The sequence below is a fragment of the Parasteatoda tepidariorum genome, chromosome 8, assembly GCF_982258835.1.
Source record: "Parasteatoda tepidariorum strain Cologne lab strain chromosome 8, Ptep-v5.0, whole genome shotgun sequence".
NCBI classification, from domain to species: Eukaryota; Metazoa; Arthropoda; class Arachnida; order Araneae; family Theridiidae; genus Parasteatoda; species Parasteatoda tepidariorum.
The window spans coordinates 1-54,189 of record NC_141762.1 but is presented as its reverse complement, the minus strand read 5'-3'; the positions used below and the strand labels follow the sequence as shown (position 1 = coordinate 54,189).

General features: G+C 35.1%; 27 non-coding genes and 3 pseudogenes across 27 annotated transcripts; all 30 read left to right on the top strand.

Moving 5' to 3' along the window:
- Window positions 1-24,996: 24,996 nt before the first annotated feature.
- On the top strand, window positions 24,997-25,115 carry LOC147805221 (5S ribosomal RNA). The gene has a single exon (XR_015428808.1). It is a non-coding gene; the product is annotated as a 5S ribosomal RNA (ribosomal RNA).
- Window positions 25,116-25,996: 881 nt separating this feature from the next.
- LOC147805220 (5S ribosomal RNA) lies at window positions 25,997-26,115 on the top strand. The gene has a single exon (XR_015428807.1). It is a non-coding gene; the product is annotated as a 5S ribosomal RNA (ribosomal RNA).
- Window positions 26,116-27,000: 885 nt separating this feature from the next.
- On the top strand, window positions 27,001-27,119 carry LOC147805219 (5S ribosomal RNA). Its single transcript, XR_015428806.1, has one exon. It is a non-coding gene; the product is annotated as a 5S ribosomal RNA (ribosomal RNA).
- An 879-nt stretch (window positions 27,120-27,998) lies between these two features.
- On the top strand, window positions 27,999-28,117 carry LOC147805218 (5S ribosomal RNA). Its single transcript, XR_015428805.1, has one exon. It is a non-coding gene; the product is annotated as a 5S ribosomal RNA (ribosomal RNA).
- Window positions 28,118-28,996: 879 nt separating this feature from the next.
- Window positions 28,997-29,115, top strand: LOC147805217 (5S ribosomal RNA). Its single transcript, XR_015428804.1, has one exon. It is a non-coding gene; the product is annotated as a 5S ribosomal RNA (ribosomal RNA).
- Window positions 29,116-29,994: 879 nt separating this feature from the next.
- Window positions 29,995-30,113, top strand: LOC147805216 (5S ribosomal RNA). The gene has a single exon (XR_015428803.1). It is a non-coding gene; the product is annotated as a 5S ribosomal RNA (ribosomal RNA).
- An 879-nt stretch (window positions 30,114-30,992) lies between these two features.
- LOC147805215 (5S ribosomal RNA) lies at window positions 30,993-31,111 on the top strand. The gene has a single exon (XR_015428802.1). It is a non-coding gene; the product is annotated as a 5S ribosomal RNA (ribosomal RNA).
- An 878-nt stretch (window positions 31,112-31,989) lies between these two features.
- On the top strand, window positions 31,990-32,108 carry LOC147805214 (5S ribosomal RNA). The gene has a single exon (XR_015428801.1). It is a non-coding gene; the product is annotated as a 5S ribosomal RNA (ribosomal RNA).
- An 880-nt stretch (window positions 32,109-32,988) lies between these two features.
- Window positions 32,989-33,108, top strand: LOC147805213 (5S ribosomal RNA; annotated as a pseudogene).
- Window positions 33,109-33,987: 879 nt separating this feature from the next.
- Window positions 33,988-34,106, top strand: LOC147805212 (5S ribosomal RNA). Its single transcript, XR_015428799.1, has one exon. It is a non-coding gene; the product is annotated as a 5S ribosomal RNA (ribosomal RNA).
- Window positions 34,107-34,984: 878 nt separating this feature from the next.
- On the top strand, window positions 34,985-35,103 carry LOC147805211 (5S ribosomal RNA). The gene has a single exon (XR_015428798.1). It is a non-coding gene; the product is annotated as a 5S ribosomal RNA (ribosomal RNA).
- An 880-nt stretch (window positions 35,104-35,983) lies between these two features.
- Window positions 35,984-36,102, top strand: LOC147805210 (5S ribosomal RNA). The gene has a single exon (XR_015428797.1). It is a non-coding gene; the product is annotated as a 5S ribosomal RNA (ribosomal RNA).
- Window positions 36,103-36,981: 879 nt separating this feature from the next.
- Window positions 36,982-37,100, top strand: LOC147805209 (5S ribosomal RNA). Its single transcript, XR_015428796.1, has one exon. It is a non-coding gene; the product is annotated as a 5S ribosomal RNA (ribosomal RNA).
- Window positions 37,101-37,978: 878 nt separating this feature from the next.
- LOC147805208 (5S ribosomal RNA) lies at window positions 37,979-38,097 on the top strand. The gene has a single exon (XR_015428794.1). It is a non-coding gene; the product is annotated as a 5S ribosomal RNA (ribosomal RNA).
- Window positions 38,098-38,978: 881 nt separating this feature from the next.
- On the top strand, window positions 38,979-39,097 carry LOC147805207 (5S ribosomal RNA). The gene has a single exon (XR_015428793.1). It is a non-coding gene; the product is annotated as a 5S ribosomal RNA (ribosomal RNA).
- Window positions 39,098-39,976: 879 nt separating this feature from the next.
- Window positions 39,977-40,096, top strand: LOC147805206 (5S ribosomal RNA; annotated as a pseudogene).
- An 879-nt stretch (window positions 40,097-40,975) lies between these two features.
- LOC147805205 (5S ribosomal RNA) lies at window positions 40,976-41,094 on the top strand. The gene has a single exon (XR_015428792.1). It is a non-coding gene; the product is annotated as a 5S ribosomal RNA (ribosomal RNA).
- Window positions 41,095-41,972: 878 nt separating this feature from the next.
- On the top strand, window positions 41,973-42,091 carry LOC147805204 (5S ribosomal RNA). The gene has a single exon (XR_015428791.1). It is a non-coding gene; the product is annotated as a 5S ribosomal RNA (ribosomal RNA).
- Window positions 42,092-42,971: 880 nt separating this feature from the next.
- On the top strand, window positions 42,972-43,090 carry LOC147805203 (5S ribosomal RNA). Its single transcript, XR_015428790.1, has one exon. It is a non-coding gene; the product is annotated as a 5S ribosomal RNA (ribosomal RNA).
- Window positions 43,091-43,968: 878 nt separating this feature from the next.
- Window positions 43,969-44,087, top strand: LOC147805202 (5S ribosomal RNA). Its single transcript, XR_015428789.1, has one exon. It is a non-coding gene; the product is annotated as a 5S ribosomal RNA (ribosomal RNA).
- Window positions 44,088-44,966: 879 nt separating this feature from the next.
- LOC147805201 (5S ribosomal RNA) lies at window positions 44,967-45,085 on the top strand. The gene has a single exon (XR_015428788.1). It is a non-coding gene; the product is annotated as a 5S ribosomal RNA (ribosomal RNA).
- Window positions 45,086-45,965: 880 nt separating this feature from the next.
- Window positions 45,966-46,084, top strand: LOC147805200 (5S ribosomal RNA). The gene has a single exon (XR_015428787.1). It is a non-coding gene; the product is annotated as a 5S ribosomal RNA (ribosomal RNA).
- An 879-nt stretch (window positions 46,085-46,963) lies between these two features.
- On the top strand, window positions 46,964-47,082 carry LOC147805199 (5S ribosomal RNA). The gene has a single exon (XR_015428786.1). It is a non-coding gene; the product is annotated as a 5S ribosomal RNA (ribosomal RNA).
- Window positions 47,083-47,962: 880 nt separating this feature from the next.
- Window positions 47,963-48,081, top strand: LOC147805198 (5S ribosomal RNA). Its single transcript, XR_015428785.1, has one exon. It is a non-coding gene; the product is annotated as a 5S ribosomal RNA (ribosomal RNA).
- An 880-nt stretch (window positions 48,082-48,961) lies between these two features.
- LOC147805197 (5S ribosomal RNA) lies at window positions 48,962-49,080 on the top strand. Its single transcript, XR_015428783.1, has one exon. It is a non-coding gene; the product is annotated as a 5S ribosomal RNA (ribosomal RNA).
- Window positions 49,081-49,961: 881 nt separating this feature from the next.
- Window positions 49,962-50,080, top strand: LOC147805196 (5S ribosomal RNA). The gene has a single exon (XR_015428782.1). It is a non-coding gene; the product is annotated as a 5S ribosomal RNA (ribosomal RNA).
- An 879-nt stretch (window positions 50,081-50,959) lies between these two features.
- On the top strand, window positions 50,960-51,078 carry LOC147805195 (5S ribosomal RNA). The gene has a single exon (XR_015428781.1). It is a non-coding gene; the product is annotated as a 5S ribosomal RNA (ribosomal RNA).
- An 878-nt stretch (window positions 51,079-51,956) lies between these two features.
- On the top strand, window positions 51,957-52,074 carry LOC147805194 (5S ribosomal RNA; annotated as a pseudogene).
- An 878-nt stretch (window positions 52,075-52,952) lies between these two features.
- LOC147805193 (5S ribosomal RNA) lies at window positions 52,953-53,071 on the top strand. The gene has a single exon (XR_015428780.1). It is a non-coding gene; the product is annotated as a 5S ribosomal RNA (ribosomal RNA).
- An 878-nt stretch (window positions 53,072-53,949) lies between these two features.
- On the top strand, window positions 53,950-54,068 carry LOC147805192 (5S ribosomal RNA). The gene has a single exon (XR_015428779.1). It is a non-coding gene; the product is annotated as a 5S ribosomal RNA (ribosomal RNA).
- The last annotated feature ends 121 nt before the right edge of the window (window positions 54,069-54,189 follow it).

Below are 54,189 nucleotides of genomic sequence, written 5' to 3'. Positions count from 1 at the left end.
GTTTGTTTCATCGATTTATTTAATATTTCTAAGTTTTCCTTGCAAGCTAATTTAGTGAAATATTACAATAAACTTTCCAGCTTAGACCAAGGCAATTTAACTGCTATTTACCTAAATAATTGGACCTGCAATCAAAGGCTAAAGAAAAACAGTCCTTTTAGTCATGTTAAATCACAACTGTTAATCGCTGAAAATATTGAACCTCTTTATCTACATAGACTACATCTTTATCTATACATATCTACATCTTTATCCTACATATCTACATCTTTATCTGCATAGCAATCTTAGTACTTGCTTGGATCTTTCCAATGTTAGTTTCCATGAAAGCCTCCCTACCATGCTTGACAAGAAAGACTGTGTGCCTGACTTCCTCAGACAATTGTCCCTGGAAATCATCAATAAAATCCCTCCAAACGACATCAAAATATTCTCTGATGGCAGTAAAATGGATAGACAGACTGGCAGTGGGGTATTTATTGAAACACCTCGAGAGAACTACACTTTTCATCAACGAAACCCCCATTTTTGCAATCGACAGGGGATTAGAGAAAATCTTGAGTGAAGGGCACCTTGGAAATACTTGGATACTATCTGACAGCCGTAGTTCAATTCAACACCTCAAAAATTCGGACCTCATTGGAGATAAAACCAGTTTTTCGATCTTACAAAAAGTAAAGCTCATTTCCCAACAGCATGAGGTCCACTTTCAATGGATCCCGTCCCACGTCGATATCCACGGCAACGAGTTGGCTGACACTCTTGCAAAGAAGGGACTAGACCATCCAGTCCCCTCCACCTCAGAGCTTACATACCTTGAACTTTTTGCAAGGCAAAAGGCCCAGAACAAACAAAAGTGGCTGCTTCCACCTATTCACTACTGGTATAAAGCAAAAAGGCCAGAACTCTCTCTATCTCTCCCTGGTGACAGGCAAACCAACACCTGCTTATCCCGACTGGCCAGTGGACACCTGAAAAGTCTCACATTTTCTGCAAATCAGAAGATCTTTCCTCTTTGCCCTAAATGCCAACAAAACCAGGCATCACCTGAGCACATCTTGAACTGTTTAGGGCTGGACTAGAACGACATTCATTCCTCTCCCATTCTGGTTTCGGATTTTCTTAATATCAACGGATTCATTGATCTGGTCTGACCCCGTCAGACCAGATGGGAATTAGCAACAACAGCAACAAGTTTTCCTTAGTTACTTGCAAATTCAGTATTCATTATTTCATTTAACCTTATTTACGCAATTTTTTGAAATTTTTTTAATTACAAATTTTTTTTTCTGGAAAAAAAAACTGTATTCATTTAAAAAAATAATTTCTTTGTATTAAAAGATAAATCATCTTACAGCTTCGTGAGTTCTCATAGGTTAGAAAAATTACATGATATGGTCAGCAATAAGCAAAGAAAATCCTGTTATTTTCATCCTTCCTGTTTAAAATTAATAATCTTTATAACAATATTTAACTGTAAATTGTTTATTTATCCATTATTTAAATGATATGTACCTGAAATATATATTTATCATCCCTTATTAAAATTTTTCTTTATTTTATTAGATGTCTTATTTTGAATTATTATTTAAACTTATGGGATTCAAATTAAACGAAGCTTTATTATATCAAATTATAAAGCAATCAATGTTATCTGTTGTTGTTGTTTTAGTTAATTTACGTCGCACTAGAGCTGAAACAATGGGCTATTGGCGACGGTCTGGGAAACATCCCTGAGGATGATCCGAAGACATGCCATCACAATTTTGATCCTCTGCAGAGGGGATGGCACCCCCGCTTCGGTAGCCCGACGACCTGCCCGCGAATCGATGTTTTTTTTTAATAACATTTAATAGTTAAAATATTTAGTTTTATTTTGGTTATGATCAAGATATTAATATACAAAGTATTGTAACTACTACTACGTTTAGATATGGGTAATTCCTTTTCAAACAAGCCAACAAAATCAAAAAGTTTAGGTCAATAATTCAAAATTCTATGATTTTGATATATTTGCTAAGCCTACTTCTGCCATGAAAAATACCAAGTTTCATATTTTTTTAACAGCTAATTTCCGAGTTATACATATTTAGAATTTTGAAAATTCAGAATTTTTTAAAATTTACTAATTTTCAAACGGATGCAACTTTAGAACTATTTGATCTTAAGATCTAAACTTTATGTCATTTTGTTCAGTTTTAATGAAAGTTTTTTTTATATATATTTCTAACACGGCTGAATTATTTGAAAAAATAATATTTAAAATAAATTTTAATTTTTAAAAATTACAAAATTGGAATTTTTAATTTTTTAGAGGAAAATTATATTGTATTGAACTCTTTTTCAATAATTTTTTGGCCCAATTTACAGGTGGTATTCTTTTATGATCATAATAAAGAAAAAATTTGTAGTTAAACCATATTAAAAAAAAAAAAAATTTCCACTACAATACTTCTATTATCAAATAACCAAAATTTTTTAAATAACTGTAATTCGTTTTGTGAAATAGCTCTTAATAAAATAATTTAATTATTTATTGCAAAAATTATTAAATGGATCTAAGAAAGAAAAATGAAAAAAAAAAAAAAAAAAACAATATCTCTGAGAAATGTGAAGAAATTATAAAAAATAAATTCGCTTATAACAATTTATTCAAAGTATTAGTATAACTATAACAAACGAATAAATATTATTAACAAACTTAAGCATTATGCTGTCGTTATAGTTTGTCTAAAGTCTCTTAGCCATTCGTCTGGACCCGTGGTGGTGACTATGGTAACGAGGTATAACTATTTCAAGTAGTAGGGGTGTGGGGGTATAGGTTTTGACTTGGGTCGGCGAAAGAATCTTTTTCTTTTGTCTATAAAGTCAGCAGCTCCTTGAAATGTGCTATTCTTGTTTCCATAGCAGCAGACGGCCTTAGACTTTGTGGAGAGGGGAGTCTTTACCGTAGACAAACTTTATGCGACCAAGCTGACAGAGGATGCTTATAACAGGGTTGCTTTTTCCTCAAAACCTTTAATCGCCAAGTTGGCGGCAGTAAATATACGGGTGAGAAACTGTTGAAAATTACTGGTTAAAACTGGTGAGAGTGGCGATCACCGCTAATTCTAAAAATAAAAATAAAATTTTAAAAAATTAAAAAAAAAAAACATTTTATTAAATAAGCCAGTTTTGCTCCTGATTTCATGATGGTATTTATGTGGCATCAAAAATAAAAATAAAAATACTTTCAACGTACTTTAAAATATTTACAAATGATTCTGAAAATAATATAGTTTTAAATAGAAGCTGCGTAAAATTTATTTTGCTCTAGTCATCTCCTCTTTTGAAATTAGGATGTAATTTACTTAAATTTTCAGTATACCCAAAATGTCCTTGAATGGTTATATTTTTAGAAAGAAAGAAACTTTGTTTTACCTAATCTTTTTACATGAACCACTTACTGCAATAGACACAGGCCGAGCAATTTGGTGAACGTCTGCAACTAATTCAAATTTTGTGATATATAGTCCGAATATATTTTGATTTGGCAGTTCTTAAGAGAGATAAATGCATTTTGAGACACAGCTTCCTCAAATTTTATTTCCTAAATCAATTCCTAATCAAAAAAATCAAATTCCTAAATTGACATTCCAGATAACTTGACATTTGTTATTTAAATTATTTCATAAAAGAAATAAATTATATCATAAAAGAAATTAATTATTTTATGAAAGAAATTAATTATTTTATGAAAGAAATACTGGGTTCCTATTAGTAACCTAGTATTCCTTTTATTACTGTATAATGCAATCCTAGTATTTGTAATCCTAGTAACTACTAATTCATTGTGCAATTTATATAAATGTTTGTAATAAATAAAATAAAATTATATTTTTATTTATTTAGAAGCGACGGGTTCGTTTCAAAGGAGGACGGGTACATTGTTGGACAAGCCGTCCTCAGGGACGGGTAAAAGTTTTGAGTTTTTTCGAGCCCTGGGACTTGCGTCTTCACCTCATTGAAAATATTGAACCGAACGTTAAGTAACTGGCGCTGAACCAAGCACAATCATCCCACTGACATAGTTACTTGATTGTTTCGTTGATACTACTTTTCAGACTAAGTTTATTAACTATCTTATTAAGAATAAATGACTCTTATTAAGCATAGGTTTCTCAGGTGTATTTTTTTCATTACCGTAATTATTTTGATTATAACAAATAGATAGCAATTACTTGCCTTAAAAATGTTGCCTCTTTTAATTCAGCACACATCCCTCCCTCCCCATGCTCTAAATAACTGGATTTTCAGAAAGGTTGAGATTTTTCGTGATCCTTAGGGAGGCGGCAACGTAAAAAAGGTTGAGAATCTATGGTATGTTGTAATAGTAGCGCCAGCTACATTTATAAGAGAAAAAAAACATTGCTTCTTTTGTTGGTTTCATTGCGTCTAGAGAGATAGACCAGTGCGCAGTATATAATAAACGCTTTAATTATTAATGCGCAATTCATTCTTTTTTGTTGTCATTTATCGATAAATCCGATCAAGATTATTTTCAGGAGCTCGTAATACGAACCACGTAAAACCGCAAACGTTAATCAAAGACAAAATATTAATAATGCGTCGTTTATTTGTAAAAAATTGTTGCGTTCATATTTACATTATTTATACACTACTGGCCATTGAAATTGCTACACCAGGAAGAAATGCAAATAACAGAATGATATTTAATGGGAACATACATTATAGTTAGAAGAACAAGTAATTAAATTTTCAGAATATTTGGATGTATAGATCCTGAGGAATCAGTACTCAGAGCAGCCTTCCCTGGAAGCAATAACAGCAGTTATTCTCCTGGCATCAAGCTGAACAGACAGAAGTAGTAAGTAGAAGTAGTAAATAAGAAGTAGTAAGTATATATAGTATATATTATAACAAGTAGTAAGAAGTAGTAAGTATATATAGTATATATTATAACAAGTAGTAAGAAGACCAAGTGAAGGAACAGTTCTTACCAGTGAATGAACACAAAATTGCCCATTAAAGGAACACTTAATTTTAGTTATTTTTTAATGTTCTGTATGAATTTATAAGCCATACAAATATTTAAAAACAAGCCTATTCTTGAAATTATAACATATAAATACTTAGAAAATGTTAACTTTTTTTTGTAATCATGAATTGAAAATTAAAGTGTCAACATATTAACACATACTGTTCATTCACTGGGAAATCTATGCCCAGTAAAGGAACATGCCTGTTCCCTCACTGGTTCGAAGTTGTTTTTCGTATTTTTAACATACTTTTGATGCAGAATATCACTAAAGGTACAAGAAAATTAATGTTTATCTTTTATTTTCGTTAACTTAGAAAAAAAAACAGTAAAGGAACACTTGTTCCTTTACTGGTTTTTCATCGTTTGATAATCCAGTAAATAAACACCCTCTTATCTCAGTACTTGCTTATGCTATGATGCTTAAAATAAATAAAACGTAACTTCAATAACTATATTTTGAATTCTCTTTTTCACAGTGAGAAAATAAAACTACTACGAACAATTAATTCCACTTTAAACAGATAAATACAAGCACTCACTTTATAATTTTATCAAAGAAACAAGGTGTTGCACAGATAATAAAAAATTTTAAAAAAATTTTCAGAGAGCACTATGTGACAAGGTAATCACATACATTATTAGTTGACTTCCTATTGTTTGGCAGTAAGCTATTGTTACCAATCAATCTAAAGAAAAACTTTCAAAATCTTATTTTTAATCAATATATATGAAATGTTCCTTCATTGGGTCGTGTTCCTTCACTGGTTGGTTTACCCTATATACTTGAATATTCACTTCAAATAAAAAGGGCTTAAGGGTTTTGTACTAAAATTTCTTCATTCTTTTTTTTTTTTAAAAGAATAAAAATATTACTTGAGAGCGGTTATGAATGAAATATTTTTCGATTCTTGCGCGGCGATAGTGAGATTTTTTGGTGCAGGAATTGTTACGGTAATCTACCCATTAAATTTTAGAAATTTTCAAATTAAATGATTTAAGTTTTAAATAAATATTCAATGCTTAATAGTTTTAAATTTGCTTTAACTAATTTAATGTTTTCAATGTAAAGTAATGTAGAGTTTTAAATTTAGTGTTTTCATTGTAAAGTTTTTCTCCTATAATTTTAGCTTCGTTTTCTGGATAAACAAGCTTATCTACCAGGAAGGGGCAATTCAGTTTTGAGACTGCTGGACAATGCAAATGGAAAATGACATTCTGGTAGAAAACTGGCGGTCATATGTTCGATCCTGACAGAAAACAAAACGACTGGAGGTTCTCTTTAAATCTGCCGGAAAGTCCTCTTATTTGTTGTTGTGTAGAAGTTTGAAGAAAGGTGCATCCTTGTGTGATTCATCCCTGCTGTGTGTTTGGTTGGCATGCACATTGGTAACTGTTTCTGACCATTTTATAAAATCTTTCAATAAAGCAAAGATTCCTCAGTTTATTGCTCTGAAATATAATTGCACATAAACAAAAAATTGCAGTTGAAGGAAAACTTTAAACTCTATGAAATGACTGTAAAGTTTTGGAATTATTTTTTATTTGAAAATAACAATAATTAAAATCATAACACATAGTCCTACTGTTGCTTTTTCAAAAAATTTTGAAAATTTTTTCATTTAATGACAAATACGTGTTCTTAACTTGTATTTTAACAAAGGATCATCGATATGCTTATATTAAATAATAATGACTGTAAGAATGCATTACTTTTATAGTTGAGTGAAGTTTATAATTACATTGTGTTATGTTTTAAAATAAAATAATTACGTTGTGAAATAATGTTTGTCATGATTTTATTTTATTTATTCTATTTTATTTATTCTTAAAAACTGCATTGTGTAATTTATTCTTCAACTTCGTAATAAATCTTCACAATTTTAAAAAAATGGGGTTGGCAAGTATGTGTTCACTAAAAAAACTTAAGATATGTTAGAAATTTTTTTTATAGTCATTATAGTTATGTTTAAGTATTATGAAAATTCAAGATATTCAAGAAATTTTGAAGATATCTGAAGCACTTTTATTTTAACATCATTGTTAAACATTAAATCTAGCTTATGAGCATTTATACTTCTAGCATTGTATTTATTACTTCAATTTTGAATTATTTAGTTCAAATTCCAGATAGGAAGTGTATATGTATTTTTATGATGTTTAAAATAATATAATAGTAAAAATTTCGTTGGCTTAATATTTAAAATTTAGCTGAACATTTAGTTACATTATTGTAATAGCAGAAAATTTAAATCAACGTAGAGAAGAATCTTGTTTAAATTTCCATATGTAAGGTTCTTTGCGAAAGCAAGTTTCTTAAATGCATTATATATGTTTTTTTAATGGCTAATTCATCAATACCAGAAACTTGGACTCCAGCATCTGCTCCATTTTTTAAATTTCATTTTCTGAAAAGCACTGTTTAAAAATATTTTCATATTACACCTCCTTTCTTTTTTCAAACCTATTTATGTCTTAACGCATACTCTATAATCAGAGAAAAATGAACAATAGTATTGTCTTAATCAAAAATCTGTTTTGTTCTAGCAACTTTCTCAAAAGAGTAATTGATTGTAGTCAAATTTTGATCATTAATACTACTTACATGATTAATACAACTTTTAAAAGATAATGTAAAAAATATTATTTTTTCGTCTCATTCTTGTATGCAATTATATGTTTCTGCAAATTTAATTTAGATAAAACATAATATTTACTGACAGTTTTGAAATTAAAATGTTATGTAAATTTTTTGCAAAGATTGTTAGTTTAATAGAACATAACACTTTTAAATAGTTATCGAATTGTTGAAAATTTCTGATGTGCCCATAAAAGTTACCATTATAAAAAAATATTAGCAATTTTTATAATATTAGTTGCTTTCCTGGTTTCATTCCCTGGAAAAATTTCTACGTTGCGTTTGGGTTTTGTATCAGATGTTTTGTTAAATAAAATTTCAAATATTAAAAGAATAAAGTTACGTAAGTATTTCTACATTTAATTTCAGGGAAAAAAGAAGTGGAAGAAAAAATTTGTAAATTTATTGAAGTAAGTAGTTTGAATATATTTAAATTATGTTCTTTATTGTGTCAATTATTACAAAAAATGACAACTTAAAAACTGAACAATTTTATTTTAGGATTATAAGGGGGAAATATTTTAAGTTAAAATTTACACTCAGCTCAAATGTAAATACATAACTTTGTATAGTGTGGGTATTTTTATATAATTTCAGAATATAAATAATGAATGATAATTGTGAAATTACAAATGGCTTAAGTTACGACTTTTACGAAACATGTTTTACAAGCTAATAAATACAATAAATTTTGATTAGATAGGCTCATTTCTAACAAAAATTAAGAACACATTTTTAAATTAATTACTTTAAAATTATTAATGATATGAAATTCATCGGAAAACCCATTGTATGAAGAAAAGAATATCAATAAAAGTTGCTACATAGTATTACTTCCTAATTAATTTTTAAATATTCAAAAAAAAAAAAAAAAAAAAACAGCTGAACGTAAAATATACTTTGGAGTAAGAAGGAGGAAAATGGGAGGTAGCAGAATTTGCTAATGTAATTTTATTTAGTATTCTTGTATTGCTAAGAAAATAATGCATGGGATGAAATAAAACTATTGTTCTATGTTTTACTTCTTCACAACAATTCAGAAAGTTAAGTAAAATTATATCACCGAATTATTCTACTATCATCCATATCTTCCTCTTGCTTATTCCAAAAAATAAAAGGCAACGCAAGATAACATCAGAAAATACAAAATCTAATATTATGAAGCATCAAAACTAATGCAAAATAATATTACGGCGAAAGCTAGATAATATTAGTTTGCATAGAATCTAATATTATATAATGCAAGAAAAACAGCGACCTCTTGTATCATTCTAATATTTGAAGTTGTGCAAAATAACGTTAAATTTTAACGATTTTCTGATGTTATCTAATATTAAGTGCTACTTGGGTAATCTTTTGTCTAGTTCCATGCCAAGGTAGGTTACGTTATCTTTTCAAGGGATTTTTGCGTCGTCAAGGATGATTTGGCCAGGGATAGGGAGAGTGCTCCTTGAAAACATAATCGCTTGTGTTTTATCTATATTTAATGATAGCTTCCAATCTATGAACCATTTCTTGATGTTTATTAGGTAGGAATTGAGGGTATTAATTATTGAAATTTTGCTATGGTATTGTGTCAATATGGCAGTATCGTCTGCAAGTAGTGCCAGGATTGCGTCTGAATTTTTAAGAATATCATTGATATAAAGTAAAAAGAGAACAGGACCGAGTTTGCTGCCTTGTGGCACGCCGCTACTTATTTTATTGATTATTGACATGGAATTGTTAATTATTACAAAATATTTTCTGTCAGTTAAATAGGATTCAATATGTTTGATTAATGGTTTGGGGAAGTTTTGTTTATGGAGTTTATGGAATAAAACTTCAATCCAGACTTTGTCGAGCGCATTTTCTAGGTCTAGAAAGATAGCACCTGTGTGTTCTTTAGCCAGAAAGTGTTTTCATCTGGCGGATTTAATTTTTTAATTTGTGATTTTGTCTGCAGTAAGGAATGGATTCTAGATGACGTTTAATCTATTAAAGGAAAAAAGAGGATCAGAAATTAAAAAATAAAATAAAATAAAATAAAATAAAATAAAATAAAATAAAATAAAATAAAATAAAATAAAATAAAATAAAATAAAATAAAATAAAATAAAATAAAATAAAATAAAATAAAACTTTCTTGAGACTCAAGAAGTTAGCTGATAGTCTTCTTGAGAACTATGCTTGAAGCAAAAAAAAAAGTATAAATGCGGAAAGAGCCAATATTACGTTTTGATGCTTAGGAACATCATTAATAAGAAGAGTACTGGTCTTATCTTGCTGCCTCATGCCACGCAGATTTTTATATTATTGGTATTTGACGGAAATTATCGACCTGGACAAAGTAAGTTCTATTATTTGAAGAGGATTAAATAAGTTTAATTAAAGGTGGGAAAGCCGTGATGGCTCAGGGGATAGAGAGTTTGTCTTTCAAAGAGATGAACCGGGTTTGAATCCAGGCAATGGCTGGTCGATACAAACCCACATATAGCTTGCACCGACCACAGTGCTGACATAAAATATCCTCAGTGGTAGACGAATCATGAGTTAGAGTCCCTTAGACGTCAGGCTAACCGTGGGAGGTTCTCGTGGCTTTCCTCTCCATGTAACGCAAATGCGGGTTAGTTCCATCAAAAAGTCCTCCATTAAGGCAAATTTCTTCCAATTCCAGATCCAGGATTTCTCCCAATACCTGATCCAGGACTTCTCCCAATACCTGATCCAGGAGTTCCCTTGTCTTCTGGATTGGGTTCAAATTTACAAGGGTACAGAGTTGAACATTAGAAGTCGTAACGATGGTTATGAAATATTAAATAAAATTAAAGATGCGGGAGTCGGGGGGGGGCTCAGGGCAGGGCCGCCTCGAAAGAAGGAGGAGTTACAGTTGAATAGGGGGCCTCGGTACTGAAAATGATCTTCAGCTCTAACGTCATGCATCACGATCCGTGTTTCAGCCGGTTTGTGTTGTATGCTGTGTTAATTACATATCAAAATTGTTTTTTTTTCTTGATTTTTTTCAGAAAATAATGAATGTACTACTAGTTATTATTCTAATTGTCCGTGTTTTGCTCTTATTCTTTGTTGTATTATTACATTAAAGAAATATTAGCTTTTGGAATTTTAAACATTTTCATTAAAATTCTAAGGAATTTCTTCTAAGGCTTATATAAAATTTGTTATTTTACGAGTGGTGATGAAAAAACAAATTATATATTGTTTTTGCTGGTTAAAGCATCTAACAACACTGTCAGGCTTAAAAACTTCCCTTTGAATGATTTCTTCTGTTTGGCTATTTAAGCGAAACAGGTTTCAAAATGTAATTTTTATTTATTTAGATTTTTTTTGTGCAATACGAATTGTACAAAATTGTCAAAAATGCAATGCTATTGGTAAATAGTTTTTAAGCTTTTGGTGGGAGAATTCAATGTATTTTTAATACAATTAGGGGAGAAAAAAATGTTTTTAAATATTGTAGTTACCCATGAAATTGGTTACATAATACTAGTACATAATAATTTTGCTCACTTTATTAATAGTACAATACTTAAAATATGTTTCTAGTACTTTTCTTTTGTTATTCTATATATTTGTTTTTAACCATGACTGGTTTAAGTTTTCTTTTGAATAGTTTCTTTTGTTTTGTTAGTTAAACAAAAATTATTGCAAGGTAGTATTTATAAGAACAAATGATTCACCGCCAGTTATTTTAATTTTTCCTATCTTGTCTGCATTTTTATTTATTTATTTTTTGTATGATTGCATTAAGAAAACAATTTTAGCTTTTAGTAACAATGTTAACATTTCCCCTCTACATTTCTATAATTCAGATTGATGTGACAATTTCTTGTATTTATATCTTGATACATAACGTAAATGTAAAAATAATTATATTAATGTTATTCATGAAAAAGTATTGTTTGTATGAAGAATGAATAAAAAAAAAATTTGTATTCTGTACCTGCAAAGTTTATATAACTCATTTAAATTCACCTACACATTTGACGAAATATATCTGCTTTTTTTCCTATATTAATTAAAAAAAATTTTTTTTTGAAGTTTTATTTTCGTTATATACATTTTTTTTTTATCCTCTTAAATTCATTCTTTAGTATCTTATTAAATATGAATCTTATGCCTTTTAAACACTATTTTAATAGTCTTGTTTTGTTAAATGTTCAACAAGAAATATTTTTCCAATATAAGAATTAATTCTAAATATATATTTCTTTTTTATGTGACTAGTCTCCTACCTGAAAGCATTCCAATTATTTGGTTCAAAACTTCCTATTGGTAAATATCAATAAATTGAATAAAGATTTAGTTGAATCATAAAAAGTGTAGTTGGTTGTTCAACTTATGTGGATTTAAAATATAATTTGCAATAAATAATTGTTAAGCAGCATCATAGCTAAATCACATTTTTATTTTTTTGAATTAAAAAAAAAGGTAATTTGGAAAAGAAATATTTACCATCTGTAATTAAAATGTTTTAACGGAACTCAAAACATTTATTAAATTGACTAGTTATCTCTCTATACATTCAGATTCAACTTTTCTTATGGATGATAATTTCATTTGCACTATATTGTATGAGGTTGAGGGCTTGTTAATTTAAGATGCAAAAGAAGCTGGAATACATGTATAAAATAAATTATGTTTAATTAGAATAAATTAAATTCTAATTAATGTCACGTAATTTAGGCAGAAGAGACATTTTTAAAAATTACTTGAAATTCGTTTTAAGTCAACTTAACTGATAACTTATAAATATGCAGATAGATGAAAAAGTTATTTTTCTGCACTACTTCACAAAAAAATAACTAAATTAATATTCTTTTGAAATTATTACTAAGTAAATACAATGTTTTTGCTAAAACGAAGATTCCATTTTTAGCAGAGCTTGAAATTTTATGAATAAAGCTATCTCTTTTTGACAACATTCAAACTTCTAAAGAGAAAGTGAAGAAACATATCTGGATCGTAATGAGTGACGTCACAAAACGAGTGCCGTGGCCCCCTGAACTAAAACTCCTCCTTCTTTCGAGGCGGCCTTGCTCAGGGAATAGAGCGTTCTCCTTCCAATGAGATGAACCGGGTTCGAATTTCAGTGATGGCAGATTGATACGAATTTCGCACCCGGCTCGCAAGACCACAGTGCTGACGCAAAATATCCTTAGTGGTAGACGGATCATGGGTTAGTGTCCCCTTGCCATCAGGCTACCCGTGGGAGGTTTTCCTCTCCGAGTAACGCAAATGCTGGTTAGTTCCTTCATAAAGTTCCTCCACGAAAGCAAGTTTCTTCCAATACTTGGTCCAGGAGTTTCCTTGGATCTTCTGGATTCGGATCAAAATTACAAGGATACGTAATTGAACCTTAGTAGTCGCAAACTGAAAAATTCGGTCTGCTGTTCAACGACGGTTATAAAAAAAAAATTAAAGGCGTAGGGAAAATTTAGCGAAAATAATTTGTGTATAAGCCCTTCGATCCATACATTATCGATTTCAAGGTCGAGAAATATTGTGTTTGTTATTTAAGAAGCCGTTGTGGATGAGGTCCGTTATTCTGAATATTTGGTGGGTATTTGATAATTTTGGTTGGAATCCAAATTGTTAGGGGGAGGGGGAGAGTGATGATATTATTTTCTGTGCAGTGATTTCTGATCTTATTTAGGAAGGCTTCTTCTGCAATTTTGCTAATAGAAGATAACAAGCTTATGGGTCTGTAGTTTATTGCTGATATTTTCCCGGTTTGGGTAAGGGTCAGCCCAGTCTTTTGGGAAATAACATAATTTGAACATTTCATTTATTATACGCGTATTGAGGAAAATGAAACTAACGGGAGTTTCTTAACCATATTATTGTTATTTGTTGCTTTTTTTTTATCATTTGCTATCATTTACAAATTAATATAAATAATGATGTATCAAAAACATGCAAATCTGTCTGTATTTAAGAAATGAAAATAAAGATGTTTAACTTATTATTTTACAATATTTTAAGCAGGAAATTTAAATAATGCAACAATAGTGTTCATCTTATGAATAAAATTTCAAGCATTCTACAATGTAATAACATTTAAAAACCACGCGTTAAACATTTCCTTAAAATTTTAAAAAGATTAGAGCAGTCCTATTCTCCTTTTTTTAAAAGAAACTCAAAATTAAACATTAAAAACAAGCTATGCTTTATAAAATGATTTTACTCCCCATAGTCAGCTATGGATGTGCAATATACGGTGGTGCTGTAACAACCCATCTCAAAAGAATTCAAACTCTTCAAAACACAACACTATAGGTATTTAACTAACGCCCCCTGGTATTACAGAAATTACAACATTAGTAAAGATTTAAAAATATCAACGCATACTTCCAAAAATTAGCTATAAAATTTTATAATAATTTAATTTTCATTAATAATGTTGAAATTTAGAAAAGCTACCAATATATGATTATTATCATCAATCTAACAAATACAGACCCCGAACAGTATTAAAAATCGATCCACCCAAGTATAATACAATCTTCCAATATTTAATATTTATATCTTTTTCTTTTCTTTATAAGTAGAAATCTCAAGAAGAATCTCAACTGTACGGAATAGCAAGAAAAATCTTGTTTCCCTTTTCTTCACTTATCTTTTAATCCTCTTCATTATTATATTGGACTTTAACTTAAATTTCCTGAAAGCAACTGTACAGCAGATGGAAGCACCTTACGGCTCCAGATTAACTCTCAATTCAACCAATAGAGGACACCACGAGATGGCTTCTAGTTATTGGAAAAGAGCATTGAAAATTCTGAATCTTCTCTGAACTTTCAAAAGATGAATTATCCTTCTATTTCTTTTACAATTTTTTCAATTTTTAATATACCCATCTTATTTATAGGATGAAATTTTATACTTGAATGATGAAATTTAATAATGGTATATATTGTAAATAAAATAAGATCCCCTTTTAAAAAGTGACCCTCATCAACTTCATATTGTATGTTATCATAATCCATCTGCGTTGCTATCATCATTTGTATATTCCCCCTGTAAATAATTCCCTTTATTTGTAAATATACCTGGGGTAAGTCAGGAATTTGGCCACCAAAACCATACGTAATTTCCGATAAATTTTCATGACTTTTCCGAAAGCTAAGTAGCAGCAACCGGATCTATGGAACTTAATCCTTTTTTTATTATTATTGTGAATCTTAAGATTTAATTCTTACAAAATTTTAATTTCTCTTTTCATAAAATCTCATGTAAACTTTTCATCTCAAGGAAATTATTCTTTAGTCAAAACAACTTTTATACTGGGAATAAGCACTTTATGTGTAGACGCCAAAATCAATTTAGTTATCCCCTTGTTAAAATTCTCACATAAACTTTTTATGTTAATACTCACATGTAAATATTCCCTGCAAATTTACTTTTGTAAATAACCCATGTAAATGTTCCCTTCTTCAATTGCAAACGCGATGATTACGTTTAGGCGGACTAGCAAGTCGCCGCAGGTGTACAGTAATGAGTGTGTCTAGGGTCCGTGCGCTAGATAGTCAGTATTCATACTTGTATCGGTGTTCTTAGAGTTGATTTCAGAGAGTTAAAGGAACAATTCTTGCGTTAATAATTCCAAAAGTTTAATAAGAAAATCAATTATACTTTTACAAAAATGATTTGTGTAATTCATGTACTAGTAAGCATATGCTTTCGTAATCACTTTTAGTTTAAATATTTAAAAAGGAATATTTTTTCAAAGTATGATTCATTTAAATTCGTCTTATCATCCTCTTCTGTTTTTAAAGTTTTCTACTTAAAATTCTTCCTAAACTACATGTTTTAATTCCTTTTTTACAAAAAAATGTTGACGCCGATTCCTTTTTTGATAATAAATGTCGCAGTGAAAAACTTCTACTCAAATGATGACTTGAAAATATCGATGCATTTCCTTATTTTTCCTGTGATTCGTTCCCGCACTTTTTATTTTTTTTTATATATTTTTGTTTCTTTTCTTTTCCTTTCAGGTGGCGGGAAGTTTCAGTCTCATTTTCAAGATGGTGGAGAGAAGCGATAGTTTTAAAGGTAATTTTTCTATTCTTCGAATTTAAATATAATTTGATTGAGATTTTTTATCTAAACTTTTTTTTTTGTTTTCTGTATTTGAGGAATGTTTGTTTTCTATTTCACTTTATTTAGTAGTTCTATTTTGGGTAATCAGCACAGGGAGCGTTGAGTTTTTAAAAGGTGCTTATTTTCGATTTCTGTTTTCTTAAAAGCCCTTAAAGATGCTTTTTTCAATGGGTGTTTTAAAAAAGTGCTTAATTTTCCATTTTCCAAAATAAGATATTTTTTCTTTACCATGTTGATTTTCACCACGAATTATGCAAAAAGATATTGTCCTATTCAACGTTTTCACAATTAATTGCTGCGTACTGTTGTTCCGTAGAGTATGAAAACACCATTTGTTTTACATGTTTAATGAAATACTTGCGGGTCCGCATGTGCGTATATTGAGCTGGATTCCTTGGGAAGGATTTTTGCACTCTCGTGTGCAAATATGCTGCAATTCGTAAAAGATTATCAATTTCAAACTTCAATTTCCGCCCTCTGTAATCAAACTTCAAAAATCTCTCTTATTCGGAGACCAACTAAATATTTTAAATTTTTTTCCCCCTCTTAGCGATAGAAAATGTTATTTCTCTTTTTAATTTCATCATTGGTGACTAGCCATTCTCTTCGGCAAGTAAATGGCCTTCTCGCGATCTTCTATTTATAGTTCATTGAGGAATCTTTGAACTTGACTTGGGGATTATTCACTAATTACGTATTTTCATGTGGGTCTCCTGAGCAGTGAAGAATAGCTTCATCACCTCGAAATTTCCAGCTTTCTTTTATTCATTAAATTTAAGAATAAATTGAGAATTTTAAGATTAATATTTTTACCTGAGGGACCAATTGCATAAATTTCTTATAAAATGCTGTTGTACTTAATTACTTTTTATTAATTATGGTATTATTACTTTTAAAATTTTCAGTACTCATAAGTTGTTTTATGATTTGCAAGATCTTAGAAAGTATGAGTTAATATTTTAAATGCAGCAAAAATCTTAATTTGAGTTATGTAAAAAAATTCAGATTTGTTATTCTAAAAAACTTCAATTAATCTCTTAATGATTTTATTTGCAATCAATTGAAATCGAAAAACTCAATTATCTCAGATTTGTTAAATATTATGAATGTAGGGACCATGTAATAATTTATTCTGACAAAATTGTTTAACTACCAAACTCACTGTATTTACATTTCAAAATTATTAATAAAAAATTTTCATTTTAATCATTTCATTAAAGAAATATTGATCCAAGTAACAAATAATAATAATAATAAATATTTTAGGGGCCATTCACAAATTTACATTTGCAATATGAGTTTTATTAGCTTGCTTAATTCTTTATATATCTTTATAAATTTGGTATGATCAATAATATTAATCTTGTTAACGTTTTGTTGAACATGCTTTTATAAATAAGTTTTGCTTAAATCTAAAAAATACACTCTATAATCTTTTAAAATAATAGTTAAATTTTAATTTTGAATTAATTTTTTCAAGTAATTAAATAAAGTAATTATTAATTAAATTTAAAAATCGAATGAGTCACTTAATATTGAATATCTTTAAAATTGTGCATAAATTGTTTTTGTGGGGCCTAATATATTCAAGAAAAGAGTTCTTTGTCAGACACTAGATATTTTTTCATGATCTTTGGAAATGTTTTTGTGAAGAACTTTCAGCAGTAGGAAGAAGAAAAAATTTTCATTAGTGCGCATATCCTAATTACAGGGTTGGTTTTTGACGTCAAAAACTAGCATTTGATTAGTCATGTCAAAAATCTGTCGAAACGTTGCAAAAATTGTCGAAATCTGACAAAAATCTGGAACAAGTTTGTTTGTTAACATTGAGGACTTTTTATTATACATTAAATCATGCACAATACTTGCATTATATACTACTATAATTAACATTTATATTATATATCATTTATTAAAAAATAGCCAAAATCATTAAATTATTAATTGGGTTTTCCAATGATATGGTACTCTTAATATATTATAAGTAATAACTATGAGTTGTTAATTATTATCAATATAAATATTGATTTTAATTATTTCATGCCACAATTTAAGCAGATTTTTAAGACTAACAGCAGATTTTTAAATAAAACTAAAGTAGTCGCCAATAATTGTCTGATCTTAATTTTTTTTTTAAAAATTTCTGTAGTTTAATGTTTGTTGTTACTACTTATGTGCAGGTTAGAAGAATATGTCTAATCATGCGAAAAAAGCTTCTACAAAATTTTTTATTGTTCAAAAATGTGTCACTTTGCAAATTTTTCCTTGTTAAAAAACATTATATGTCAATTTGTGCATTTATTAATTTGAATTTTTATTAGTTTATGTGTGTGACTATTACTATTTCAATATATTTTGATTTCTACTAATTTTTAACGCATGCTCCTTTTTTCAAGAATTGTGTAAAATCAAATGTATTTCTTTTCTTGTATAAATTTTCCTTCGAAAAATATTTTAAAAAAGTTATTGTACTAAAAGAGAGAAGTGTTAAAATTTTTGGGTTAATTTCGATAGAAAAAAAAATTTCTAAGGAAATATTAGGGACTGAGATTTTTCTGCACTCCTGCTTATATGTGCACGAATATATCCTGTAAATCATGAATATAATATATTTCCTGATGAGTAAACTAATAATAATTTACAAAATATATAAATGCTAGACAAAATGAGTTAATAATTTTTTAAATCAATCAGTTTAAAGGTTTAGTTGATTTACTATCAATATTTAGTACAGTTATTAAAATTGATAAAGATGATTGTTAAGTGTTTTTTATAAGGTAATTGCTTTTGTATTTTTATTTTCAATGCTTAAACAAATTAAGGGATTGGATAAATTGCAATTTGACCTATTTTTATTTATAATTATTTAGTATTTTATTCACCAAAATTTGGGTTTTGGCAGTAATTTTCAAAACGAAAGAGTTTTATGTTTGAATAAAATTCAGGAACATAATTGATGGAGCACTTGTAATTTTACATGTATGGTAATTTAAAAATACTTCAGATTTATAATAGCATATAATTTACCTTACGCCAAAATTCTGATTTTTTGACAATTGTCAAAAACCATGTCAAAAGGTTTTTTTTTTTTTTTTTTTTTTTTTTTTTTAACATGACGGTTAAAGCTAGATAAAACCAACAATTGCCAAAAACTCGCCAACCCTCTAATTATGTTACTTTTTTAAAGTGCTTAAAAATATTTTGGGTGCTTGAAAAGTTCTTTAAAAGTGTTTATTTTCTGTGTAAAAATTTGGCTACACTCCCTGTCAGCATTAATAAGTGCAAGTGTGTATCATTTTTAGTTTCATTTCGTTGCATTATTTTCGTTTTTAGAGTTGTGATAAAATCACTATCCTTTCTTAAGTAAGCATTTCATATGTATTTATATCAAAATATTATGTAAATTCAAATGCTCTTATGTATAATTTTATTTCATTGCAGAATTTTAATTTTGTTGAAACTCATTTGTATTTTAATAACAGTAATAAGTTTCTAGCCCTTTACAGTAGTATTTCAGTAATTAAGAATAACAATTCGAGTTAGTACTTAATATGTGAACAAATCAAATTGCCAGAGTTTAAAATGTTCACATTTTTTATTCACGTGCGCTTCCTTTTTTGTTTCGTTTCGTTACTTACAGATCTTGGCTCTGTTGAAAGTGCCTTTAATTCGGGTACTTAATCGAAATGCACTTGAGTTTCATTGATTTTAAAACATGGACATCCGTATTTTAGATTTGTTTAAACATACCACGTCATTCTCGAATTCTGTTAGAGATTAAGTTAAAAAAAACATATTCTACCGAATAACAATAAAAAAAAATTTCTGCCTAGTGCTCATAATTTATTTTTTTGGAACGGCATTGGAGGTCCCTTATAATAAGTCTTTACTATGCTTAGTAGTAATAACTACTGAGAAACTCATTTTAATTTTAATAAATATTTTTTTTTGCTGCCTTTATATTATTGGTATTATATATTGTTGGTATTTGAAAAGATTTATCGACCATGACAAAGTAAGTTTTATTAGTTGAATAGGATTAAATAAGTTTAATTAAAGGTGTGAAAGCCGTGGTGGCTCAGGGGATAGAGAGTTCGTCTTCCAAAGATATGAACCAGCTTCGATTCCTGCAATGGCTGGTCGATAAAAACCCGCATCTGGCTTTCACCAACCACAGTGCTGACTTACAGTATCCTCAGTGGTAGACAGATCATGGGTTAGAGTCCCCTTGCCGTTAGGCTAATCATGAGGCTTTCGTGACTTTCCTCTCCATGCCACGCAAATGCGGGTTAGTTCTATCAAAAAGTCCTCCGCAAAGGCAAATTTCTCCCAATACTTGATTAAGGTGTTCCCTCATCTTCTGGATTGGATTCAAAATTAATTACATGGCTACGGAGTTGAATATTTGTGGCCATAAGCTTAAAAATTGGGTCGGCTGTTCAACGACAGTTATAAAATATTAAAAAAAAATGAAATATGTCTGATCCATGCATATGTCAGACCTCACTTCCAATTTTTTTAATTTAAGAAAAATGCATATCAAGTATTTCATATTTGAAATTAAAACTAACTTTTTAAAAAGAAAAATTTTATTTGATGAATGTCATAATTTTAAAAATAGAATTAAAAGTAAAATTTTGTTTTATGCAAAAGTGAATCATTTATTTGAATTTAATCTTAAAATTAGGTAATTTCAGTATAAATCAAAGTTTAAGTAAAAAGCAACGAGTGTTGAGTAATACTGGGTGATGTAAGAAATTCTTTATCGTGATACATCGTCAGTAAGACATAGTGATGTATCGCGATTTAACATATGTTCGAAAATTATCTATCACAAATCTTTAAATCAATCAAAAGTTAATAAAAAGGAATAAATCAATTACAAAATGTTACTTCTAAAAAAATGCTTCCATAACATCCAATAGCATTGCATAATTTTTTCAATTAAAATAACGAATATAGATTGACTTAAAACCGACATTTTACAGTTAAAAAAATCACAAGCTTTATTCTAACTTTTTTTAAAAATAAAAATGACTGAAGAATTATTGGTTTAAAAATAATAATAAAATTGTAACAAAATATTTTACATACATGCATTAAAAATTAAAAGGAAAAAAAAAAAAAGCAAAGAAATGTTCACTTTAGTCAAACATTTTTTAAATTATTTGCTGGGAAAAAAAAACGTGAATTTGAAACATCATTAGACCTTTTTTTATTTATCGTTTTATTTTTTATTTAAGTTAATAAAGTTAAATTGACTAATAGCCAAATTCTATACTTAAAAAATGTAAAAATAAATGTAAGCTTTTTTGTTTATTACCCATTGGCAAAATGGGTCTTGTTTTGGGTTTTATGGCACTTTATTTGGACGTCACCACACTTTTCAACTGTGTTCAAGAGTAATAGTAAGTAGTGCACATGCGTCGTCATTGTATGCGTTGCTATGGCGACCGCTGCTTTTTGATAATTTTTTTAGAATTCTTTTTCTTTTCACCAGCAGTCATTCTTAATGTATTTACATAATAATAATTTAAAGTATTTATATATTCTTTTTATTATTAACTTATAATTACTGTCTTGACGGTGATTTTAATATAAATATGAATACTGAAGAAGGAAAAGTATTTTGTGACGTCTTGAAACATGTATATAACCAGGATTGAAAACCAATCCGACTACAAACACCGATTGAGACAGTTTTAGCAACCAATGATTTGAAATGTTGTGGCGTTTATCGGTGTCAAACCAGAAAAAAAAGCTTTTGACCAGTGGGTAACCAGTGATCATAATAAAGTGATCACAATTTTTTTTTATAAAATTATTTTCTCATTTTTTTTTTCATATTATTTTCTTTTATGAAAATGAAATCGAATGAAGATTTTTTGGTTTAAAAATTATACTAATTATCTAACAAATTATCAAACAAACACGCATTGAAAAAATTTTAAGAAAAGAATATTATAAGTACTATTGATAAATTATTAAAAAACGTAAAAAATTTGCCTAACTTTTTGAAGTTATACTTCCAACAAGGTTGCGTTAAACGTTTAACACTACGTTTTTATTGGCCGGGAAATCACGTGGTAGGATCCAGTTTTCCCTCATTCATTTCCATATTGTTTTGGTTCTCGCTAGCATAAAAATAATAAAAGTCCTAAAAGTATTCGCGATCGCAACGAACTATAGGGGGCGTTGTTGTATGAGACTAATACCTGCGATTTCTATATGAACAGTCATTCAGTTACTCTGGAGACGTCTCTAATGTAGCGTGTAACATTGTAACGTTCCTTCTTTATCGTGGCTTATTAAATTTAAAAAAGAAAAATGTTTGATATCCTTTCTTACGAAACCAAAAACAAGGTGGTATCTCTTTTTTTTTAAAGAAGGAACATCTGAAAAATATTTGCAAATAAACAGAAAAAAATATGTATCTTCTTAGAGTTAAAACCTAATGCCTGAGAAATAGTTTCACGAAATTTAATGATATGACCTGAGAGGCCTATTTAAACTTTACATTCCATAGTTTTAAGAATCATATTATTTCAAACATTAAAATAAGCAAAAAGTATACATAAACTTCATAATTTTATGTAATTTAATTTTGTGAAAAAAGTTCTTTGACAACAATTTTTATCAAAAAATTTTAAGTTTTAATAAAAATCATTATTTAGAAACTAAAAAACTTAAAATAAAGAATGCTTAGGATATAAAGCAAAAAAGAAAACACCAATTCTAAAAATTCCTTACATTAAAATAAACAACTTTCATGTTTTTTCTTTTTTGATTCATAATCGGAAGCAGAAAGCCATTCTATAGAAAACTATCATCAAATAAGAAAAAAATTACTTATAAGTAAAATTTTTTATTTTATAAAAATTAGCACTTACCTGCTTTATAAATCAGAAGAATTCCAAAATGATTTGTTCTTCGATTTTTGTTACCATTTTTTAGTGCTACGAAAATGCCCTTTTGGGATTTGCCAAAAGTAGAACAAGATGCAATTTTATTTTTTTCAGGGGCGAAATATTTTGCCCGTTGCCCACCGAAATCCGATAAACTACTTTGATTTTAAATAAAGTGTTTCATTTTATGATTTGTCGCAAAAAGTTTGGTGTAGATTGGTGGCACTTAAAAACCGCCAAATCTGTAGTTGCGGTGGCGTTATTACGTAAGAACCGAATTTTTATTCCATACTTTTTTGAATCATATTACTTCAAACATTAGAATATGCAAGAAATATACATTAACACATAATGTTATACCATTTAATTTTTCAAAACGATTATTTTAACAATTTTTATCAAAAAACTATAAACTAAAAAACGTAAAATAAAGAATTCTTAGGATAAAAAAACGATTTTAAAAATTTCTCATATTGAAATAAAAAACTTCCATATTGTTTCTCTTCTTATTCTTATAGTTCTTAATCAGACGTAAAAAAGCATTCTGTAGAGAGCTATCATCAAATGAAACAAAATATTTACAAGCAAATTTTTTATTGTAAAAATCATTGCACTTACCTGATTTATAATTCCCAGAGAATTCCAAAATGATATGTTCCTTGTTTGAAAACTTTATTCTCAAATAATAGATACATAGTTTATCCCTTCATTTCTTTTAGATAACATACTGCACAGCAAAATTTTATAATTGATATGAGTTTGAATATGTAGCTAAAAACAGAACAGCTGAATTCTAGTTGAACTTATTGTTTCAAAACTAAAAGATACTTACCAAGAAAACGATTAAAATTAATTAAGAATCAGCACAAATGGCACTTCAAGTAACTTGGATAATTTTTTATTGTTGTTTTCCGAATTATATGGACACAGAAATATATACTATTACGAGTAACGAAGAAGAATATTCTATAACTATTACAATTCTGTATGTTCTGAATTCATATTTATTCACTGGAATGACGAAAGCAATGTTGACTTCACTTTAATTCGTAATGAATTGAAGACAGAAGAAATGCATTTTACCTTAATACTCGCATCTGTAACAGTATCCGAAATCGGAAGTCATCAGTTGCAAGCTTGTTGATAATAGAAATTAAAAATTATTGAGGAATTTTTCTTCAAATGTTTGGCGTGTACTGTTCCTGAAAGATTTACTAATATTCTGGAGATTTTTTTCAAGTTCTTCGGCCTTTTCCTTAGGGAAATTTTGTTTCTTATTTGCTGCTAAAAAATGGCGTCTGATTTTGTCAATGATTTTGGTGGAACTAAATGAAAACGTGATAAATTAATGTCTGATATTTACAGGCTCCCACTAGAGGGCATACTCGAACGTTGCGATCGCGAATTGTTTTTCTATAAATATTTTTTAAGTTTGTTTTGATACGCATATAATTTAATAGGGTAGTATTTTTTATTTTCAAATTTAGAGTGTTTCTTTTCACTATTTAAATGTAATTTTTCTAATTCTTGATACCGTATGTTGTTTTAATGCTTCAATTAGTTTCTTTTTCAGATTTTAGTATGAATAATTCATAGAAAAAAAGGTAAAAAGTGGTGTCAAATTAGACTTTTTCTTTAAAAAAGAAGTAAAAAGTGGCGTAATTGTTGTCGTGGGATGCGGTTTCAATTCTAACCAATTGTTCAACCTAAAATAAGATAAATTCTTCACTTCTGCCACCACTTTTGGTATAATTAAATACAGTATTGTTGAAGTAGCTAGCAACAATGCAATATAAAGGTCAATTTCGTTAGGAAGTCATTGTTAATGAGTGCAACAATTTAAAAAGAAAAATACTTCATTGTTTAGATAACTTTTCAAAGGTATTGTTGCATTTTATAACGTATAAAAGTGATTTCTAAAGAAATAAGTGTTTTCCAATGAATTTTATGCTTTCTTTTCGGTCTTGTTGGGGGGGGGGGGGGATTAGGAGGACGGCTTTTGATGCTTGGCAACCCCCCCCCCCTTTCCAGGGCGATGTATAACAGGTGAGTACTTCTAATTTTAATAAAGATAAAGAGAGGCGCTATAAAATTGGGCGGCAGACGGTGTCCAGTTGGCCGAATCGTTATTTAAAAAGTAGGGGGATATCTAGTATTCGCAAACGCGCTCTCTTAACGGTCGCTGGGGTGGGGGGGACGCTTCGATCCGGCCCGTCGGGCCGGATCGAGGGCAAGCAAGAGGTGAGCTCCCTGTCTCGCGCGTTGGCGATTCCTAATTATGCTTAATTGCAAGAGAAAACGGAAGGTGAGTGGTCAACGGCCATACCATGATGAAAATACCGGTTCTCGTCCGATCCCCGAAGTGAAGCATCATCGGGCGTGGTCAGTACTTGGGAGGGTGACCACCCGGGAACACCACGTGTCGTTGGCTTATTTTTCCACGTGTCATCAATGAAAATCCGCCTTTTACTGCAGATTTAGTTTTATTTTCAATATAGAGTGTTTCTTTTCATTATTTAAGTGTAGTTTTCTAATACTTGATACTGTATGCTTCAATTAGTTTCTTTTTCAGATTTTAGTATGAATAATTCATAGAAAAAAAGGTAAAAAGTGGTGTCAAATTAGACTTTTTCTTTAAAAAAGAAGTAAAAAGTGGCGTAATTGTTGTCGTGGGATGCGGTTTCAATTCTAACCAATTGTTCAACCTAAAATAAGATAAATTCTTCACTTCTGCCACCACTTTTGGTATAATTAAATACAGTATTGTTGAAGTAGCTAGCAACAATGCAATATAAAGGTCAATTTCGTTAGGAAGTCATTGTTAATGAGTGCAACAATTTAAAAAGAAAAATACTTCATTGTTTAGATAACTTTTCAAAGGTATTGTTGCATTTTATAACGTATAAAAGTGATTTCTAAAGAAATAAGTGTTTTCCAATGAATTTTATGCTTTCTTTTCGGTCTTGTTGGGGGGGGGGGGGGGATTAGGAGGACGGCTTTTGATGCTTGGCAACCCCCCCCCCCTTTCCAGGGCGATGTATAACAGGTGAGTACTTCTAATTTTAATAAAGATAAAGAGAGGCGCTATAAAATTGGGCGGCAGACGGTGTCCAGTTGGCCGAATCGTTATTTAAAAAGTAGGGGGATATCTAGTATTCGCAAACGCGCTCTCTTAACGGTCGCTGGGGTGGGGGGGACGCTTCGATCCGGCCCGTCGGGCCGGATCGAGGGCAAGCAAGAGGTGAGCTCCCTGTCTCGCGCGTTGGCGATTCCTAATTATGCTTAATTGCAAGAGAAAACGGAAGGTGAGTGGTCAACGGCCATACCATGATGAAAATACCGGTTCTCGTCCGATCCCCGAAGTGAAGCATCATCGGGCGTGGTCAGTACTTGGGAGGGTGACCACCCGGGAACACCACGTGTCGTTGGCTTATTTTTCCACGTGTCATCAATGAAAATCCGCCTTTTACTGCAGATTTAGTTTTATTTTCAATATAGAGTGTTTCTTTTCATTATTTAAGTGTAGTTTTCTAATACTTGATACTGTATGCTTCAATTAGTTTCTTTTTCAGATTTTAGTATGAATAATTCATAGAAAAAAAGGTAAAAAGTGGTGTCAAATTAGACTTTTTCTTTAAAAAAGAAGTAAAAAGTGGCGTAATTGTTGTCGTGGGATGCGGTTTCAATTCTAACCAATTGTTCAACCTAAAATAAGATAAATTCTTCACTTCTGCCACCACTTTTGGTATAATTAAATACAGTATTGTTGAAGTAGCTAGCAACAATGCAATATAAAGATAAAGGTCAATTTCGTTAGGAAGTCATTGTTAATGAGTGCAACAATTTAAAAAGAAAAATACTTCATTGTTTAGATAACTTTTCAAAGGTATTGTTGCATTTTATAACGTATAAAAGTGATTTCTAAAGAAATAAGTGTTTTCCAATGAATTTTATGCTTTCTTTTCGGTCTTGTTGGGGGGGGGGGGGATTAGGAGGACGGCTTTTGATGCTTGGCAACCCCCCCCCCCTTTCCAGGGCGATGTATAACAGGTGAGTACTTCTAATTTTAATAAAGATAAAGAGAGGCGCTATAAAATTGGGCGGCAGACGGTGTCCAGTTGGCCGAATCGTTATTTAAAAAGTAGGGGGATATCTAGTATTCGCAAACGCGCTCTCTTAACGGTCGCTGGGGTGGGGGGGACGCTTCGATCCGGCCCGTCGGGCCGGATCGAGGGCAAGCAAGAGGTGAGCTCCCTGTCTCGCGCGTTGGCGATTCCTAATTATGCTTAATTGCAAGAGAAAACGGAAGGTGAGTGGTCAACGGCCATACCATGATGAAAATACCGGTTCTCGTCCGATCCCCGAAGTGAAGCATCATCGGGCGTGGTCAGTACTTGGGAGGGTGACCACCCGGGAACACCACGTGTCGTTGGCTTATTTTTCCACGTGTCATCAATGAAAATCCGCCTTTTACTGCAGATTTAGTTTTATTTTCAATATAGAGTGTTTCTTTTCATTATTTAAGTGTAGTTTTCTAATACTTGATACTGTATGCTTCAATTAGTTTCTTTTTCAGATTTTAGTATGAATAATTCATAGAAAAAAAGGTAAAAAGTGGTGTCAAATTAGACTTTTTCTTTAAAAAAGAAGTAAAAAGTGGCGTAATTGTTGTCGTGGGATGCGGTTTCAATTCTAACCAATTGTTCAACCTAAAATAAGATAAATTCTTCACTTCTGCCACCACTTTTGGTATAATTAAATACAGTATTGTTGAAGTAGCTAGCAACAATGCAATATAAAGGTCAATTTCGTTAGGAAGTCATTGTTAATGAGTGCAACAATTTAAAAAGAAAAATACTTCATTGTTTAGATAACTTTTCAAAGGTATTGTTGCATTTTATAACGTATAAAAGTGATTTCTAAAGAAATAAGTGTTTTCCAATGAATTTTATGCTTTCTTTTCGGTCTTGTTGGGGGGGGGGGGGATTAGGAGGACGGCTTTTGATGCTTGGCAACCCCCCCCCCCTTTCCAGGGCGATGTATAACAGGTGAGTACTTCTAATTTTAATAAAGATAAAGAGAGGCGCTATAAAATTGGGCGGCAGACGGTGTCCAGTTGGCCGAATCGTTATTTAAAAAGTAGGGGGATATCTAGTATTCGCAAACGCGCTCTCTTAACGGTCGCTGGGGTGGGGGGGACGCTTCGATCCGGCCCGTCGGGCCGGATCGAGGGCAAGCAAGAGGTGAGCTCCCTGTCTCGCGCGTTGGCGATTCCTAATTATGCTTAATTGCAAGAGAAAACGGAAGGTGAGTGGTCAACGGCCATACCATGATGAAAATACCGGTTCTCGTCCGATCCCCGAAGTGAAGCATCATCGGGCGTGGTCAGTACTTGGGAGGGTGACCACCCGGGAACACCACGTGTCGTTGGCTTATTTTTCCACGTGTCATCAATGAAAATCCGCCTTTTACTGCAGATTTAGTTTTATTTTCAATATAGAGTGTTTCTTTTCATTATTTAAGTGTAGTTTTCTAATACTTGATACTGTATGCTTCAATTAGTTTCTTTTTCAGATTTTAGTATGAATAATTCATAGAAAAAAAGGTAAAAAGTGGTGTCAAATTAGACTTTTTCTTTAAAAAAGAAGTAAAAAGTGGCGTAATTGTTGTCGTGGGATGCGGTTTCAATTCTAACCAATTGTTCAACCTAAAATAAGATAAATTCTTCACTTCTGCCACCACTTTTGGTATAATTAAATACAGTATTGTTGAAGTAGCTAGCAACAATGCAATATAAAGGTCAATTTCGTTAGGAAGTCATTGTTAATGAGTGCAACAATTTAAAAAGAAAAATACTTCATTGTTTAGATAACTTTTCAAAGGTATTGTTGCATTTTATAACGTATAAAAGTGATTTCTAAAGAAATAAGTGTTTTCCAATGAATTTTATGCTTTCTTTTCGGTCTTGTTGGGGGGGGGGGGGATTAGGAGGACGGCTTTTGATGCTTGGCAACCCCCCCCCCCTTTCCAGGGCGATGTATAACAGGTGAGTACTTCTAATTTTAATAAAGATAAAGAGAGGCGCTATAAAATTGGGCGGCAGACGGTGTCCAGTTGGCCGAATCGTTATTTAAAAAGTAGGGGGATATCTAGTATTCGCAAACGCGCTCTCTTAACGGTCGCTGGGGTGGGGGGGACGCTTCGATCCGGCCCGTCGGGCCGGATCGAGGGCAAGCAAGAGGTGAGCTCCCTGTCTCGCGCGTTGGCGATTCCTAATTATGCTTAATTGCAAGAGAAAACGGAAGGTGAGTGGTCAACGGCCATACCATGATGAAAATACCGGTTCTCGTCCGATCCCCGAAGTGAAGCATCATCGGGCGTGGTCAGTACTTGGGAGGGTGACCACCCGGGAACACCACGTGTCGTTGGCTTATTTTTCCACGTGTCATCAATGAAAATCCGCCTTTTACTGCAGATTTAGTTTTATTTTCAATATAGAGTGTTTCTTTTCATTATTTAAGTGTAGTTTTCTAATACTTGATACTGTATGCTTCAATTAGTTTCTTTTTCAGATTTTAGTATGAATAATTCATAGAAAAAAAGGTAAAAAGTGGTGTCAAATTAGACTTTTTCTTTAAAAAAGAAGTAAAAAGTGGCGTAATTGTTGTCGTGGGATGCGGTTTCAATTCTAACCAATTGTTCAACCTAAAATAAGATAAATTCTTCACTTCTGCCACCACTTTTGGTATAATTAAATACAGTATTGTTGAAGTAGCTAGCAACAATGCAATATAAAGGTCAATTTCGTTAGGAAGTCATTGTTAATGAGTGCAACAATTTAAAAAGAAAAATACTTCATTGTTTAGATAACTTTTCAAAGGTATTGTTGCATTTTATAACGTATAAAAGTGATTTCTAAAGAAATAAGTGTTTTCCAATGAATTTTATGCTTTCTTTTCGGTCTTGTTGGGGGGGGGGGGGATTAGGAGGACGGCTTTTGATGCTTGGCAACCCCCCCCCCCTTTCCAGGGCGATGTATAACAGGTGAGTACTTCTAATTTTAATAAAGATAAAGAGAGGCGCTATAAAATTGGGCGGCAGACGGTGTCCAGTTGGCCGAATCGTTATTTAAAAAGTAGGGGGATATCTAGTATTCGCAAACGCGCTCTCTTAACGGTCGCTGGGGTGGGGGGGACGCTTCGATCCGGCCCGTCGGGCCGGATCGAGGGCAAGCAAGAGGTGAGCTCCCTGTCTCGCGCGTTGGCGATTCCTAATTATGCTTAATTGCAAGAGAAAACGGAAGGTGAGTGGTCAACGGCCATACCATGATGAAAATACCGGTTCTCGTCCGATCCCCGAAGTGAAGCATCATCGGGCGTGGTCAGTACTTGGGAGGGTGACCACCCGGGAACACCACGTGTCGTTGGCTTATTTTTCCACGTGTCATCAATGAAAATCCGCCTTTTACTGCAGATTTAGTTTTATTTTCAATATAGAGTGTTTCTTTTCATTATTTAAGTGTAGTTTTCTAATACTTGATACTGTATGCTTCAATTAGTTTCTTTTTCAGATTTTAGTATGAATAATTCATAGAAAAAAAGGTAAAAAGTGGTGTCAAATTAGACTTTTTCTTTAAAAAAGAAGTAAAAAGTGGCGTAATTGTTGTCGTGGGATGCGGTTTCAATTCTAACCAATTGTTCAACCTAAAATAAGATAAATTCTTCACTTCTGCCACCACTTTTGGTATAATTAAATACAGTATTGTTGAAGTAGCTAGCAACAATGCAATATAAAGGTCAATTTCGTTAGGAAGTCATTGTTAATGAGTGCAACAATTTAAAAAGAAAAATACTTCATTGTTTAGATAACTTTTCAAAGGTATTGTTGCATTTTATAACGTATAAAAGTGATTTCTAAAGAAATAAGTGTTTTCCAATGAATTTTATGCTTTCTTTTCGGTCTTGTTGGGGGGGGGGGGGATTAGGAGGACGGCTTTTGATGCTTGGCAACCCCCCCCCCCTTTCCAGGGCGATGTATAACAGGTGAGTACTTCTAATTTTAATAAAGATAAAGAGAGGCGCTATAAAATTGGGCGGCAGACGGTGTCCAGTTGGCCGAATCGTTATTTAAAAAGTAGGGGGATATCTAGTATTCGCAAACGCGCTCTCTTAACGGTCGCTGGGGTGGGGGGGACGCTTCGATCCGGCCCGTCGGGCCGGATCGAGGGCAAGCAAGAGGTGAGCTCCCTGTCTCGCGCGTTGGCGATTCCTAATTATGCTTAATTGCAAGAGAAAACGGAAGGTGAGTGGTCAACGGCCATACCATGATGAAAATACCGGTTCTCGTCCGATCCCCGAAGTGAAGCATCATCGGGCGTGGTCAGTACTTGGGAGGGTGACCACCCGGGAACACCACGTGTCGTTGGCTTATTTTTCCACGTGTCATCAATGAAAATCCGCCTTTTACTGCAGATTTAGTTTTATTTTCAATATAGAGTGTTTCTTTTCATTATTTAAGTGTAGTTTTCTAATACTTGATACTGTATGCTTCAATTAGTTTCTTTTTCAGATTTTAGTATGAATAATTCATAGAAAAAAAGGTAAAAAGTGGTGTCAAATTAGACTTTTTCTTTAAAAAAGAAGTAAAAAGTGGCGTAATTGTTGTCGTGGGATGCGGTTTCAATTCTAACCAATTGTTCAACCTAAAATAAGATAAATTCTTCACTTCTGCCACCACTTTTGGTATAATTAAATACAGTATTGTTGAAGTAGCTAGCAACAATGCAATATAAAGGTCAATTTCGTTAGGAAGTCATTGTTAATGAGTGCAACAATTTAAAAAGAAAAATACTTCATTGTTTAGATAACTTTTCAAAGGTATTGTTGCATTTTATAACGTATAAAAGTGATTTCTAAAGAAATAAGTGTTTTCCAATGAATTTTATGCTTTCTTTTCGGTCTTGTTGGGGGGGGGGGGATTAGGAGGACGGCTTTTGATGCTTGGCAACCCCCCCCCCCTTTCCAGGGCGATGTATAACAGGTGAGTACTTCTAATTTTAATAAAGATAAAGAGAGGCGCTATAAAATTGGGCGGCAGACGGTGTCCAGTTGGCCGAATCGTTATTTAAAAAGTAGGGGGATATCTAGTATTCGCAAACGCGCTCTCTTAACGGTCGCTGGGGTGGGGGGGACGCTTCGATCCGGCCCGTCGGGCCGGATCGAGGGCAAGCAAGAGGTGAGCTCCCTGTCTCGCGCGTTGGCGATTCCTAATTATGCTTAATTGCAAGAGAAAACGGAAGGTGAGTGGTCAACGGCCATACCATGATGAAAATACCGGTTCTCGTCCGATCCCCGAAGTGAAGCATCATCGGGCGTGGTCAGTACTTGGGAGGGTGACCACCCGGGAACACCACGTGTCGTTGGCTTATTTTTCCACGTGTCATCAATGAAAATCCGCCTTTTACTGCAGATTTAGTTTTATTTTCAATATAGAGTGTTTCTTTTCATTATTTAAGTGTAGTTTTCTAATACTTGATACTGTATGCTTCAATTAGTTTCTTTTTCAGATTTTAGTATGAATAATTCATAGAAAAAAAGGTAAAAAGTGGTGTCAAATTAGACTTTTTCTTTAAAAAAGAAGTAAAAAGTGGCGTAATTGTTGTCGTGGGATGCGGTTTCAATTCTAACCAATTGTTCAACCTAAAATAAGATAAATTCTTCACTTCTGCCACCACTTTTGGTATAATTAAATACAGTATTGTTGAAGTAGCTAGCAACAATGCAATATAAAGGTCAATTTCGTTAGGAAGTCATTGTTAATGAGTGCAACAATTTAAAAAGAAAAATACTTCATTGTTTAGATAACTTTTCAAAGGTATTGTTGCATTTTATAACGTATAAAAGTGATTTCTAAAGAAATAAGTGTTTTCCAATGAATTTTATGCTTTCTTTTCGGTCTTGTTGGGGGGGGGGGGGATTAGGAGGACGGCTTTTGATGCTTGGCAACCCCCCCCCCCCTTTCCAGGGCGATGTATAACAGGTGAGTACTTCTAATTTTAATAAAGATAAAGAGAGGCGCTATAAAATTGGGCGGCAGACGGTGTCCAGTTGGCCGAATCGTTATTTAAAAAGTAGGGGGATATCTAGTATTCGCAAACGCGCTCTCTTAACGGTCGCTGGGGTGGGGGGGACGCTTCGATCCGGCCCGTCGGGCCGGATCGAGGGCAAGCAAGAGGTGAGCTCCCTGTCTCGCGCGTTGGCGATTCCTAATTATGCTTAATTGCAAGAGAAAACGGAAGGTGAGTGGTCAACGGCCATACCATGATGAAAATACCGGTTCTCGTCCGATCCCCGAAGTGAAGCATCATCGGGCTGTGGTCAGTACTTGGGAGGGTGACCACCCGGGAACACCACGTGTCGTTGGCTTATTTTTCCACGTGTCATCAATGAAAATCCGCCTTTTACTGCAGATTTAGTTTTATTTTCAATATAGAGTGTTTCTTTTCATTATTTAAGTGTAGTTTTCTAATACTTGATACTGTATGCTTCAATTAGTTTCTTTTTCAGATTTTAGTATGAATAATTCATAGAAAAAAAGGTAAAAAGTGGTGTCAAATTAGACTTTTTCTTTAAAAAAGAAGTAAAAAGTGGCGTAATTGTTGTCGTGGGATGCGGTTTCAATTCTAACCAATTGTTCAACCTAAAATAAGATAAATTCTTCACTTCTGCCACCACTTTTGGTATAATTAAATACAGTATTGTTGAAGTAGCTAGCAACAATGCAATATAAAGGTCAATTTCGTTAGGAAGTCATTGTTAATGAGTGCAACAATTTAAAAAGAAAAATACTTCATTGTTTAGATAACTTTTCAAAGGTATTGTTGCATTTTATAACGTATAAAAGTGATTTCTAAAGAAATAAGTGTTTTCCAATGAATTTTATGCTTTCTTTTCGGTCTTGTTGGGGGGGGGGGGGATTAGGAGGACGGCTTTTGATGCTTGGCAACCCCCCCCCCCTTTCCAGGGCGATGTATAACAGGTGAGTACTTCTAATTTTAATAAAGATAAAGAGAGGCGCTATAAAATTGGGCGGCAGACGGTGTCCAGTTGGCCGAATCGTTATTTAAAAAGTAGGGGGATATCTAGTATTCGCAAACGCGCTCTCTTAACGGTCGCTGGGGTGGGGGGGACGCTTCGATCCGGCCCGTCGGGCCGGATCGAGGGCAAGCAAGAGGTGAGCTCCCTGTCTCGCGCGTTGGCGATTCCTAATTATGCTTAATTGCAAGAGAAAACGGAAGGTGAGTGGTCAACGGCCATACCATGATGAAAATACCGGTTCTCGTCCGATCCCCGAAGTGAAGCATCATCGGGCGTGGTCAGTACTTGGGAGGGTGACCACCCGGGAACACCACGTGTCGTTGGCTTATTTTTCCACGTGTCATCAATGAAAATCCGCCTTTTACTGCAGATTTAGTTTTATTTTCAATATAGAGTGTTTCTTTTCATTATTTAAGTGTAGTTTTCTAATACTTGATACTGTATGCTTCAATTAGTTTCTTTTTCAGATTTTAGTATGAATAATTCATAGAAAAAAAGGTAAAAAGTGGTGTCAAATTAGACTTTTTCTTTAAAAAAGAAGTAAAAAGTGGCGTAATTGTTGTCGTGGGATGCGGTTTCAATTCTAACCAATTGTTCAACCTAAAATAAGATAAATTCTTCACTTCTGCCACCACTTTTGGTATAATTAAATACAGTATTGTTGAAGTAGCTAGCAACAATGCAATATAAAGGTCAATTTCGTTAGGAAGTCATTGTTAATGAGTGCAACAATTTAAAAAGAAAAATACTTCATTGTTTAGATAACTTTTCAAAGGTATTGTTGCATTTTATAACGTATAAAAGTGATTTCTAAAGAAATAAGTGTTTTCCAATGAATTTTATGCTTTCTTTTCGGTCTTGTTGGGGGGGGGGGGATTAGGAGGACGGCTTTTGATGCTTGGCAACCCCCCCCCCCTTTCCAGGGCGATGTATAACAGGTGAGTACTTCTAATTTTAATAAAGATAAAGAGAGGCGCTATAAAATTGGGCGGCAGACGGTGTCCAGTTGGCCGAATCGTTATTTAAAAAGTAGGGGGATATCTAGTATTCGCAAACGCGCTCTCTTAACGGTCGCTGGGGTGGGGGGGACGCTTCGATCCGGCCCGTCGGGCCGGATCGAGGGCAAGCAAGAGGTGAGCTCCCTGTCTCGCGCGTTGGCGATTCCTAATTATGCTTAATTGCAAGAGAAAACGGAAGGTGAGTGGTCAACGGCCATACCATGATGAAAATACCGGTTCTCGTCCGATCCCCGAAGTGAAGCATCATCGGGCGTGGTCAGTACTTGGGAGGGTGACCACCCGGGAACACCACGTGTCGTTGGCTTATTTTTCCACGTGTCATCAATGAAAATCCGCCTTTTACTGCAGATTTAGTTTTATTTTCAATATAGAGTGTTTCTTTTCATTATTTAAGTGTAGTTTTCTAATACTTGATACTGTATGCTTCAATTAGTTTCTTTTTCAGATTTTAGTATGAATAATTCATAGAAAAAAAGGTAAAAAGTGGTGTCAAATTAGACTTTTTCTTTAAAAAAGAAGTAAAAAGTGGCGTAATTGTTGTCGTGGGATGCGGTTTCAATTCTAACCAATTGTTCAACCTAAAATAAGATAAATTCTTCACTTCTGCCACCACTTTTGGTATAATTAAATACAGTATTGTTGAAGTAGCTAGCAACAATGCAATATAAAGGTCAATTTCGTTAGGAAGTCATTGTTAATGAGTGCAACAATTTAAAAAGAAAAATACTTCATTGTTTAGATAACTTTTCAAAGGTATTGTTGCATTTTATAACGTATAAAAGTGATTTCTAAAGAAATAAGTGTTTTCCAATGAATTTTATGCTTTCTTTTCGGTCTTGTTGGGGGGGGGGGGGGATTAGGAGGACGGCTTTTGATGCTTGGCAACCCCCCCCCCCTTTCCAGGGCGATGTATAACAGGTGAGTACTTCTAATTTTAATAAAGATAAAGAGAGGCGCTATAAAATTGGGCGGCAGACGGTGTCCAGTTGGCCGAATCGTTATTTAAAAAGTAGGGGGATATCTAGTATTCGCAAACGCGCTCTCTTAACGGTCGCTGGGGTGGGGGGGACGCTTCGATCCGGCCCGTCGGGCCGGATCGAGGGCAAGCAAGAGGTGAGCTCCCTGTCTCGCGCGTTGGCGATTCCTAATTATGCTTAATTGCAAGAGAAAACGGAAGGTGAGTGGTCAACGGCCATACCATGATGAAAATACCGGTTCTCGTCCGATCCCCGAAGTGAAGCATCATCGGGCGTGGTCAGTACTTGGGAGGGTGACCACCCGGGAACACCACGTGTCGTTGGCTTATTTTTCCACGTGTCATCAATGAAAATCCGCCTTTTACTGCAGATTTAGTTTTATTTTCAATATAGAGTGTTTCTTTTCATTATTTAAGTGTAGTTTTCTAATACTTGATACTGTATGCTTCAATTAGTTTCTTTTTCAGATTTTAGTATGAATAATTCATAGAAAAAAAGGTAAAAAGTGGTGTCAAATTAGACTTTTTCTTTAAAAAAGAAGTAAAAAGTGGCGTAATTGTTGTCGTGGGATGCGGTTTCAATTCTAACCAATTGTTCAACCTAAAATAAGATAAATTCTTCACTTCTGCCACCACTTTTGGTATAATTAAATACAGTATTGTTGAAGTAGCTAGCAACAATGCAATATAAAGGTCAATTTCGTTAGGAAGTCATTGTTAATGAGTGCAACAATTTAAAAAGAAAAATACTTCATTGTTTAGATAACTTTTCAAAGGTATTGTTGCATTTTATAACGTATAAAAGTGATTTCTAAAGAAATAAGTGTTTTCCAATGAATTTTATGCTTTCTTTTCGGTCTTGTTGGGGGGGGGGGGGATTAGGAGGACGGCTTTTGATGCTTGGCAACCCCCCCCCCCTTTCCAGGGCGATGTATAACAGGTGAGTACTTCTAATTTTAATAAAGATAAAGAGAGGCGCTATAAAATTGGGCGGCAGACGGTGTCCAGTTGGCCGAATCGTTATTTAAAAAGTAGGGGGATATCTAGTATTCGCAAACGCGCTCTCTTAACGGTCGCTGGGGTGGGGGGGACGCTTCGATCCGGCCCGTCGGGCCGGATCGAGGGCAAGCAAGAGGTGAGCTCCCTGTCTCGCGCGTTGGCGATTCCTAATTATGCTTAATTGCAAGAGAAAACGGAAGGTGAGTGGTCAACGGCCATACCATGATGAAAATACCGGTTCTCGTCCGATCCCCGAAGTGAAGCATCATCGGGCGTGGTCAGTACTTGGGAGGGTGACCACCCGGGAACACCACGTGTCGTTGGCTTATTTTTCCACGTGTCATCAATGAATCCGCCTTTTACTGCAGATTTAGTTTTATTTTCAATATAGAGTGTTTCTTTTCATTATTTAAGTGTAGTTTTCTAATACTTGATACTGTATGCTTCAATTAGTTTCTTTTTCAGATTTTAGTATGAATAATTCATAGAAAAAAAGGTAAAAAGTGGTGTCAAATTAGACTTTTTCTTTAAAAAAGAAGTAAAAAGTGGCGTAATTGTTGTCGTGGGATGCGGTTTCAATTCTAACCAATTGTTCAACCTAAAATAAGATAAATTCTTCACTTCTGCCACCACTTTTGGTATAATTAAATACAGTATTGTTGAAGTAGCTAGCAACAATGCAATATAAAGGTCAATTTCGTTAGGAAGTCATTGTTAATGAGTGCAACAATTTAAAAAGAAAAATACTTCATTGTTTAGATAACTTTTCAAAGGTATTGTTGCATTTTATAACGTATAAAAGTGATTTCTAAAGAAATAAGTGTTTTCCAATGAATTTTATGCTTTCTTTTCGGTCTTGTTGGGGGGGGGGGGGATTAGGAGGACGGCTTTTGATGCTTGGCAACCCCCCCCCCCCTTTCCAGGGCGATGTATAACAGGTGAGTACTTCTAATTTTAATAAAGATAAAGAGAGGCGCTATAAAATTGGGCGGCAGACGGTGTCCAGTTGGCCGAATCGTTATTTAAAAAGTAGGGGGATATCTAGTATTCGCAAACGCGCTCTCTTAACGGTCGCTGGGGTGGGGGGGACGCTTCGATCCGGCCCGTCGGGCCGGATCGAGGGCAAGCAAGAGGTGAGCTCCCTGTCTCGCGCGTTGGCGATTCCTAATTATGCTTAATTGCAAGAGAAAACGGAAGGTGAGTGGTCAACGGCCATACCATGATGAAAATACCGGTTCTCGTCCGATCCCCGAAGTGAAGCATCATCGGGCGTGGTCAGTACTTGGGAGGGTGACCACCCGGGAACACCACGTGTCGTTGGCTTATTTTTTCCACGTGTCATCAATGAAAATCCGCCTTTTACTGCAGATTTAGTTTTATTTTCAATATAGAGTGTTTCTTTTCATTATTTAAGTGTAGTTTTCTAATACTTGATACTGTATGCTTCAATTAGTTTCTTTTTCAGATTTTAGTATGAATAATTCATAGAAAAAAAGGTAAAAAGTGGTGTCAAATTAGACTTTTTCTTTAAAAAAGAAGTAAAAAGTGGCGTAATTGTTGTCGTGGGATGCGGTTTCAATTCTAACCAATTGTTCAACCTAAAATAAGATAAATTCTTCACTTCTGCCACCACTTTTGGTATAATTAAATACAGTATTGTTGAAGTAGCTAGCAACAATGCAATATAAAGGTCAATTTCGTTAGGAAGTCATTGTTAATGAGTGCAACAATTTAAAAAGAAAAATACTTCATTGTTTAGATAACTTTTCAAAGGTATTGTTGCATTTTATAACGTATAAAAGTGATTTCTAAAGAAATAAGTGTTTTCCAATGAATTTTATGCTTTCTTTTCGGTCTTGTTGGGGGGGGGGGGGGATTAGGAGGACGGCTTTTGATGCTTGGCAACCCCCCCCCCCTTTCCAGGGCGATGTATAACAGGTGAGTACTTCTAATTTTAATAAAGATAAAGAGAGGCGCTATAAAATTGGGCGGCAGACGGTGTCCAGTTGGCCGAATCGTTATTTAAAAAGTAGGGGGATATCTAGTATTCGCAAACGCGCTCTCTTAACGGTCGCTGGGGTGGGGGGGACGCTTCGATCCGGCCCGTCGGGCCGGATCGAGGGCAAGCAAGAGGTGAGCTCCCTGTCTCGCGCGTTGGCGATTCCTAATTATGCTTAATTGCAAGAGAAAACGGAAGGTGAGTGGTCAACGGCCATACCATGATGAAAATACCGGTTCTCGTCCGATCCCCGAAGTGAAGCATCATCGGGCGTGGTCAGTACTTGGGAGGGTGACCACCCGGGAACACCACGTGTCGTTGGCTTATTTTTCCACGTGTCATCAATGAAAATCCGCCTTTTACTGCAGATTTAGTTTTATTTTCAATATAGAGTGTTTCTTTTCATTATTTAAGTGTAGTTTTCTAATACTTGATACTGTATGCTTCAATTAGTTTCTTTTTCAGATTTTAGTATGAATAATTCATAGAAAAAAAGGTAAAAAGTGGTGTCAAATTAGACTTTTTCTTTAAAAAAGAAGTAAAAAGTGGCGTAATTGTTGTCGTGGGATGCGGTTTCAATTCTAACCAATTGTTCAACCTAAAATAAGATAAATTCTTCACTTCTGCCACCACTTTTGGTATAATTAAATACAGTATTGTTGAAGTAGCTAGCAACAATGCAATATAAAGGTCAATTTCGTTAGGAAGTCATTGTTAATGAGTGCAACAATTTAAAAAGAAAAATACTTCATTGTTTAGATAACTTTTCAAAGGTATTGTTGCATTTTATAACGTATAAAAGTGATTTCTAAAGAAATAAGTGTTTTCCAATGAATTTTATGCTTTCTTTTCGGTCTTGTTGGGGGGGGGGGGGATTAGGAGGACGGCTTTTGATGCTTGGCAACCCCCCCCCCCTTTCCAGGGCGATGTATAACAGGTGAGTACTTCTAATTTTAATAAAGATAAAGAGAGGCGCTATAAAATTGGGCGGCAGACGGTGTCCAGTTGGCCGAATCGTTATTTAAAAAGTAGGGGGATATCTAGTATTCGCAAACGCGCTCTCTTAACGGTCGCTGGGGTGGGGGGGACGCTTCGATCCGGCCCGTCGGGCCGGATCGAGGGCAAGCAAGAGGTGAGCTCCCTGTCTCGCGCGTTGGCGATTCCTAATTATGCTTAATTGCAAGAGAAAACGGAAGGTGAGTGGTCAACGGCCATACCATGATGAAAATACCGGTTCTCGTCCGATCCCCGAAGTGAAGCATCATCGGGTCGTGGTCAGTACTTGGGAGGGTGACCACCCGGGAACACCACGTGTCGTTGGCTTATTTTTCCACGTGTCATCAATGAAAATCCGCCTTTTACTGCAGATTTAGTTTTATTTTCAATATAGAGTGTTTCTTTTCATTATTTAAGTGTAGTTTTCTAATACTTGATACTGTATGCTTCAATTAGTTTCTTTTTCAGATTTTAGTATGAATAATTCATAGAAAAAAAGGTAAAAAGTGGTGTCAAATTAGACTTTTTCTTTAAAAAAGAAGTAAAAAGTGGCGTAATTGTTGTCGTGGGATGCGGTTTCAATTCTAACCAATTGTTCAACCTAAAATAAGATAAATTCTTCACTTCTGCCACCACTTTTGGTATAATTAAATACAGTATTGTTGAAGTAGCTAGCAACAATGCAATATAAAGGTCAATTTCGTTAGGAAGTCATTGTTAATGAGTGCAACAATTTAAAAAGAAAAATACTTCATTGTTTAGATAACTTTTCAAAGGTATTGTTGCATTTTATAACGTATAAAAGTGATTTCTAAAGAAATAAGTGTTTTCCAATGAATTTTATGCTTTCTTTTCGGTCTTGTTGGGGGGGGGGGGGATTAGGAGGACGGCTTTTGATGCTTGGCAACCCCCCCCCCCTTTCCAGGGCGATGTATAACAGGTGAGTACTTCTAATTTTAATAAAGATAAAGAGAGGCGCTATAAAATTGGGCGGCAGACGGTGTCCAGTTGGCCGAATCGTTATTTAAAAAGTAGGGGGATATCTAGTATTCGCAAACGCGCTCTCTTAACGGTCGCTGGGGTGGGGGGGACGCTTCGATCCGGCCCGTCGGGCCGGATCGAGGGCAAGCAAGAGGTGAGCTCCCTGTCTCGCGCGTTGGCGATTCCTAATTATGCTTAATTGCAAGAGAAAACGGAAGGTGAGTGGTCAACGGCCATACCATGATGAAAATACCGGTTCTCGTCCGATCCCCGAAGTGAAGCATCATCGGGCGTGGTCAGTACTTGGGAGGGTGACCACCCGGGAACACCACGTGTCGTTGGCTTATTTTTCCACGTGTCATCAATGAAAATCCGCCTTTTACTGCAGATTTAGTTTTATTTTCAATATAGAGTGTTTCTTTTCATTATTTAAGTGTAGTTTTCTAATACTTGATACTGTATGCTTCAATTAGTTTCTTTTTCAGATTTTAGTATGAATAATTCATAGAAAAAAAGGTAAAAAGTGGTGTCAAATTAGACTTTTTCTTTAAAAAGAAGTAAAAAGTGGCGTAATTGTTGTCGTGGGATGCGGTTTCAATTCTAACCAATTGTTCAACCTAAAATAAGATAAATTCTTCACTTCTGCCACCACTTTTGGTATAATTAAATACAGTATTGTTGAAGTAGCTAGCAACAATGCAATATAAAGGTCAATTTCGTTAGGAAGTCATTGTTAATGAGTGCAACAATTTAAAAAGAAAAATACTTCATTGTTTAGATAACTTTTCAAAGGTATTGTTGCATTTTATAACGTATAAAAGTGATTTCTAAAGAAATAAGTGTTTTCCAATGAATTTTATGCTTTCTTTTCGGTCTTGTTGGGGGGGGGGGGGATTAGGAGGACGGCTTTTGATGCTTGGCAACCCCCCCCCCCTTTCCAGGGCGATGTATAACAGGTGAGTACTTCTAATTTTAATAAAGATAAAGAGAGGCGCTATAAAATTGGGCGGCAGACGGTGTCCAGTTGGCCGAATCGTTATTTAAAAAGTAGGGGGATATCTAGTATTCGCAAACGCGCTCTCTTAACGGTCGCTGGGGTGGGGGGGACGCTTCGATCCGGCCCGTCGGGCCGGATCGAGGGCAAGCAAGAGGTGAGCTCCCTGTCTCGCGCGTTGGCGATTCCTAATTATGCTTAATTGCAAGAGAAAACGGAAGGTGAGTGGTCAACGGCCATACCATGATGAAAATACCGGTTCTCGTCCGATCCCCGAAGTGAAGCATCATCGGGCGTGGTCAGTACTTGGGAGGGTGACCACCCGGGAACACCACGTGTCGTTGGCTTATTTTTCCACGTGTCATCAATGAAAATCCGCCTTTTACTGCAGATTTAGTTTTATTTTCAATATAGAGTGTTTCTTTTCATTATTTAAGTGTAGTTTTCTAATACTTGATACTGTATGCTTCAATTAGTTTCTTTTTCAGATTTTAGTATGAATAATTCATAGAAAAAAAGGTAAAAAGTGGTGTCAAATTAGACTTTTTCTTTAAAAAAGAAGTAAAAAGTGGCGTAATTGTTGTCGTGGGATGCGGTTTCAATTCTAACCAATTGTTCAACCTAAAATAAGATAAATTCTTCACTTCTGCCACCACTTTTGGTATAATTAAATACAGTATTGTTGAAGTAGCTAGCAACAATGCAATATAAAGGTCAATTTCGTTAGGAAGTCATTGTTAATGAGTGCAACAATTTAAAAAGAAAAATACTTCATTGTTTAGATAACTTTTCAAAGGTATTGTTGCATTTTATAACGTATAAAAGTGATTTCTAAAGAAATAAGTGTTTTCCAATGAATTTTATGCTTTCTTTTCGGTCTTGTTGGGGGGGGGGGGGGATTAGGAGGACGGCTTTTGATGCTTGGCAACCCCCCCCCCCTTTCCAGGGCGATGTATAACAGGTGAGTACTTCTAATTTTAATAAAGATAAAGAGAGGCGCTATAAAATTGGGCGGCAGACGGTGTCCAGTTGGCCGAATCGTTATTTAAAAAGTAGGGGGATATCTAGTATTCGCAAACGCGCTCTCTTAACGGTCGCTGGGGTGGGGGGGACGCTTCGATCCGGCCCGTCGGGCCGGATCGAGGGCAAGCAAGAGGTGAGCTCCCTGTCTCGCGCGTTGGCGATTCCTAATTATGCTTAATTGCAAGAGAAAACGGAAGGTGAGTGGTCAACGGCCATACCATGATGAAAATACCGGTTCTCGTCCGATCCCCGAAGTGAAGCATCATCGGGCGTGGTCAGTACTTGGGAGGGTGACCACCCGGGAACACCACGTGTCGTTGGCTTATTTTTCCACGTGTCATCAATGAAAATCCGCCTTTTACTGCAGATTTAGTTTTATTTTCAATATAGAGTGTTTCTTTTCATTATTTAAGTGTAGTTTTCTAATACTTGATACTGTATGCTTCAATTAGTTTCTTTTTCAGATTTTAGTATGAATAATTCATAGAAAAAAAGGTAAAAAGTGGTGTCAAATTAGACTTTTTCTTTAAAAAAGAAGTAAAAAGTGGCGTAATTGTTGTCGTGGGATGCGGTTTCAATTCTAACCAATTGTTCAACCTAAAATAAGATAAATTCTTCACTTCTGCCACCACTTTTGGTATAATTAAATACAGTATTGTTGAAGTAGCTAGCAACAATGCAATATAAAGGTCAATTTCGTTAGGAAGTCATTGTTAATGAGTGCAACAATTTAAAAAGAAAAATACTTCATTGTTTAGATAACTTTTCAAAGGTATTGTTGCATTTTATAACGTATAAAAGTGATTTCTAAAGAAATAAGTGTTTTCCAATGAATTTTATGCTTTCTTTTCGGTCTTGTTGGGGGGGGGGGGATTAGGAGGACGGCTTTTGATGCTTGGCAACCCCCCCCCCCTTTCCAGGGCGATGTATAACAGGTGAGTACTTCTAATTTTAATAAAGATAAAGAGAGGCGCTATAAAATTGGGCGGCAGACGGTGTCCAGTTGGCCGAATCGTTATTTAAAAAGTAGGGGGATATCTAGTATTCGCAAACGCGCTCTCTTAACGGTCGCTGGGGTGGGGGGGACGCTTCGATCCGGCCCGTCGGGCCGGATCGAGGGCAAGCAAGAGGTGAGCTCCCTGTCTCGCGCGTTGGCGATTCCTAATTATGCTTAATTGCAAGAGAAAACGGAAGGTGAGTGGTCAACGGCCATACCATGATGAAAATACCGGTTCTCGTCCGATCCCCGAAGTGAAGCATCATCGGGCGTGGTCAGTACTTGGGAGGGTGACCACCCGGGAACACCACGTGTCGTTGGCTTATTTTTCCACGTGTCATCAATGAAAATCCGCCTTTTACTGCAGATTTAGTTTTATTTTCAATATAGAGTGTTTCTTTTCATTATTTAAGTGTAGTTTTCTAATACTTGATACTGTATGCTTCAATTAGTTTCTTTTTCAGATTTTAGTATGAATAATTCATAGAAAAAAAGGTAAAAAGTGGTGTCAAATTAGACTTTTTCTTTAAAAAAGAAGTAAAAAGTGGCGTAATTGTTGTCGTGGGATGCGGTTTCAATTCTAACCAATTGTTCAACCTAAAATAAGATAAATTCTTCACTTCTGCCACCACTTTTGGTATAATTAAATACAGTATTGTTGAAGTAGCTAGCAACAATGCAATATAAAGGTCAATTTCGTTAGGAAGTCATTGTTAATGAGTGCAACAATTTAAAAAGAAAAATACTTCATTGTTTAGATAACTTTTCAAAGGTATTGTTGCATTTTATAACGTATAAAAGTGATTTCTAAAGAAATAAGTGTTTTCCAATGAATTTTATGCTTTCTTTTCGGTCTTGTTGGGGGGGGGGGGGATTAGGAGGACGGCTTTTGATGCTTGGCAACCCCCCCCCCCTTTCCAGGGCGATGTATAACAGGTGAGTACTTCTAATTTTAATAAAGATAAAGAGAGGCGCTATAAAATTGGGCGGCAGACGGTGTCCAGTTGGCCGAATCGTTATTTAAAAAGTAGGGGGATATCTAGTATTCGCAAACGCGCTCTCTTAACGGTCGCTGGGGTGGGGGGGACGCTTCGATCCGGCCCGTCGGGCCGGATCGAGGGCAAGCAAGAGGTGAGCTCCCTGTCTCGCGCGTTGGCGATTCCTAATTATGCTTAATTGCAAGAGAAAACGGAAGGTGAGTGGTCAACGGCCATACCATGATGAAAATACCGGTTCTCGTCCGATCCCCGAAGTGAAGCATCATCGGGCGTGGTCAGTACTTGGGAGGGTGACCACCCGGGAACACCACGTGTCGTTGGCTTATTTTTCCACGTGTCATCAATGAAAATCCGCCTTTTACTGCAGATTTAGTTTTATTTTCAATATAGAGTGTTTCTTTTCATTATTTAAGTGTAGTTTTCTAATACTTGATACTGTATGCTTCAATTAGTTTCTTTTTCAGATTTTAGTATGAATAATTCATAGAAAAAAAGGTAAAAAGTGGTGTCAAATTAGACTTTTTCTTTAAAAAAGAAGTAAAAAGTGGCGTAATTGTTGTCGTGGGATGCGGTTTCAATTCTAACCAATTGTTCAACCTAAAATAAGATAAATTCTTCACTTCTGCCACCACTTTTGGTATAATTAAATACAGTATTGTTGAAGTAGCTAGCAACAATGCAATATAAAGGTCAATTTCGTTAGGAAGTCATTGTTAATGAGTGCAACAATTTAAAAAGAAAAATACTTCATTGTTTAGATAACTTTTCAAAGGTATTGTTGCATTTTATAACGTATAAAAGTGATTTCTAAAGAAATAAGTGTTTTCCAATGAATTTTATGCTTTCTTTTCGGTCTTGTTGGGGGGGGGGGGGGATTAGGAGGACGGCTTTTGATGCTTGGCAACCCCCCCCCCTTTCCAGGGCGATGTATAACAGGTGAGTACTTCTAATTTTAATAAAGATAAAGAGAGGCGCTATAAAATTGGGCGGCAGACGGTGTCCAGTTGGCCGAATCGTTATTTAAAAAGTAGGGGGATATCTAGTATTCGCAAACGCGTCTCTCTTAACGGTCGCTGGGGTGGGGGGGACGCTTCGATCCGGCCCGTCGGGCCGGATCGAGGGCAAGCAAGAGGTGAGCTCCCTGTCTCGCGCGTTGGCGATTCCTAATTATGCTTAATTGCAAGAGAAAACGGAAGGTGAGTGGTCAACGGCCATACCATGATGAAAATACCGGTTCTCGTCCGATCCCCGAAGTGAAGCATCATCGGGCGTGGTCAGTACTTGGGAGGGTGACCACCCGGGAACACCACGTGTCGTTGGCTTATTTTTCCACGTGTCATCAATGAAAATCCGCCTTTTACTGCAGATTTAGTTTTATTTTCAATATAGAGTGTTTCTTTTCATTATTTAAGTGTAGTTTTCTAATACTTGATACTGTATGCTTCAATTAGTTTCTTTTTCAGATTTTAGTATGAATAATTCATAGAAAAAAAGGTAAAAAGTGGTGTCAAATTAGACTTTTTCTTTAAAAAAGAAGTAAAAAGTGGCGTAATTGTTGTCGTGGGATGCGGTTTCAATTCTAACCAATTGTTCAACCTAAAATAAGATAAATTCTTCACTTCTGCCACCACTTTTGGTATAATTAAATACAGTATTGTTGAAGTAGCTAGCAACAATGCAATATAAAGGTCAATTTCGTTAGGAAGTCATTGTTAATGAGTGCAACAATTTAAAAAGAAAAATACTTCATTGTTTAGATAACTTTTCAAAGGTATTGTTGCATTTTATAACGTATAAAAGTGATTTCTAAAGAAATAAGTGTTTTCCAATGAATTTTATGCTTTCTTTTCGGTCTTGTTGGGGGGGGGGGGGATTAGGAGGACGGCTTTTGATGCTTGGCAACCCCCCCCCCCTTTCCAGGGCGATGTATAACAGGTGAGTACTTCTAATTTTAATAAAGATAAAGAGAGGCGCTATAAAATTGGGCGGCAGACGGTGTCCAGTTGGCCGAATCGTTATTTAAAAAGTAGGGGGATATCTAGTATTCGCAAACGCGCTCTCTTAACGGTCGCTGGGGTGGGGGGGACGCTTCGATCCGGCCCGTCGGGCCGGATCGAGGGCAAGCAAGAGGTGAGCTCCCTGTCTCGCGCGTTGGCGATTCCTAATTATGCTTAATTGCAAGAGAAAACGGAAGGTGAGTGGTCAACGGCCATACCATGATGAAAATACCGGTTCTCGTCCGATCCCCGAAGTGAAGCATCATCGGGCGTGGTCAGTACTTGGGAGGGTGACCACCCGGGAACACCACGTGTCGTTGGCTTATTTTTCCACGTGTCATCAATGAAAATCCGCCTTTTACTGCAGATTTAGTTTTATTTTCAATATAGAGTGTTTCTTTTCATTATTTAAGTGTAGTTTTCTAATACTTGATACTGTATGCTTCAATTAGTTTCTTTTTCAGATTTTAGTATGAATAATTCATAGAAAAAAAGGTAAAAAGTGGTGTCAAATTAGACTTTTTCTTTAAAAAAGAAGTAAAAAGTGGCGTAATTGTTGTCGTGGGATGCGGTTTCAATTCTAACCAATTGTTCAACCTAAAATAAGATAAATTCTTCACTTCTGCCACCACTTTTGGTATAATTAAATACAGTATTGTTGAAGTAGCTAGCAACAATGCAATATAAAGGTCAATTTCGTTAGGAAGTCATTGTTAATGAGTGCAACAATTTAAAAAGAAAAATACTTCATTGTTTAGATAACTTTTCAAAGGTATTGTTGCATTTTATAACGTATAAAAGTGATTTCTAAAGAAATAAGTGTTTTCCAATGAATTTTATGCTTTCTTTTCGGTCTTGTTGGGGGGGGGGGGGATTAGGAGGACGGCTTTTGATGCTTGGCAACCCCCCCCCCCCTTTCCAGGGCGATGTATAACAGGTGAGTACTTCTAATTTTAATAAAGATAAAGAGAGGCGCTATAAAATTGGGCGGCAGACGGTGTCCAGTTGGCCGAATCGTTATTTAAAAAGTAGGGGGATATCTAGTATTCGCAAACGCGCTCTCTTAACGGTCGCTGGGGTGGGGGGGACGCTTCGATCCGGCCCGTCGGGCCGGATCGAGGGCAAGCAAGAGGTGAGCTCCCTGTCTCGCGCGTTGGCGATTCCTAATTATGCTTAATTGCAAGAGAAAACGGAAGGTGAGTGGTCAACGGCCATACCATGATGAAAATACCGGTTCTCGTCCGATCCCCGAAGTGAAGCATCATCGGGCGTGGTCAGTACTTGGGAGGGTGACCACCCGGGAACACCACGTGTCGTTGGCTTATTTTTCCACGTGTCATCAATGAAAATCCGCCTTTTACTGCAGATTTAGTTTTATTTTCAATATAGAGTGTTTCTTTTCATTATTTAAGTGTAGTTTTCTAATACTTGATACTGTATGCTTCAATTAGTTTCTTTTTCAGATTTTAGTATGAATAATTCATAGAAAAAAAGGTAAAAAGTGGTGTCAAATTAGACTTTTTCTTTAAAAAAGAAGTAAAAAGTGGCGTAATTGTTGTCGTGGGATGCGGTTTCAATTCTAACCAATTGTTCAACCTAAAATAAGATAAATTCTTCACTTCTGCCACCACTTTTGGTATAATTAAATACAGTATTGTTGAAGTAGCTAGCAACAATGCAATATAAAGGTCAATTTCGTTAGGAAGTCATTGTTAATGAGTGCAACAATTTAAAAAGAAAAATACTTCATTGTTTAGATAACTTTTCAAAGGTATTGTTGCATTTTATAACGTATAAAAGTGATTTCTAAAGAAATAAGTGTTTTCCAATGAATTTTATGCTTTCTTTTCGGTCTTGTTGGGGGGGGGGGGGGATTAGGAGGACGGCTTTTGATGCTTGGCAACCCCCCCCCCCTTTCCAGGGCGATGTATAACAGGTGAGTACTTCTAATTTTAATAAAGATAAAGAGAGGCGCTATAAAATTGGGCGGCAGACGGTGTCCAGTTGGCCGAATCGTTATTTAAAAAGTAGGGGGATATCTAGTATTCGCAAACGCGCTCTCTTAACGGTCGCTGGGGTGGGGGGGACGCTTCGATCCGGCCCGTCGGGCCGGATCGAGGGCAAGCAAGAGGTGAGCTCCCTGTCTCGCGCGTTGGCGATTCCTAATTATGCTTAATTGCAAGAGAAAACGGAAGGTGAGTGGTCAACGGCCATACCATGATGAAAATACCGGTTCTCGTCCGATCCCCGAAGTGAAGCATCATCGGGCGTGGTCAGTACTTGGGAGGGTGACCACCCGGGAACACCACGTGTCGTTGGCTTATTTTTCCACGTGTCATCAATGAAAATCCGCCTTTTACTGCAGATTTAGTTTTATTTTCAATATAGAGTGTTTCTTTTCATTATTTAAGTGTAGTTTTCTAATACTTGATACTGTATGCTTCAATTAGTTTCTTTTTCAGATTTTAGTATGAATAATTCATAGAAAAAAAGGTAAAAAGTGGTGTCAAATTAGACTTTTTCTTTAAAAAAGAAGTAAAAAGTGGCGTAATTGTTGTCGTGGGATGCGGTTTCAATTCTAACCAATTGTTCAACCTAAAATAAGATAAATTCTTCACTTCTGCCACCACTTTTGGTATAATTAAATACAGTATTGTTGAAGTAGCTAGCAACAATGCAATATAAAGGTCAATTTCGTTAGGAAGTCATTGTTAATGAGTGCAACAATTTAAAAAGAAAAATACTTCATTGTTTAGATAACTTTTCAAAGGTATTGTTGCATTTTATAACGTATAAAAGTGATTTCTAAAGAAATAAGTGTTTTCCAATGAATTTTATGCTTTCTTTTCGGTCTTGTTGGGGGGGGGGGGGGATTAGGAGGACGGCTTTTGATGCTTGGCAACCCCCCCCCCCCTTTCCAGGGCGATGTATAACAGGTGAGTACTTCTAATTTTAATAAAGATAAAGAGAGGCGCTATAAAATTGGGCGGCAGACGGTGTCCAGTTGGCCGAATCGTTATTTAAAAAGTAGGGGGATATCTAGTATTCGCAAACGCGCTCTCTTAACGGTCGCTGGGGTGGGGGGGACGCTTCGATCCGGCCCGTCGGGCCGGATCGAGGGCAAGCAAGAGGTGAGCTCCCTGTCTCGCGCGTTGGCGATTCCTAATTATGCTTAATTGCAAGAGAAAACGGAAGGTGAGTGGTCAACGGCCATACCATGATGAAAATACCGGTTCTCGTCCGATCCCCGAAGTGAAGCATCATCGGGCGTGGTCAGTACTTGGGAGGGTGACCACCCGGGAACACCACGTGTCGTTGGCTTATTTTTCCACGTGTCATCAATGAAAATCCGCCTTTTACTGCAGATTTAGTTTTATTTTCAATATAGAGTGTTTCTTTTCATTATTTAAGTGTAGTTTTCTAATACTTGATACTGTATGCTTCAATTAGTTTCTTTTTCAGATTTTAGTATGAATAATTCATAGAAAAAAAGGTAAAAAGTGGTGTCAAATTAGACTTTTTCTTTAAAAAGAAGTAAAAAGTGGCGTAATTGTTGTCGTGGGATGCGGTTTCAATTCTAACCAATTGTTCAACCTAAAATAAGATAAATTCTTCACTTCTGCCACCACTTTTGGTATAATTAAATACAGTATTGTTGAAGTAGCTAGCAACAATGCAATATAAAGGTCAATTTCGTTAGGAAGTCATTGTTAATGAGTGCAACAATTTAAAAAGAAAAATACTTCATTGTTTAGATAACTTTTCAAAGGTATTGTTGCATTTTATAACGTATAAAAGTGATTTCTAAAGAAATAAGTGTTTTCCAATGAATTTTATGCTTTCTTTTCGGTCTTGTTGGGGGGGGGGGGGGATTAGGAGGACGGCTTTTGATGCTTGGCAACCCCCCCCCCCTTTCCAGGGCGATGTATAACAGGTGAGTACTTCTAATTTTAATAAAGATAAAGAGAGGCGCTATAAAATTGGGCGGCAGACGGTGTCCAGTTGGCCGAATCGTTATTTAAAAAGTAGGGGGATATCTAGTATTCGCAAACGCGCTCTCTTAACGGTCGCTGGGGTGGGGGGGACGCTTCGATCCGGCCCGTCGGGCCGGATCGAGGGCAAGCAAGAGGTGAGCTCCCTGTCTCGCGCGTTGGCGATTCCTAATTATGCTTAATTGCAAGAGAAAACGGAAGGTGAGTGGTCAACGGCCATACCATGATGAAAATACCGGTTCTCGTCCGATCCCCGAAGTGAAGCATCATCGGGCGTGGTCAGTACTTGGGAGGGTGACCACCCGGGAACACCACGTGTCGTTGGCTTATTTTTCCACGTGTCATCAATGAAAATCCGCCTTTTACTGCAGATTTAGTTTTATTTTCAATATAGAGTGTTTCTTTTCATTATTTAAGTGTAGTTTTCTAATACTTGATACTGTATGCTTCAATTAGTTTCTTTTTCAGATTTTAGTATGAATAATTCATAGAAAAAAAGGTAAAAAGTGGTGTCAAATTAGACTTTTTCTTTAAAAAAGAAGTAAAAAGTGGCGTAATTGTTGTCGTGGGATGCGGTTTCAATTCTAACCAATTGTTCAACCTAAAATAAGATAAATTCTTCACTTCTGCCACCACTTTTGGTATAATTAAATACAGTATTGTTGAAGTAGCTAGCAACAATGCAATATAAAGGTCAATTTCGTTAGGAAGTCATTGTTAATGAGTGCAACAATTTAAAAAGAAAAATACTTCATTGTTTAGATAACTTTTCAAAGGTATTGTTGCATTTTATAACGTATAAAAGTGATTTCTAAAGAAATAAGTGTTTTCCAATGAATTTTATGCTTTCTTTTCGGTCTTGTTGGGGGGGGGGGGGATTAGGAGGACGGCTTTTGATGCTTGGCAACCCCCCCCCCTTTCCAGGGCGATGTATAACAGGTGAGTACTTCTAATTTTAATAAAGATAAAGAGAGGCGCTATAAAATTGGGCGGCAGACGGTGTCCAGTTGGCCGAATCGTTATTTAAAAAGTAGGGGGATATCTAGTATTCGCAAACGCGCTCTCTTAACGGTCGCTGGGGTGGGGGGGACGCTTCGATCCGGCCCGTCGGGCCGGATCGAGGGCAAGCAAGAGGTGAGCTCCCTGTCTCGCGCGTTGGCGATTCCTAATTATGCTTAATTGCAAGAGAAAACGGAAGGTGAGTGGTCAACGGCCATACCATGATGAAAATACCGGTTCTCGTCCGATCCCCGAAGTGAAGCATCATCGGGCGTGGTCAGTACTTGGGAGGGTGACCACCCGGAACACCACGTGTCGTTGGCTTATTTTTCCACGTGTCATCAATGAAAATCCGCCTTTTACTGCAGATTTAGTTTTATTTTCAATATAGAGTGTTTCTTTTCATTATTTAAGTGTAGTTTTCTAATACTTGATACTGTATGCTTCAATTAGTTTCTTTTTCAGATTTTAGTATGAATAATTCATAGAAAAAAAGGTAAAAAGTGGTGTCAAATTAGACTTTTTCTTTAAAAAAGAAGTAAAAAGTGGCGTAATTGTTGTCGTGGGATGCGGTTTCAATTCTAACCAATTGTTCAACCTAAAATAAGATAAATTCTTCACTTCTGCCACCACTTTTGGTATAATTAAATACAGTATTGTTGAAGTAGCTAGCAACAATGCAATATAAAGGTCAATTTCGTTAGGAAGTCATTGTTAATGAGTGCAACAATTTAAAAAGAAAAATACTTCATTGTTTAGATAACTTTTCAAAGGTATTGTTGCATTTTATAACGTATAAAAGTGATTTCTAAAGAAATAAGTGTTTTCCAATGAATTTTATGCTTTCTTTTCGGTCTTGTTGGGGGGGGGGGGATTAGGAGGACGGCTTTTGATGCTTGGCAACCCCCCCCCCCTTTCCAGGGCGATGTATAACAGGTGAGTACTTCTAATTTTAATAAAGATAAAGAGAGGCGCTATAAAATTGGGCGGCAGACGGTGTCCAGTTGGCCGAATCGTTATTTAAAAAGTAGGGGGATATCTAGTATTCGCAAACGCGCTCTCTTAACGGTCGCTGGGGTGGGGGGGACGCTTCGATCCGGCCCGTCGGGCCGGATCGAGGGCAAGCAAGAGGTGAGCTCCCTGTCTCGCGCGTTGGCGATTCCTAATTATGCTTAATTGCAAGAGAAAACGGAAGGTGAGTGGTCAACGGCCATACCATGATGAAAATACCGGTTCTCGTCCGATCCCCGAAGTGAAGCATCATCGGGCGTGGTCAGTACTTGGGAGGGTGACCACCCGGGAACACCACGTGTCGTTGGCTTATTTTTCCACGTGTCATCAATGAAAATCCGCCTTTTACTGCAGATTTAGTTTTATTTTCAATATAGAGTGTTTCTTTTCATTATTTAAGTGTAGTTTTCTAATACTTGATACTGTATGCTTCAATTAGTTTCTTTTTCAGATTTTAGTATGAATAATTCATAGAAAAAAAGGTAAAAAGTGGTGTCAAATTAGACTTTTTCTTTAAAAAAGAAGTAAAAAGTGGCGTAATTGTTGTCGTGGGATGCGGTTTCAATTCTAACCAATTGTTCAACCTAAAATAAGATAAATTCTTCACTTCTGCCACCACTTTTGGTATAATTAAATACAGTATTGTTGAAGTAGCTAGCAACATGCAATATAAAGGTCATTTCGTTAGGAAGTCATTGTTAATGAGTGCAACAATTTAAAAAGAAAAATACTTCATTGTTTAGATAACTTTTCAAAGGTATTGTTGCATTTTATAACGTATAAAAGTGATTTCTAAAGAAATAAGTGTTTTCCAATGAATTTTATGCTTTCTTTTCGGTCTTGTTGGGGGGGGGGGGGGGGATTAGGAGGACGGCTTTTGATGCTTGGCAACCCCCCCCCCTTTCCAGGGCGATGTATAACAGGTGAGTACTTCTAATTTTAATAAAGATAAAGAGAGGCGCTATAAAATTGGGCGGCAGACGGTGTCCAGTTGGCCGAATCGTTATTTAAAAAGTAGGGGGATATCTAGTATTCGCAAACGCGCTCTCTTAACGGTCGCTGGGGTGGGGGGGACGCTTCGATCCGGCCCGTCGGGCCGGATCGAGGGCAAGCAAGAGGTGAGCTCCCTGTCTCGCGCGTTGGCGATTCCTAATTATGCTAATTGCAAGAGAAAACGGAAGGTGAGTGGTCAACGGCCATACCATGATGAAAATACCGGTTCTCGTCCGATCCCCGAAGTGAAGCATCATCGGGCGTGGTCAGTACTTGGGAGGGTGACCACCCGGGAACACCACGTGTCGTTGGCTTATTTTTCCACGTGTCATCAATGAAAATCCGCCTTTTACTGCAGATTTAGTTTTATTTTCAATATAGAGTGTTTCTTTTCATTATTTAAGTGTAGTTTTCTAATACTTGATACTGTATGCT